The 69,885-nt window shown below is 39.1% G+C and overlaps 2 protein-coding genes across 2 annotated transcripts; both read left to right on the plus strand.

Annotated features, from left to right (window-relative positions):
- The first annotated feature begins 11,621 nt into the window (after positions 1–11,621).
- On the plus strand, positions 11,622–37,958 carry LOC135464409 (uncharacterized). Its single transcript, XM_064741836.1, has 9 exons — positions 11,622–11,755; positions 18,114–18,389; positions 19,697–19,822; positions 20,157–20,335; positions 23,498–24,406; positions 24,916–26,391; positions 35,517–35,665; positions 36,248–36,357; positions 37,714–37,958. The coding sequence occupies exons 2-9, from the start codon at positions 18,116–18,118 to the stop codon at positions 37,956–37,958; spliced, it is 3,468 nt and encodes a 1,155-aa protein (XP_064597906.1). The 5' UTR covers positions 11,622–11,755; positions 18,114–18,115.
- A 4,913-nt stretch (positions 37,959–42,871) lies between these two features.
- Positions 42,872–59,070, plus strand: LOC135464662 (acyl-CoA 6-desaturase-like). The gene is made up of 11 exons (XM_064742155.1): positions 42,872–43,195; positions 44,844–44,939; positions 46,199–46,396; positions 47,709–47,810; positions 49,775–49,900; positions 51,910–51,970; positions 53,244–53,320; positions 54,353–54,450; positions 55,090–55,266; positions 56,528–56,653; positions 57,930–59,070. The coding sequence occupies exons 1-11, from the start codon at positions 43,004–43,006 to the stop codon at positions 57,976–57,978; spliced, it is 1,302 nt and encodes a 433-aa protein (XP_064598225.1). The 5' UTR covers positions 42,872–43,003; the 3' UTR covers positions 57,979–59,070.
- Positions 59,071–69,885: the final 10,815 nt, after the last annotated feature.

Genomic DNA, 69,885 nt, shown 5'->3' on the forward strand with positions numbered 1-69,885 from the left:
AGTACTCTACCCCTTTCCGTCCTTGACGAGTTATGACTAACGCGAACAGCCAGACCCTTCATGTTTTGGTCCAGGTTCGTCTCTATTTTGGGCCGATGAACTGTCTTGAAACATGCTGAATGCATCCAGTGCAGATCCACAGGGAACAGACACTGCAGCATTTAGGCCGTACCACCGGTCCGACTGCAGGCTGGTGTATACAGTGTGTATATATCATAAGACTCGTGTTTGGGATTTCACTGACGGTTATAATTGGTGGTACCGGAGGAGATACACTAATTCGCTACTGTCCTTGATCTGCGAGGAGATAAATCCCGAACCTGTGTATCGCCCAGGACACATGTGGCATTTAGTCGCTTTCATTAAGCGCTGTTTGATAATTACCTCATCGCTGGCGAAAGACTACTGACAAAATAGCCTTCAGCTAAAACTGACCCAAGAAAAGGTCAGCGAGAGAGGTAGAGCTGTGTACCAAGTTTACCATACTCTTGTCGCTGCATATTTCCATATAGCCCGTCAAACCTAAATTAAGCGAGCGCTCGCCAAAGCCAAGCCCGTCCCGTAAGTTAGCCAGTGTGGAGATATGCATGCAATCTCTAAAATCTACCTTAGATAACAGTGCTACACAACATCGATATGACGAAAATACACTGGCAGATATTTTTGTGAGCCAATAGTACACAAATGTTTAATTTATGTTACAGATTTGTGTATCACGTACACCATGGCATGTGTACAGAATTTGTGTACCACACATGCACGTCACGTTGTGGATACACAAACACGTACACAGTTCATCTAAGAGAATACACTCACAGATGTACGTGATATATGTGCATAGAGAAATGCCACCACAGACACACGTATGTAGATAACACACGATTGCAACAACACCAAGTTACACAATTTAGTCATTCATTTAAGTATTACACACACATGACTAGCACAAACTGTTTTGTTTATATGATCGGTGTCTTCCGTCGTAGATCGTACTATCTCACTAAACAGCAACCGTCAGATCTATGAATGGAGCAAGTAGCTATGGAATCACAGACAGTAGTATACACATTTTTTTATTTATTTATTGAATTATTTATTTATTTGATTGTAGCTTAACACCATACTCAAGAACATTTCACTCATACGACGGCGGTCAGTTTTATGTGTGGAGGAAACAAGAGAGGCTCAGGTAAACCACCAGCCTTGGGCATGTTACTGAAGAACTTTTCCACAGCTATGCACACCATATTGGCGAAAGATTACTGCACAGACTTCTGGCACAAAACGGTCGTAGGCTGAGGTGACAACATATGTTCTAGGCATGTGTCGCCATGGTAGTTACAATCAATTTTATCGCCTACGATCGCGGCCCAGGTCTTCAACCAACGTCACGCTACGGTATAGAGATAAGCACACAGGCAGATATACAGGGTGTATGTTTACTTTATTTATTTATTTGATTGGTATTTTGCTTGCTGTCTTCAGCATGATACCTCTGTGGGGGCAACATTTTAGAGGCAAGTACTCGTCCTGCCACAAGGAAATACATTATATGTACACACACCTAATGATTCCTCGTCGTCATTTGACTGACAAATTGTCAAATACGCTCAAACACCAAGCATTCATTCATTCGGTGGCCAAATCGTTAGCCAAACTTCCGCTTCGAAGTCTTGAGACCCAAGGATCAAAAGCAAAGACATTATAAGTGATTCTTGTTGCTGCATGGCTTGGCGCTCAGCGCAGGGAAGTTAGAACAAGGAAACAGGACTGATTTGCCCGGTATGAGTATAATTTAATTGTGTGGGGGTGTCTTGGGCATGGGACTTTATTGACGGGAGCACTTTGGCGGCTTGAACTCGCTAAGCCAAAACAACACACAGTATATGTACACGCTGACTGAAAAATTGTTAAGTATGACGTAAAACCCTAAGTATACATACATTCTTATTAGCCATACGTTTTTAGGGGCTATATATTTATCTTACTTAAGAATGCAATAGGTAATCAACATAATCAACTCTATTATTGTTTATTTTTTTCCTACTCCGTTAAAGATTAGTATTATTATCTTTTTTGATCTCCCCTCCATGTGTGCAACGTGTTAGTCCTAACAACATTTTTGCAAGGTCTTACTTTCATTTGTTTCCCTATGGAACCATAAATTATGTCCATTATGTCTAAAATATGGCGAACTGTTCCACCCTTGATAAGATGCAAAGGATAAAACAAAAGGCTCATGCATTTTTCATTCCATGATTTATCCACATCAGAAAGTCTTTATACCTGCAGTTCCCTATACAGACCAAAGCGATGTCATACTTTTCGGTAAGAAGTGGTGTATAATGGGTAAGGGTATACTGTTTGTACTGCGGGCGGAAATGTATACAGTGCTGTAAAGGTGGTCTACATGAATATACACGGAAAATACCAAACCTATTTTGTTGATTTAAATTTGGCCTAACTAGTTCATTTTTTTATTTAATTGGTATTTTGCATTGTTCTTAATTTATCTACTTTTAGTTCTTTAGTCGTTTGTATTGACATGGTTGAGTGTTGTATTGGGAATTGGGCTGCCAATTATTAACCTGGGATTCATACTAGCTTTAGCGCATGCGCCGTTCTCGTCGTTTGCTTTATATCACTCCCACAAATTATGTTGAGCACAATGCTGTACAACTATTTCAGACAGGAATTCAATTTTCCCCCGATGTGGCGTTAATCCATAATCATTTATTCATACATTCCATTCGTCAGCATGCAATCGGATCTGCCGTACATGGGAAGGTCTTCCAGCAACCTGCGGATGGTCATTCCAGCTCCTGCTCGCCGTTGTATTAGTGAAATATTCTTCACTACAGAGTAAAACTTTAAAGTAGTAGATAAATTAGTAAAAAGAAATAAATCTGTAATAGCCTTGCAGTCAAGCTGAACGGACTTGGAGTATAAACATCCTCACTGTGAATATGGGTAAAATGTACCAGATCTAATAACTGGATACGATCAAGATAAATCACTGGTCAACAACCTGTGATCTGCCGCGGGACTGACCCTTCATACCACTGAGCCAGAGAGATGTATTAATATTCAAATGAAAAAAAAAATGATCTGGGAAGTTAAAGTGAACATAAAGTCAGCCAATAAATCTGAATTAATTTACAACGTAGTATTCCAGAAATGTTCTAAAAATATTTTTAAAATTTCACACCACTTATTAACGAAATAAATAGAAAATTATCGTCAGTACCTGGTCACTCATTTGGTGACGCCATTTTGCCGTGTTATAGCTATCTAGAGTGACGTCACAAAACGAGGGGCTCTCTCGTACCATCGTTATTAAACATTGTGATAATGAGAAAATACAAACAAAAAGGCTTAATAAGCAACCAAAGAGTATCACTGACAATGAGAAAATACAAACAAAAACGCCTGATAAACAACCAAAGAGTATCAGTTCTGTTCCTTTTCAGAGCCGATATATCTTTTAGCATCAGCACTCGGTTAGGACGATCTTCGTCAGTACAGCAGCCGTCTTTTAGTGGCTCCGCGCGTCCTCGTCTTCGACCTACATTGGTGTAAGGGTAAGGCCCAGCTGGCTGTACCGACATCAGGTTATTTACCGAACGTAGTAGGACTTTCTGATTTGCTATTTCATGGAAAATTTGGGAAGATATGTACGTAAGAAGTCTAGCTTTGCTAAGAAAACATAATGCAACGTTACAATATTTTTCTTCAAGCAATGACCCTTCCTAGGAGGTTTGCTTGCCAACTTACCTTGAGAAGTTATTACAGCCTCCTGTACAACACGAACGGGCGTTCTCAGCTACCTGCTCATAAATGTGTGGTCCAAAATGTATCAGTTTAAATATAAGTGCAATGTCCGACATTCGTATACCATTCGAAGTCCGTAAAGGGCGTCCCATGTCGATAATCGCAAGATCCATTTCCAAAACAACGTATAACATTAGCTCCCAAAGACAAAGGTAGGTAAGAAATTATACAGATAGGAAATCAAGCCGGTAACACACAAGAAAGAAGCGGTCATCAGTTTTCAATGATGTTTGGCAGACAGTTGATAATCCAAGCATGAATTCCATATCAAAGTTCAAATTCATAGTCCATGAATAAGTTCCAGGTCAAATAACAATTAAACAAGGTATGTCAGTCGCGCTTTGATTGCAACTGTTCATAAAGGCATCATGCTGATGTAATGAGCATGGCTACCTTTACGGCCCAAATCCCCAGGTTAAGCGGTATAACACAGTTTGAAAATGACGAGCATTACGGACCTTAACCTTAAACGATTACGTCTTTCCCGTTAATATGAAAGGATCTCATACTACACGAGGCGCCATCTATGATGTTACACATGACATGCTGGTCTGTATAAAGGCTGTCTACAAGATAGACGATTACACTCGGCAACCATCGTCAAATATGTTGTTATACACCATGTACGCGACAGATATGTACATGAGGATAACAGCGCTGTCTATATGTTTGATCACAATGCAGATCGCCAGAGATTCTGAACGCTCTGTCCATACCTACCAACGAGAGTGTTATACTCATTGTAAAATTTGAGATACTTAGAATGAAGGCGTTTGATGGAGTATCCTTGACAAACTAGTTTTTGAACTAACAGCTTGTGACGCAGATTAAAGTCATCAAAATTTACGCAAGATCTGACAAATGCTACATTGCCAGATATGTAGGATATGTAACATCCGATGAGTGGTACCCTTTATAAAATAGTAGAACCAAAGAAAGCCTTATTGCTTCTGACGTTAATGTAACGGTGACCTGTTTTAGTAAACACCGAGACAATTAACGGCGATATTCTTTCAATAAGATCTTTGCGAGAAATTGTAGTATAGAGGGTAGAGAAATCCCATGTGGATACGTCTTTGTACGATATATGCATATGAGCATCAAGTTCTTCTGTAAGACATTTGGAGCTGTTAAGAATCCACATGCAGCTGACACCTGAACACCCGAATACTTATTCCAAAATGACTTTACTTATTGCAACGCTCTCGTAAGTAGGGTTGACACGAGTTTGGTGGTACATCGTGTTGAACCCGCAATAAATCTAGCCTTGTATGGAGATTTATGCATTTTAGGAATTCATTAAAGTTGTGGTATTTCTGTATGACGCATAAGTATATTTATGCGCCTTTCTTTAAGAAAGGTTTTGTGTTTATATAATAGTTCCTCTAGAGTACATGTGGTGGAAGAATACGTGGATGTTGTTGTAGATGTACAGAGCTCTTGAACAAGAATTTGATAATAATAATTCTTGCAAATAAAGAGGACATTATTAGGAACCTTGTCTGCTACAGTGATGCCAAATTTACTATGAAGGTCAGCGATTGTTTCTTGAACAGTGGGATCCTTCAGAACCTGTTTAACTTTAGATAGAGCATCAATGTCTATACGGTGTATAGTTAAACTGACTTTCTTTTTGACAATCTCAAGCCAATCGTTAAGTGCCGAAGAATCCACTTTCTCCCGTTTTGAACATTTTTTAACATACTCCTCAAGTGCCGAGATGATATTTTTGTTAGATCTAATGTTAACATTTCTCTTTTCTCTATACTTAGGACGCATCACAAAGAGATTCCTTAGATCGTGATTCTTAATAATATTAAGGTCACCAGTTAGGACATGTTTACATTTGTCGTAGGTAAAAACTAAGGATTCACAATCACAGTTATAGCCGCGAGAAGTATACGTCGCCAAATCGAACTCCTTGATGGCCTGGGAATAATTGAAAATTTTGGAAGCGATAGGCTTTGTATACTTATAGGATATGCAAGGGGCTCTTGGATATTAAAATAATTAGACACAGCACTACGAACATGAGGTTCATTAAAGATGCGTGTTAGGTTAATTAAATCAAGGCCTCTGTTTAAATACTTTATCTTCAGAAAGAGTCGATCGTGTTGAGTTTCAACTGTAGTTACAGGGCGATACAATCGAAAATTCGATATTTCTTGACACAGACGTACAAGGTGAGGTGGAACATTGTGACGTATCGGATACGTGTTGAACTACCTGTTTTATCAAATTCAATGGCAGTGCATATAATATTGTGCGTAGAGCATGCATGCTATTGGTGTCATACAACAATCCCACTAAATAGCTAACTGTAACGTGTTTGTGAATCATGTTTCTATTGAACTTCCTCCTACCATGACTGCGAGGTCTGTGTTTATGGCATTTGAATAAATTTGTTGTGATTGTGTCATGTGGTTGGCTGGATGTTACATTGCCAATTCCCATAACGTTATCAGTCAACCCATATGGGAAGACTGAACCAAACTCTAGCATCCAGAAAAGCTCAGGGTCACGGATTTTACGTTCAAATTCTACATCTGTCTCATTTGGTGATGGATAAACCTATTCTATTGTCTGAATGCTGAAATGGTCCCAGTCGTGGTTGGAGGCAGAGAAATGCTTTCCTGTTAGCAACTGTTTATTGCGCACGGACTTAAGGTGCCCGTTCACCCGTAGATGTAGTTTCTGGGTGGTCTTCCCAACATACTGCTGACCACACTTCTTGCATGTTACCAAGTAAATACAGTTGGAGGCGATACACCTTAAATTAATGTAGGAATTAACAGAATAACATTTACCAGTCAGTGAAGAAATAAAAGTGGCGGATGTATCAAATGATGGACATTTAAGACAATTGGTATGCCCACATTTGGAAATATGTTTGCTTTGGGAATTCAACTAACCGCAAAATCCCATTTTATTGCATCCATATCTGTCTATCTACTATAAGAAACCAGACTGACAACCGAAAATTAATAGTTTTTTGACCTGACAACCAGTATGGCGTGACGCTTTCAGCGCTAGTGATTGGCCAAGTTCATAAGGGCTTCTACAACATGGCTACTCAGAGTGAATTTCCCGTCAGTGCTATATTCCCAATGCCGAGTTTCAGCTTCTCGGCTTTCAAAACTTTGTAGAATTTTTTTTACACATTTCCTGAAATAACTGTCTCCTATGTCCTTTTGTCTATGTATATCGGGTGGGCATAAAAAATGGGCCGTACTTTGACACTCAATATCTCCGAAACCCTCTTACGTAAGCTTCTAAAAAATTACACACTCAAAAGCCATTATGTCCTAAGTATACAGACCAGATTTCAATTTCATCCTTGATGATTTTGTTCATGGGACCAAAATCAAAATATTGTCAAAAACGCATGTTCCGGAAACTTCAAAATGATGTTCTGCCTTGTTTTACTTGAAAAGGTGATCAGTTCTTTGTCCGCCGCAGAGAAAACCATCTTGATTCAGCAAAACTTGTGGCAGAAGGGTTTCTCTGACACTGGAGCCAGGCAATTTTTCTAGACGACACTTGATTGACCCATGTCACATAGGTGCAGCGCGCGTTCTACTCATGACAATTGGCAGGTGATGAAATGTGGGTCACCGGAAAGTGGGTTTTTTGAAGCTATGTTTTCATTTTAACCCTGTGTACAGACTACTCAAGCTATGACCTTGAAAATTGGTCAGTATATTGACAAAATCATGCCATTTGAATGTCTCAAGTTTGAAGGGGTCTGAACAAAGGATAATAGAGCAATGCAGCATCAAAATACGGCCCATTTTTATGCCCACCCGATATATAGTGGCAGACTTGAAGTTCAGTTTAATACCAGTTCTAAGAACACACAAGATTAATTTTATAACTAGCTCCTTTATTAATTGATATTTCATTTTCTGCTTCGTAAATAAAAGGACAGGAGTAACTGGTGATACTGGTGGCGTCGGAGGGAACGGTGGTAGTAGGGGTGGATCACGATGATCGTTCTTGTCAACTTCCTCCAACCGCTATAATTCACTGATGTTGACTTCCTGTTCAACGTTCTCCTTTAACATGTTCCTACAAGTCTTATGTTTTGCGTACATATACATACCGGTATAAATTCCTGCTATTTATCTAAATTCAGCTGGCGTTTTTCCGATACTCCTTTCTCTCAATAAACACGTATTGCAAGCACACTGACATTGTTTGCGGATGACCTTTACTTCGTCGGTGTTTTTTTATAGGCCCGTCGTTGATCATTTGTTGTGTTATGTCTCACTTTTTCTGTGGATATACAGTGTTTTTTTTATATATGTGTCAGTTATCGTGTGTCAGGCGTTCTCTTTAGATAAACTTCCTGTGTACCGTGCATACATAAGTAATATGGTACGTCAAGCCATCCTTACAATTTGACTGCACTTAACTGAAGATATTTTTGGAGACAGTCTTTAATAGTCTTTCTACTGACGCTTACTTCCCGTTACATTTGTACTGTTATTGTTATCTTCCGCCTTTAGCACAGTGACACCAATGCTGTGTAGACTCTAGGGCACTTTCAATTTATTTATTCATTCAACTGGTGTTTTATGCCGTACTCAAGAATGTTTAACTTATATGACGGCGTCCAGCGTTATGGTGGGAAGAAACGGGGCGACCCGGGGGAAAGACACGATTATCCGCAGGTTGCTGAAGGCCTCCCCACGTACGGCGGGAGAGGACTCTAGGACAAGGTTGTCCAAAGCTGTATTAGCTAATATCGGTATTAAGTCTTACTATATATTTACGATTTTAGCAAAAGCCAGCAACAATACAGTTACATAGAGACCAAATGGACCAGCAGCAGATTTAGTTCATATCTCATACTTCTACACAATTATTTTTGGGCCGAGAAAAAACTGAAGACTTAGCTTAAAGTTAAATATGGCGTTAAATTAAGTTTTGAGCAGCCAGATCCAGTACTCTGTCTTGTGGAACGTCATTCACTGGGTGAAGCTGGTTGTTTGCAATGAAGATTAAATAGGCCGAAATATTAATATTATATTGTTGAAAATGAGGTAATACGCAGGGCAGTGTCCATCAGTAAAGTGCATTTGGATTGTAATTTGTATTCACGAGTGAGCTCGGTTACAGTGTGTAGCAGGAGGACGCTTAAGAGCGCGTAAAGTAGTTGTTTGCCGCCCAATTCAGTGGAAGTAATAGCTTTAATGTTCTTTTTGTTTTTATTACATATGAGCAATAAAGTTATCAGACTCTCCACAAGACGGTAGGCAGGGGCCTCCGTGGCTCAGTTGGTTAGCGCGCCAGCGCCAACCAACCAGAAGTCTCTCACCAATGCGGTCGCTGTGAGTTCAAGTCCAGCTCATGCTGGCTTCCTCCCCGGTCGTACGTGGGAAGGTCTTCCAGCAACCTGCGGATGGTCGTGGGTTTCCCACGGGCTCTGACCGGTTTCCTCCCACCATAATGCTGGCCACCGTCGTATAAGTGAAATATTCTTTAGTACGGCATAAAACACCAATCAAATAAATAAATAAATAAATAAACAAGACGGTAGGCAAGATCTGATTTTGCGAGACTAGCAGCCTGGAATCTATAGCTGCTAACAGACGTACTCCTGACCTATCCAAAGGCGTTTCGACGCATCGATCAAATCATCGAATAAAGAATATGTCTTACAAAATTAATCTATTCACATGGTGTTTAACGATTTGCGTAAGAATTCTTCGCTGAAGCCACGACGATCAGTTTTACATCTGGCCAAAATCCCGAGCGCTCGAGTAAACTGGCTATTGCTCCTTGTCGGCCTCCTTATAAACCTCCTGTCCTCTAATTTTTCAAAAATATAAAACAAACGTACAAAATCTCTGCACGAAGATAACAAAACCTTTTAAAGGACCTGGTACGGTAAGGCGTAAAATCGGCCCCAGAGAGGTACGATAAGAAAGTGCAAAAATCAAAATGCCAGCACAATTCTGTAAATTTTAAAATCAGAAGTACAAAACTTGGTCGAAGTACTCATAAAAGTTATATGGCCATGAAAGAGATGTTTAGTAATAACCCGCCCAAAATGCACTCTGAATCAAAAACCCCAATTTTTCGTTCAAACGAGGCACTGTGTTTTTAATTGCAATTATGGAGACTATCATTAACCAGAAACTTCCTTTAACGAAACATTCACGTGTGTTTTTCTATGTGTTGTCAATGTTTTGTTTTGGTTAACGTTTGTCTTCTAAAGTCATTGGTCTTTTCAATATATTAAACTTCAGTCATCCTGTTTTTTGCTTTAGCAAAATAAAGTGATTTGAACTCTTTGTGAAGTTTCTTTCGGTCGTTAATTGACGTATTTCAGCCACACCCATTCGGGCACCCTTCATGCTACAGTGAACTAACGAAGTCACTCTGGGGAACATGTTGCACATCGAGAAAGAATTGGAATCTTTGTGATTTTTATGTGTTTTTTTTTCTGTGGAAACATGCTTTTGTGTGAGTAAAGATATAAAAAGCCAGTGATTTGGGGCCAACTGTAAAAATGTAAGATAAAACGCTCTAGCCGATAGTCAAATATTTCTTGTGAAGCGGGCTAGACTAAATTGCTAGTCGGCTGACTGAGTTACCGGTATAAGCTTAGCCTTCAGACTTTTTGTGAAACGAACCCCTAAAGTCAATTGTCACCCGCCTTAAGGTATGGTAGCAGGGATTTTTATGAATGGAGGAATGCCCGGAGTAAACCAACGACCTTGGGCAAGATACTGACGAGCTTCTCCAGGCGTGACGTACAGAAACGTGTAAAATCAGTTGCGTTCAACGAGTTATATACTGCGCAAACGGCCACACGAATGTCCCCGACCGCTTGTGATCGACACGTGCAGTGAGAACGCAGGAATCTACAAATTCTCTGTTCAAGGCCGGTTTTGAACCCAGACCTTGAAAGGCAAGCACCGCTACTTGACCACAAGTCGACAGTCCTATAATCACAATCCTTAGACTATTTACTGTCTTCCCTACATCTTTGAAAACTGATGACTGCTTCCGTCTTACCTGTTATCAGCTTTATTTACCATTTATATTTACTACATTGTCTTGCATATTCCTATGGGAAGTGGTATTTGGGATTTGGAGATGTTATTTTAATCTTGTTATCTTAGTCTTTATTTGTTCAATTAATGTTTTAAGCCTTGTCCAAGAATATGTGAGTTCAAGTCCAGCTCATGCTGACTTCCTTCCCGACCGTACGTGGGAAGGCCCGACAGGAACCTGTGGATGGCCGTGAGGTTCCCCCGCGTTCTGCCCGGTTTCCTCCCATCATAATGCTGACCGCTGTCGTATAAGCGAAGATTATATCACTTATACGACAGCCGTCATGATGGAGGGAAACAGGGGGAATCCACTACCATCCACAAGTTGTTGCCAGATCTCCTCACGTATAGCCGGAGAGGAAGACAGCATGAGCTGGACTTGAACTTGTATCAACCGCATTGGTGACAAGCCGCTAGATCATCCGGGCCGGTTGGCACGGATTGACGTTAAACACGCTTTGCTACTGAGTAGGCCTTCCTTTGCCAAATGTTTGCTGAGGTATAACGTCTACGAAATGTTTTTGAAAGATATCCGATGATCGGTTATCACAGTAAATGTATTGCAGGCACGTACCCATGCCTCGTTGCACATCAACAGTACACAGGGAAGTTAATGGGTACGACAGAAGTAAAACGACACCATATTTGTCCTGTTGTGAAAAGGTAAGTCAGGTAGTATGGGTAACCACCATCAGATACATTTAAGACTTGTGCAGTTAAGCTGTGGACACTAGCTATAAAGTACACACAGAAGGAAAGTTACGTGTAGCTCGGAAAGTACACTGTGTGAAACGTAGGTCTCTGCTCAAGACTGTAAAGCACAGAGCCGAAGAAAGACCAGTTATTACCCTAGCAGACAGGTATGCTTCTTAATCTGTTCATAATTAGCAAGCAGACAGGTATGTTTCTTTATCTGTTCATAAATAGTAAACTGAGGGGTAATTTTTTATGTCTTCATAACTGGTGTTACGACCCAAACTGTCTGTATTATAAAGAGACGGCTTGTTCGAAATACACGACAGTTTAGCCGCACAAAAAAGTAACCAAAACCAGCAGATTTTATTTTACAACAATTTATTAGCTTAAGAAGAACAGATAATAAGACTTATACCAATACTAAAGTACTTAAGTTTAACAAGAAAGGATAGCAGTATCTATACAAATACTAAAGTACTTACGGTGTCAAGTCCAAACGGACGCATATATTCCACTATATATATACCACACAGGCATAAATGCTCAGAGGCAAATTCAAAAGAGGGAAAATCCACAGTATAACTGAGTGTATGACGAAATATACACAAAATTCCACAGACAGGGTCCGTGTACTAATAGGCACTGTGTATACAAGAGCACAAATTAAACATACAAGTTCAGACTGAACAAGTGCTCGGTGGAGATATAACAAAGTCAGAGGCTATAGACACCAAAATTCAGCACAAAAGGCCTACTAAAGTAATACACAGCGAAAGCATCCAAAACTCTCAATAAATCTCCGTTCTCCGTTCTCTGTTCTCTCCGTTTGACCTGCTTTCATAGGTCTTATAAAGCCTGGTGGAATTGTCTAGAATAAGAAAATTCCTGAACACTTGATGTAAACAAACAGGCACCGAACTGCGCATTCTGGAATATTCTAAGGTAGAGGCAGACAGCAGGCGCTGAACTCAGCGTATGTAAACAGTGGCAAGCTAAATTTAGAAACGGCAGTCGTGCACATAACACTGGCAAGAGGGCATGTATGTTTCTAAATCTATCCATAATTAAGAGATAGTTGTTTTCCTTAATCTGTTCATTGTTAGCCAGAAGATAAGTACGTCTTTCATAGAAAGAGTTGATAAGTTTGAGATATTGGGTAAATTTGTTCCATTCTCTATAGCCTTCCGAATGAATGGGATATATGGAGTTCTCGAAAAAGGTCTATGGACATTTAGTCATTGATTTCGTGTAGGGTACATCAGACTACATTTTGAAAATGGTTTGAAATGCTGTTGGAAGGTTAAAGGAACTATATTTAAACTCATGGACAATTTGGAGGCAAGAGAAGGCGTTGAGTTGAAATATATCAAGGATTTGTAATTGATGGAATAAGGGTGGGGTGAATGCAAGTCAGTGTGATGAAGTTATAATGCGGATTGTCCGCTTCTGCAAAATATACAACGGATTTAGATCGGTTCTGTAGGTGATATTTAACCTGGAACTCATTCATGGGCTACAAATTTTGAACCTTGATATGGAGTTCATGCCTAGAATATCCACTGTCTGTCGGGCATCATTGAAAACTGTTGACCGCTTCTCTCTTGTGCGTTACCGGCTTTATTTCCTATTTGTATAATTTCTTGCATACCGTTGTCTTTGGTAGCTAGTGTTAAACGTTGTTTTGGAAATGGGTCTTGTGATTATCGACTTGAAACGCCCTTTACGGACTACTACTGGTATACGAATGTTGGACATGACGCTTAATATTTACCCCAAAGTGTATTTGCCTAGGAAAGGAAGGGTAGAATGAGGGGGGAATACAGCATCAGAAGTGTTTTTTTTTTGTTCATTACTGTCTTTTTCATGTTTCATAATTCCTTATATTGCGTGAAATTTTTATTGCAGATATATGTAATGTGTAATGTCCATGAGAGGTTTACTCAGAAAACAACGCCAAGAAACCTGAAATCTTCAACAAATTCTATTCTATAGGTGCCTATTTTTATTTTCTGGATATCTGAAGGGAGTAATTTCTTGTATGGTTTAATGGCATGCGTTTAGTTTTGTTAATATTTAGTAAAAGCTTATTGGCATGGAACCAGCGTTGAACTGACTCCAACTCACCTGTCAAAGTATCAATAATTTCCTGAATATTATAACCAGAAAGATGAAGGCTGGGGTCATCGGCAAAAAGAATGAAATTGAGAGGAGACGAGGAGTTGATGTCATTTATATAGACTAAAAACAGTTCTAATATGAAGCCACAGTCAATTTATGACATAGGGGAGATGGCCCTTTTATAAGAAATACATTGTGACTTGTTGGACAGATAGCTCTTGAACCAGTCATTTGTTATATCCTGACAACCTTAGTGTCATAGTTTTTGTAGCAGTGTATTATGGTATACTGTGTCGAACACTTTGGGCAGATCAGTCAAAGTAACTAAGCTGAATTTGGGCTGTTCTTTGGCCAAAACTAATTTTTCGTATAGGACAGTGACGACGTGTACAGTGGAATTGTTCGATCGAAAACCGTATGAAGTATTTGTTTTATGGCATTTTTGTCTGGAAAATCAACTATTTGAAGGGCGACTAATTTCTCTACAATCTTTCGTTGATAGCATGTAGTACCGAAATCGGCCTGTAGTTAGCATCAGTGGTTTTATCCCCAGATTTAAAGATTGGTGTTACTTTGCCTGTTTTAACAGTGTTGAGATAATGTCAGTTCTAAAGGAACTAATATGAGAAAGAGGCACAGAGATATAGGCTGATTTCAACACAGACACGCATACGCCATCAATATCTGGGGCGGAGGATCGTACTTCGTGGGTTATACTTGTGACATCACTCGGTATGATTGGTGATAGGTTAAAATTTGCGTTCGGTGCTTTTTGCAGACAATCAGGAGGAGGTGTCATGATTTCAGGGATAGTTTGTTAGAGATCTGATGAAACAGAGCTAAAATATTTGTAGAAGTTATTTACTACGGATTGATCATCAGTAAAATTTGTTGGTATGTCACCTTTATTTCGTTTTAAGAGTTCCTTCAAAACTTTTCATGTACCTTTTACGTCGTCATTTGCCATATTAAATTTTACGCTCATGGTATTCTTTTCTTGATCTCGATATTAGTTTGTTAAGTTTGTTTCTGAAAGTTCCTTAGTGATTTCCTTTATAGACCCAGGATGGTGTATACCCGGCATATATCAAAGTAACCCTCTATACCGGGAAAAAACCAGCTCTCGGTAAACCCGAGTAGAGAGAAATTCCAACTCATGTTATTTATATCTGTAGTTATATCATCGCAATTCTTTTTTAGACTTCAGGCATTTAAATAAAAAGTAACAAATTGTTCGTTTTGGGACTGGTCAAGAGAGACTATCTATTGATTAAAGGTAGATTTTACAAGATAATTGGACTGCGGACTAGTTGTGCTGGACCAGGGATCAGTATCATATTCAATGTCGTCCGTTGGAGTTTTGTTTTGATTAGTTTCGTTAAGTTTAACAGGATTAAAGCAAGCACTGTCTATCATTTGTAATGTGACGCTACTAGTAGTGATAGAGGGATTCTCGTTCCTCGTATTATGATGACATTTATAATCAGGGCTGTGGAAAGAAGGGGAGGTAATTGCATTCGAGAATGGATCTTGGATCAGGAGTTGATCAGCCATAAGGATGTAATTATTGACAATACATATGGTAATAAAGGACAGCATGTATGACGTCAGGACGATGGTAAGCAGATAATTTTGCACAAGATAACCTCAAATAAAGTGGAATCATGACTTCCAAGGAACAAATATATCTTAAATTAGAAGTATATACAAATAGTATATACAGACATTTCATGCCACACAAAAAATAAATAAATAAGTAAATAAATAAATAAATACAAAATAATAAAATAAATTCCTTGCCGTCTAATAATTTGGCAGAGGGCGAAAAATCGGGTCACCCCATAAGATACCTGGGAAGCAGGTAGAAGTAACAGAATGTTACAAGTAAATGCTGAATTTAACATTTGGTGCTAATACATATTGATTAGTCATCTGACTAAACGACAGAACAACAAACAAACCATAGTGGAATACATTAGAAGCGAAGTCATAAAATTTCCTCGTTGTTGACTATTGGTCAGAGTATAAAAGAATTATTTATACTTAACATTTAATGACACAGGCTGATTGAGGCTCTAAGAGGGGAGTCTATTGCACTTGTGGCGTACTGTTGTCTGTGATTCGGCAGGACTGCGCTGGGAAGAAGAACTTGGGCTGCCGATGAGGGTCAGTTCGTCAGTACAGTTACAATACTGTTACAATACAGTTAGGATTAATTTGCCGCACGTGTTCAGCATAATTTTTAGAAAAAAATGTTTACCGTTGTTAGACCTGATGTAGTAAGCATATCAACCACTCCTTCCGTGCATTCGCCGATCGTTTCAGCTCTGTTGTCACCTTAAACACCATCAACGCGAATACTGGACAATCGAGCATGTTGTTTTAGGTCCTTTGTTTTGTTTTCTACTGTTTATTTCACGATTTAAACGTAAGATTTCGTGTTGGTCTTTTCCGTGTTGTGGGCTCGTCTCACGCCTGTCATATCTACGAGTTTAGTTATCTTTTTAAAGAGAGAACATCTTCGATTCTTGTAGGTCTATTAGATCAGCGAATTTTGTTACAGTTTTTTCTCCAATGTGTTTGAACTGGACAAGCAACTGCTCACCTGTAACGAATTTGTCCAGCTTACCAATAATTGGGCATTTGGGCTTGATGGCATCAACTCTCCTCATCATGTAGAGGGCTGTAGCTGCCTAAAACCTCTGCTAAAAAAGATCGCACATATAATACAGATGGTTAATTAGCATAATGTGAAAGAACGAAGCTGTCACGTGATTATCTATAATCGATATAACATTGTCTCTATACTGATGAGCTTTGAGCATGGGGGCTGTTTATGGTTGACTTGTGGACGATCGATGACCCCGGGTATTTCTGAAGTACTTTTGTTTCGTTCGAAATGCGAGGCTCAGTGGCCAACAGCTTGCCTTTTTATTTATTTATTTATTTATTTGATTGGTGTTTTACGCCGTACTCAACAATATTTCACTTGTACCACGGAGGCCAACATTACAGTACATATACACACACACACACCTTAAGACTCCTCCTCGCCATATGACTGAAATATTGTTTACGACGTAAACAACTTAAATGACGTAAATCCCCAAGAATACATACATACATAAATGCGCGTTGAGTGCATGCGCACAAAAATACTTTCCATGTGATAATTCCTACATGGGCTTACATAAGCCTTTGCTCATGCGCTGCTAAAAAATGACACTCTTATATGTTCTGAAACTTTTTGGTTTCCGTTTATGGTTAACAGTTTAACTTTTATCGTTCAGGTGACTTAAAACATAAGTTTTTGCATAAATGATTTTTTTTTATTTAGCGTGAAATATTTGACTTTGAGCGTCGGGTTTTACTTATCCCTTTGATTCTGCAGTTAGGAATTGCTCAGCCTGTTTGTCGTGAACTGGACTAATTCGGAAAACCTCGTACTGTTATCTGGCGTAACAGAACAGTCCAAAAGTCTGAATAACACATACACATTAACCTCAGATTACTAAACTCATTGAAAGTATTTATTTATTTGATTAGTTTTTTTCACCGTACTAACAGAGGATTATTTCACTTATTTCACGACGGCCGTCAGCATTATGGTGGAGAGAAACCCAGCAGAGCCATCCACAGGCTACTGACAGACCTTCCCACTGAACTGATTGAGCCTCAGTTCCTTAAATCGTGCCAAGGCTTATTCAAAATCTTTCTGTAAACAGCATAGGTATGTAGATATTTACTGAGGAAAACCAATCAGAGATCACTGAACGGCTCTTTACCTTCGCTTTATATCAGGCTACCGCTCGCAAATTTTGTACAGAAACCAATGCCAGGGTCACCAGGGCCACGCTGAGGTCACGCCTATGTGCGTCGAGTAGGCTGCAGAGGTCAAGTTTGTCTAATGTTGGCAATGATGTAAAGCGAGATTAGAGTGCGGCACAAGCGCGCTAAGGAGTATGAAGTCACTGACGTCATGTGGTTTGTTGTTGTCGTTTTCATGAACTTTTTGACACCACCAAACTTTACATCACTGCAGCGACCAGCAAATTTTCCGCGGAAACAACACAGGGGTTCTCTTCTTGTGGTCACAGCCAGGGCTAGGTTGGATGTGGATTAAGATAAATGGACTTAATCCAAGGTCGGACTTTTTAAAAATCTTTGCAATACCCAGCCGCACTTTAGATCATAATTCAGATGATTAATGTTTTTCTGTATAACCATCATTATAGTCCCTATGAAATTTAACTGGTTAGTCTTACATGTAGCGTCCGGTGGCCGCGACGTCACTCTGCCATGTCACGCAAAATCCCGTATATATTTCCTTACGAGAACGGTGTAAAGGAGCCAGTCAAAACATGTTTAGTATCATTTCGTTTTAACTTTTTTCTGTCTTGGCAGGTATGGCCATGTTCCTAGAAGTACTGGCTCAAATCCTGTTTGGGATAATTCTCATCTGTCTCCAAACTTGGGCGAGTGATCCTTCCTGTGGGCCGGACCCTCAGCGCTACGCCCTCAACGCTGAGGACATAAACATTGCCGTGTTCCTCGACATACATCAACCCACCAGTACCGGCTGTGGGCAGATAAACACGGCAGCTGTCCAAGAACTCGAGGCTGTCTCCTTTGTGTTTGAACGTCTGAACGAGGCGAATTATATACCCGGTGTAAAGCTTGGTAAGTGCGACGCTGGAGTATGTTCAGGTGCGTGTCTGCGTATGTGAATGTGGATGTGCGTATGAAGGTGGTAAGGTGGATGGCGAAGGTTGACTGAATAATTAACAGCTTCAGTCTCATTTTGGGCAGGATTTAGTCGTGTTCAAAGACGTGCACATTTCTTCCTTATTGGGGCAATTTTTTGTCAAGTATTATTAAAAGTGCTACCTAACTGCAGTTGTCGCTGAAGGTGCAAATATCCTACTGTATCATATGACTCGTCAAAAATGCTGGGTGTGTTTTGTTCACATTATTTTACCGTTCACCTGCGTGGTCGTCTTCCGGATGGGCAAATGACACCCGTCGTCTACGCTAAATAACTTTTGTGTAACTTTGTGCAGATGTCCATTTTATAGTATATCTAAACAACATTATTTGCCGGGCATTTCTGCCATGTCTCATGGTACAAAAGGACTTTTTTTTGCCTTGAGTGATAGAAGAGTTCTCACTAGAAACTCCCCTAATGGAATGTTTACAGTTACACTGATTGACAATCTGACCTGTTTTAAGGCTACATAGGAAATACAACATTGTTAATAATTCTTGACGTTTAGTATGTTGCAATTAACATCACTGCATTTTTTAACCTAATTTTATCTAAGCCAAGGTGCTAGGAGCGTGTGCATCTCTTCTATTTTAGCATTTAGGACCGATGTGATTCATGTAGAAGACCCTTCTTTTTAAAACAATAGCATTTATATGAACAGTTAGAATAAATGCATAACTGAGGTGAACTGACAAAAGGTCAAAGGTTACGTGTGACCATTCCCCAACCATCACACCGTCGTCGTTGCTCCAATTTGACTCTTTATGCTGTAAGTCTTTTACATTATAGTAGTTTTACACCTTATTAACATAATTTTCTTTTAGAATTTGTAAACATTTATAACAACACACGTTCAGTCATTTAATACGTATAATGTACAATCCTGCTAGAGGGTGTTGATTGTAAGCTAGGGGTGATGTCACAGTCTTAGAGACTTACAGGAGTATACTTTTGTCCGTGCGAACCTGACTCGGGTTCAAGTTAGGTTCACTATTGTTCTTATGCAGTTTCTAAGCATTACGTCACCAGTAAGCCCACGCAAAGCCATCACTAAAGCCTCCACAAACAATATACGAATTACTTTAGCCGTCAAAGATACTACATTAAGTTATACGTATCAGTCTAATTTTAAAACGAACCCAGAAATGTATAAAGTTAAATTGTAATCTTTATGAATATCCCTGGAATAGCGGTATTTGACATCCTGTTATCGTATTTACAGGTTTCGTTGCGTACGACACGTGCTCTAAACCTCACATGGCGGCTGAAAGTCTACGTCACTTATTGTCAAGGGTAGACGACCGCTACGTAAACTCCTCATGTAGTAACACATCCGAGCTGATTTTTGGTGAGTTGCCTGCATTTTTCTAGTGTCCACTTGAGCAAACTATCCAGAAATGACCAATGTTAAGCCTTGTCCAAGGTATTTGCTCATCTTCCCGAAGACTTGCACAAGTAATGCTACTTGCCCGTTGTTATGCCATAGCACCCAGATTTTATCATCGTTTGTTTGTATAGTCTGATTGATTGGTAACAGAAAAAAACGTAACTGGAGATAAACGGTATAATGTGACCTTCGTGATTTTGCGTGCTAGATTTGTTTTACTGAAAAAAAAATGAACAATGAGCTTGGTGAAAATATGAACAACGCCTGTCAATCATTATCATCAACCTCCTTTTAGGTATTGCGGGCCCATCGACTAGCGACGACGCCATCGCAATGTCCAGGATTCTCGCAGCAGAAAACACGCATAACCGCCTGGTGCAGATCTCACACTCTGCCTCGGCGACAGTGATGACCTCTAGCGACAGCTTCAGCAATACCTACAGTCTCGTGCCGCCCGACGACCTTCAGGCCAAGGTCAGTGTTAATATGGCTTCATATCTTGACTGCTTCATTTGAGTTAAACATCGAACTTAAGAAAATTTAATTTACAAGATGGCTGTTAGCGCCAGGCATGGTAGAAAGAACCGGGCGTGAAGAGATTAAGCATTTCAAGGGCTGGTGACCCTTCGCAGAAGACCCTTCTTTCACCTCTCAGAACTGTGTAGTTTTTTCTGTACAAGAAATTTTTCTGTGCAAGAAAACAAAATTGTCATTCCAAGTTTCGTCGCTGGTTTCTTCGTTTTGCTATTCTTGTGCTGGTGCCATCCTACCAAATAATCGCATCTTTTTTGTTCAGCGCCTCCTAGCGGACAGTAGGTAACATTGCGATTATTATAGCAATGATGTTAAAGATTACAGTTTCATTGTTCTATTGTCCAAAAAATGAGAACTGGTCGAAGTCTGATGTCTGGAAGACGTTTGAAGAACTTTGCAGTATAGAGGAAATTTATAGTTTCCAAGTGTACAATCCAAAAAAAATAAATCTGTTGTCTGAGTTATGCTATAGTGTATCCTGCTATAGCAACCAATTATGCTGTTAAATATAGCACACATCTTCTATTAATTCAACATAAAGAATGTATTTTTAATGTACTGAAATGGTATTATATTGAATTTGACACAATATTATGTTATAATGACAGAATACGTTCTACCATCACTCAGACAACAGGTTTTCTGTTAAATTAACAGATTAGTTTTTTGAGTGTATACGTACCTAATACACCTACAAATGTATGAGAAAATCAAACGTCATGTCCAGCATTTGTGTACCACTTGTAAACCGTAAAGGGGCGTTGTTTCCAATTGAATATGTAAGAAATGATATATAAAAGATGGTAACATGTGAAAGAGTAGCACTCAAGATTTTTGAATGATGCAGGAAAGACACTGGATATTTTACTGTCTGATAACCAGTTTAAATTTCAAACTTGTATTAGTAATAGTTTTTTTTTAATCTATAAGTTTACACTTACTGAGAAAATATAAAAACATTAATACTAAATCTAGAGTGTAGTCGGTGAATAATTTGCAGGATAGACATGTAATATCTGCAGTTGTCCAATTTCACCCTGTAGGCGACTCACCATTTGATTACGACAATCAGTGTCGTTATCCGTGAGTCAGTGTTGTAATGTTTTACATGTTGTGATTTACAGTGTAATAATGTTTTACTTGTTGTGATTTACAGTGTAATAATGTTTTACTTGCTGTGATTTACAGTGTTGTAATGTTTTACATGTTGTGATTTACAGTGTTGTAATGTTTTACATGTTGTGATTCACAGTGTTGTAATGTTTTACATGTTGTGATGTACAGTGTTGTAATGTTTTACATGTTGTGATTTACAGTGTTGTAATGTTTTACATGTTGTGATTCACAGGGTTGTAATGTTTTACATGTTGTGATTTACAGTGTAATAATGTTTTACATGTTGTGATTTACAGTGTTGTAATGTTTTACATGTTGTGATTCACAGGGTTGTAATGTTTTACATGTTGTGATTTACAGTGTAATAATGTTTTACTTGCTGTGATTTACAGTGTTGTAATGTTTTACATGTTGTGATTTACAGCGTTGTAATGTTTTACTGTAAATGTTGTGATTTACAGTGTTGTAATGTTTTACATGTTGTGATTTACAGTGTTATAATGTTCAGTTGGTATGCATGCTTAGGTTTTAACGTTGTACTCAACAATTTTCCAGTCACATATGATGAGTCATTAGGTGTGTGTATGTATTCCGTGTCTTCTTGTGACAGGGCGAGTCCATACCGCCAAAGTTCTGGTGCCACTGAAGTATCATGCCGAAGAGACCAGACATGACACCCCACCCAGTCACATTATACTGACACCGGGCGAACCAGTCAAGTTTCCTTGCTCTAACCTCTCAGTGCTGAGCGCCAAGCGAGGCAGTAATAAGTACCACTTTAGCCTTTGACATCAACCTACCCTAGGTTGATCCCAGATCACCAATTAAAACTCCACGAGGCGAACGCTTTCACCATTAGGCCACCGAAGCGGTCTGTTTAGTTGATGTAAATGTAGTTGTCATGTACATAAGGGTAACATCTTGCTCTGAGATCGGTTAGCCATATTCCCAGCTTGCCTTCCACATTAACCGCTCTGAATCCTTACCTTAACTAACCTGGAACTCGGCCCTGTTGCCTGCCCTGTCCTCAAAGTCCCAACGATGTGGGCCACAAAAGAGGTTTCACATGATCTTAGAGTAATTTTGAATTCATTTCACCTCATTATGCTGGAATAATAAGGACTATAACATTGCAAATAACACAAATGTAACCGACGTACACATTCGGACAGCTTCAAAACTTTGCCAACAGCCTTTCTCGAATCACGTGACACCGTTGCTTGCTGGACTCGACTGCGCTTCCCAAAATTAAGATCATTTCCTTTTTTCAAAATAGTTGATTATAGTTCCTTTCTGTTCATTAATAAACAGATTAAAGTTAAGACTGATAAACAATTAGTCAATCGCTCTTTAGAGGGTGTACATCTCATTAGTTTCAATCAAATCATTCCACGGATTTATCTTTTTTTCGGATGATGTTTAGCATTGCCGATTCAAATTGAAAATGACGATTAGCGAGGTTTGGCTTGCCGCCGATGGAAGGGGTAAATTTGTTTTAATTGTGACGTTGTGGTCTTTATTATTCACGAATAACTAGATGATATGAAGTAAGAATTACTGAAGGATTACAGGAAACATGTTTTTGGTTAGGTCTAGGTTTATGAAATTCCAATCGAAACAAGAACAGGGTAAATTTGTTCCTGTTCATGTTTAGGCAGAAATGGAATTCCATAACTTGTAATATTCTGAACGGATCTCAATGGCGTTGAGGTTAGCGGGATAAAAGTAGAACAATTACCGAGGAATCACGAATGCATTCCAGGTAATGTTGACGATCTCTCCCCTCGTGTGGAGAGGTCTGAAGTGTTTCTTTCCACTAAAATGTCGGCCGCCGTCGAATAAGTAAATATGTTTGAGTGTGGCGTAAAACTACCAAATTAATAAATAATATAATAAAATGTCTCTTTTATGACGTGCATTTTTGGGGTGAGGGGATTGGGGTGGAGAAAATTAGTTTATCAGTTGTAAATCTTTTGTCATCTGCAGGCTGTCATAGAATTATTAAAGCAGCTGGAATGGAATTACGTGGCACTGATGCATACGGATGATACGTACGGTGTGAACGGTGCGGCTGACATCAAGAAGTTGGCGAATGCCAGCGGCATCTGTTTGGCCTTCGTCGAGAAACTGTCAGCGATCAGGGACACAGCACAGGTGCAGATGTCGTTATACAGAATCCTGATGTACGGTGGAAAGTCCCGAGTCAAAACTTCCGGTGTGGTGTTCTTCGGTTCGGCTGACATTGCGTTTGAAGTTCTGAAACAAGCGAAGACGTTCGATGATCACAAATTGCAGTTTATTTTCACAGATTCGGTACAGTTCAAACCTGATTTGTTCATGCACCACTACTTATACGCCTCGGGAGCATTGGTCGTCGAGCCAGTGTTTCGTAAGATTCGAAGCCTGGAAGATCATTTGGAAAATATTTATAGTGATCTGACCAAGCTATCAAAGAGGTCGGAGACTAATCCATGGCTAGAGGAAGCATTCCGGAAAGCAACCACATGCAACGTTTCCACGACACTGACGAGCTGTGAAAGGTTATCTAACGCAACGCATTTGTATACGACTTCGTTGTTTACGTATTACATGACAAAATTAGCTTTCTTGTACGGCAAGCTTATAAAAGATGTCTACGAGGAGAGGTGCGCACGCCTGCCATGTTCACAGCTGGATAATTTCTCCAGAGAAACCATCGCAAACAAGCTGTCCGGACTGTCACTGTCATTTTCGGGAGAGTTCGGACAAGCAATTGTGCGGGAAATAGTCGATGATGCTTTGGTGTTTCACGTCAACGGTTCCCGAGTGCCATTGACTGAATCCAGCGTGGTGTACGAAGTGAAAAACTTGCAACTGAAGAACTGTCCCGCAAATGACAAGTATTGCTTTAAAAAGGTAAGTTTCAAAAGTAAACTTTTCACAATTTTATAAAACTATTGAGATTTGCAAAAAATAAATTCCAAGTACATCTCACTGAATACAAAATACTACAGCATAGAGAGTTAAACCAGAACAGCGACGACAGTGTGATATTCTGCAAAAGGTCACACGTATCCGGTGAAATCCAAATTCTTGTCACTTTATCTCAGTTAGGGTTTTATTCCAGCTGTGACAATTAGAATTATTATAACTGTTCATGTATATGCTTACATAGCAGAAAAAAATGGCCCCATAGCATCATGGCTTACGCAAAATTAGGTAATACAAATGCAGTGATGTTAATTGCAGTTTGTTAGGCGTTACTGGTCTAGAGTGCCTCGTATGTGTTCATATTTCCAACATCAATTATTCTTTACTTGCAGCGCCACGCTTGCGCTTGTGTCATTTTTCTGTATTGCTATGTATATTATACAACCTCCGCGTTTTGCGCATTACCCACCATTCCAATCGTTACACATTCTCAGGTCGGCAGTTTCGACGGTCTGGCGCTCAGCCTGAACGTGGCTGACGTTAAGAACTACAACTCTGGTGGGGAAGAGATAGACAGGATACCAGCCCAGTGCCCCGTGGGTTCCGTCTGTGAGGCTTGTCTGGTACTTGACGCTGCTAAACGCACAGTGTACGTACCTGGAGATCTTGTCATCGTTGCGTTGGCACCTGTGTTTGACAGTGGAAATGAGCCTTTCACATGTTCCGGAATAAGACTGGACAAAGGACTGCAACTCGCCCAATCCATTTTGTTTGCCGTAAAAAAGGTGAACGAGAAGGAAGGTATTTTTGGAGAAGTGTTTCCTGGAAAGAGCATAGGAACGCTTATCTTGAACACGTGCTACAGCGAATCAGTGTCTCTACGATCGGCTATGTCTGTTTTCTTTGAAGATGAACCATATTCGGTGTCCAGCGTGGACAAGATCGCGTCCAAAGTGTTGGGATTCGTTGGTGCCGTCAGAAGTGACGTCTCTGAAAAAGTGGCCAGTCTGTTGACACAAACGAAACATGTGCAGATATCCTACGCTTCCACGTCGGTCACGCTGAGTGATAACGTAACCTACCCGTATTTCATGCGGAACTGCGCTTCGGACAAACTACAAGGCGAGATAATGGTCATGGTACTGAAGGCCATGGACTGGATGTACGTCAGTATGGTTTACGTAGATGACAGTTACGGTCAAAATGGACTCGACATCATTCAGACTATGGCGCCAAGGCAAGGCATCTGCATTGCGCAGGTCATCAAGGTGGATTATACCACAAATTATTTTTCAGTACTCGAAAGCTTGCGACGGACGCCATCAAGTAAGGTCGTGATTCTGTTTTTGAGATCGACGTCCGCAAAGGCGATGCTGGAAGCGATTTCGGTTAAGGATGACTATAAGCCGGGAGAGTTTACTTTCATCTTAACGGAGTCGGTCGGAAACCGAGAGTCTGTTATTTCCAACGCTCCTGCCGCGCTGGGCTCTATTTCGCTGCTTCAAGAGCTTCCGCCTAATAACGAGTTCAAGGATTTTCTTTCCCAGAGGAAAGTCACGCCTGATCTTCCCGAAAGAGTCTGGTTGGAAGAGTACTGGGAACCCTACTTCCGTTGTTACAGGCCCACCAGTTATGATAAATCCACGGCAAAACCATGTGATTCTGATGCGTCTCTAACGGACGCTGGATACCAGCAAGATCCCTGGGCTCCATTTGCCATCAACGCTGTGTTTAGCATGGTACTCGGAGCCCACGAAGCGGTCCGCGAACTCTGCGACTCCAGTGGAGAGCTATGCTCCCAGTACCGCAATAATCCATCTAAAGTTCGAGATAAAATTTTAAAAACCCGACTGGATTTATTCGCAACAGGAGCACAAATTTCGGCATTTGATGATAACGGTGATGGCACGGTGGGTTTTGCCGTTTTCAACGTCCAGACTGATCCATCGGGAAATCGAATCTACGCCCCGGTAAGCTATACTCGGCCGTTAATCTAATAAAGTAAACTACAGATTTTTGCCAAAAAATGTCAAACAGATAAACAAATAAACTTTGCCATTATTTTAGAATTGCCCAAAGCTTTTCTGGGACAAAATATCAGCCTCGTCTGTGCACGTGTTACCGCTCAAAATCGATGATAAAGTTTGTCGCTTTATAAATTTTCAATTTTTAGAATAAATTTAACGCTAAAACAAATCGGCACGAAGTACGATATTTTCTTGAAGGCAGTAATTTCAGCTAATTCGGGGCTAACATGGAATATTTGATTTGAATAGCGATTATGGATTTTGTGCAATACATTGCCTCAGCAATGCTTTAAATGTTTATTTAGTATTTTTCTGACACAATCAAAGAGTAATGTTTTTATGACAAAGTGCAAAAACCGTCTGTCCCGTGTCATACATTGTTTAATATTTCTACAGACATATATATGAACAAAATATTTTTGATGTGTATTTGCTGTAGTGATAAATAGGGAAGAATAATGCTGTAAATCCTTTACACAGACAAATGGAGTAGATCCACAAACATTCGCTGTACAGATACAGCTTGTGGGCTGTAATTTTACATGATGTTGGTGTGTTTTTTTTTAATACGTTTACAGCACTTTATGAATTGTGCTCAGTCATGCCTGTGTGTAAATACGCATCGATGTATTTCTGCATGTATGTGTGCTTTGGGTTTAACGTGTTGCTTAGCAATTTTTCAGTCATTTGACGACGACGAGTCATTGGGTGTGTGTGTACATACATTGTGTCTTCTTGTGACAGGGCGAGTCCATGCCGCCAAAGTGTTACCTTCACTGATGAAGTATCATGCCGAAGACAATAGACATGACACTCCGCTCAATCACATTATGCTAACACCGGTCCAACCAATTCCTTTCCCTTCCTCTAATCTCTCAGTGCTGAACGCCAAGTGAGGTAGCAACAACTACCATTTTAAAACGTTTTTCGTATGACCCGACCAGGGTTTGATGACTGGGTCTCCCGACTTCGAGACAGACACTCTGACCATAAGGCCAAATGCGGTCTGACTACGCACTGGTGTACTTTTTCTGGGCAATGGCTACTCGGGCGTAAACCGAAACTTAACAGTTTGACTTGAAACGCTTTAATGGACATAAATTGGACATTAGAAGCAAAAACTTACACAAACCAATAGTTCAACACTTTAACGAAGAACAACACACACTTAATGATTTTAAAGTCTGTGACGTCCAAACTCAGCTTGAAATCGAAATATTTGAAATATAAGTTGAGAAATGCTTCAGTAGAGACTATGGGTTCTGTATCCACTATAGAGAATAACAACGGAGCTCCGCTCAACGTGTTTGTAATCACCAACCCAACCAGTGGCAGCGAAGCCATTTCACATTCCTTTTGTCCTTTTATGACTGCTTAGTCTACCTGCACTTCACACATCTGACGATGTGTCACCAATTTCCGCTGAAAACGTCAAAGATTACACAGCTTTGAGCCGAAATACTTCGGGTTCCGTAAATTTACAGTCTGAACAGTTCATGTGCAGCAAAATGCGCTGCAGCCAGCTGCCTACCAACATACGCCATTTATCAGTGCAGTGCATACTACATGTGTGATGGGCAGTATCATCAGCGTGGCTTCCGTACAGGCCATACTCCTTACAGCGCATGCGCTGCTCTCTACGATCGATTTAACCACTGCCACATTTATACAGAAATCTTACAACACGCCGGTCACTGGGGTCACGCTGGTGAGGTAGGCAGTGGTGTCAGAAACCACAAAACCGCTGTCTCAACCCTTGTTTCTAATATTATTTTATACACATGCATTCTCTATATGTAAAGTGCGTACAACATGGTTCTAACCAAAAACTGAAACAAGTTTATCGCTGAATGATGATTAAATAGTTCCGCGCGAAGACACCAGTGGTGCAGCTAAAAATTAATTAGAAAACTAAAAGTCTAAACAAGCCTACGTGAGTCGATAATTCTCCAAAGGCCAAGCTTGGCTAAAGGTTGAAGTCATGTAAAGTTAGCCTAGAGAGCGGATCATGCGCTGTAAGGGGTATGCATCGAGGCAACACAGTACATTAGACTTATAGGATCAACTAAGCCTGCTTGTGTAAATGAATTTGCCAGCATCCAGAACTGCTCAAAATTTCGGTGCACTGTTATGAATGTTAACTGGACGATGGTCGGAAACTATAGTGATCAATTCATTTAGTTCAGTTAAATTACGTTATACGGGTAACAGCTGGGTTTACCGAAAATTGATATGAACCGGGACTGTACTGAACGTTCAAATGTACAGCCTTAGGCTCAGATAAATTCTCCTCCTTCTATCTTCCAACATACTTGTATCCACTGAGCTGTTCTGTCTCTCAATTTTCTTTAGTGTTTTACAGATTTTCCCAGATTTCCAGTTGCTGTAAAATATTGTTGCTCTTCAGTTATAGTTTCCAAAACATCACTACGCAGTCTCTACGGGTAACGTAACTGGAATGGTAAATGTTGGCCTGCTTTCATATCTGTAAGCTTAATGATTTCAATGCTACCCTTTGTTTTTTTATTTTTTTATTTTTATTTTTGGGGGGTTAAATCAGCAGTTTAACTTTTGATATGGGTGGGGTGGGGGGAATGTTTAAGATAAAGCTTGCTGCAGTTAGGATATTATTAAATAAATGTGAATTGTGAACTCTCTACTATTGCAGCTAAAAATTAATTAGAAAACTAAATCAAGTATTCAAACGGGTATTCTGTAATTCTAGAATTGTTGCATATAATTACTATAAAATCCCTTCTTCGTGAAAATAAAGCAAAATAACAGATTAAACAAATTGAACTGAGGCTTTTACCCAAATTAAAAACTTTTTAATTTTTGCCTAGGTTGCTTGCACCATCTTTCATTGCATCAGGGAAAAACATCCGTTTATTCATATATAGTTAGCTGTAAGCACCATTATTTGGTGGTAGGGGGGTCTACAATGCATGTATTTTTTTAAAATAATTTCCTTATAAAATGTATGAGTATATAACTGAATCAATAATTTTTTAGCCATGTTATTTTGCAGCCATGTGTAATTCATGTGTAATTCAGAGTTTTTCTCTAATTGGTTTTATGCTGCACAATATATACTCATTTATTTGACAATTGGTTAAGAGATATTAGTTACACAGCTTTGCGTGACAGTGCTTACAGAGCAGTGTGTCCCTGGTTACGGAGCATTCTGTTACTGGTTATTTGGGCAACTGGTTACGGAGCACTATGGTACTGATTGTGAAGCAATGCAGTACCGGTTATAGTGCGGTATGATTAGGGGCTAGTGCATTACTGCTTAAGGACGAGAATGTTACTGGTGCTTACGATAATGGTAAACAAATCCAGTTGACACATTAGTAGGATTCATTCACAAATTACGCTAATTGTTCAATTCTTGGTAGTTAAATTAGCTAAAAAGTTACTATGTTGAATTTAGCACGTTTCTTTGCTGTAGTAATAAGTAGTTTTGTTTGAATTAACAAATTACTTTGTATAATTGCTATACCAAGCAGTTTACTAATCTGACAAACTAGTTCGTTAAGCTTACATAGTAATTTGTAAATTAACACCTTACTTTGTTAATTCATTTATTGACTTTGTTACCAATTCCCAGAATACGGTCATTAACAGAGTAGTTTTTTTAGTTTTAACAAAAAGTTTGTTAAAAAATCGTCAACAAAGTAAACTCTGTCAAAATTTAACAACGCAATATTTCCAGTGTAGGACTAAAGTAAACATGTTTATGTAGCGTACAGCTTTCGAGCAGCATACTCGAAAAAATGGAGTACCAGGTTAGGTAATGGAAAAGCACAGATCTGTATTTCTGAAAGCTCAAGCTTGGAAGAATGGAACAGATCTTATGCTGATCTAATGGTGCCCAAATTTCTCCCAAGAGCTACAGCAAAACCATTAAACTTCATTCAGTAAAACCGGCCCCAATAGCACAGTTGGTAGAGCGTCCGCTTCGGGGGCGGTAGATCCAGGATCAATCCTGGGTCGTGTTACATCTAAGACCTTAAAAGAGGAAGCTGTAACTTCATCATGAAAGCGATAGTGCAACGATTGGTTGACCCGTATCAGTATAATGGCTCGGGGCGGGACCGCTTAATGGCCTTCGGTCTGTCGTCTCAGTAAAGCAGCACTAGATAAAAGAGCGGTGGAAATCCGTGCGGCAAGAGGGAGGCACATTGCATGCACTCTAAGGAGTCCTTCGTCGTCATATGTCTGAAAAATTCTTAAGTACGACGTTAAACCCCATGCCAGTGTAAACAGTACTTCGCACAAGAATCCCCGTTGTGATATTTTGCCTCACCTCGCCGCGGCGCAAGAGGGAACATATACTCTTAGCCCTTTTCCGCAAAGTTGCTGACAGGCAGACAGACGAATAAACGGTAGTAAAAAGATAACCTCTTTGTCGGAAACATATTCCCATGGGCAAATTTAAAATTTAAAAAAAAATCTGTCAGCAAATAGAATCTGAATAAATTTGAGAGTCTTTCCCGACAATAAAAGACTGTGCATGACTGTTTATAAAGAAGTTAGAATTGAGATGATCTCAACTCGACACTTCCCTGTTGACGTTTCTGTTTTTGTTTTTTTTTATGCAGTAGCCTACATACCTGTATAATTCTACAAATACCTAAAATATTAAGCGGGATATCCAAATCACAGTCCAACAGGTCAACCAATAAAACAACATGCAAAGTTAATAATGAAATAGAGACAAGGAACTGTAAAAGGCTTGACAACATTCGACACTCCTTGACAAAGATTCCGGCACGAGGGTTGAAAGCTTGCGAAACTTTTTACGATTTCTCTCGATTTATTTAGTATTATTACAGAACAGACCTACGACTATAAATGTAAGGTATTATAATATCTTTGTTTGAACAATAGGGTGTCTATAGCACGTGATGCACTAGCACATCCTGGAGTCTCTTTTCAGTTACATTTCAAACTCAAATTCTTATTTACTGTTCGTGTCTTAACACAGGTAGCACCTGAGGTTTCTCAAGTTATGTTTGTTGCAGGATTGTTTATATAGTCCCATGTCCAAAAATACAAAAAACTATACAGCATAAAGATTAAAACCAGATCTGCGACAACAATGTAATATTCTGCAAAAGAATCAAAAGTAAGCGGCCTACCTTAAATGTATCTAAGAAAATGTGTTTTTTTCCCAACTGTTCATGTATATATAAATACTTAAAAAGTTGCACCCAATCAAAAAGTCCCAATCAAAGCGTCATATAATAAATGAAGTATATTCAAGTCAAATTTCAGACCGCAAATGGTTAAAACAATGTATTCAAAGACCAGCTGCATGAATAAAATTAGCATCACAATCTCTTATAAATCTACATAATTTTGAAGAAAAATACAGTTACCTGAGAGTGAACAGTTTCTAATGATGCCGTCAGGTAGTCCTATTATACGCGTGAGCCATGAAGGAGTGTTCCAGTTGAGTTGATTTTCGCAAAATCCATTTCAAACACAGCTTAAAACACCGGTTCCCAAAGGAATGTGTAAAACATAATTATATAAACTGCAAATAAAGCTGGTAAGATGGAAGAGAGAAGAACTCCACAGTTTAAGGAAGCTGGACTGTTGACATTCTAGGCATATCACCCTATTACAATCTTAAACCTGTTATCCGTGCATAATATCCAGCTCAAATACAAAATAGTATAGAGGCTTATAGGTCGCCCTTTGATTGCAACTGTTCGTAAAGCTTGTATATACCTTGGAGAGCAAAACCAGAGCAGCCACGACAGTGTGATAGTTGTCAAATGGTCACATACAAACGGTGAAACCCGACCTCTTGTCTACTTACCACAGTCAGGCTGTTAATACTTAATGAGAAGAAAACATAACAATGATGCAAATGTCAGATGAAAGGGCGTCAAATTTAATTGCAAATGTGGTCTCATGGGAAAAAGGATGGCTGAAAGTATTTTTGTATGGTGGGTATTTGGGACCATGTTTCGGTATTTATCGTCTTTGCTTAATAATGTCCTAATTAACGGCGTGATGCATGCCTAATAAATTTATTTCAGTGCAAGTTTATCGTTTATATCAAGACCGAGGCATGTAATCTGAATTGTGATGATATTTATGAATATATTAAAAATATCATGAAAATCCATGTTGAACGCATTTCTTAGCTAAAAGGACCCAATTCTAGCGCGAATATATTTATTAAACATGTGTTACATCCTCTCTGATACCATTATTACACAAAGACTATATGTACCAAATGGTGGTCCCAATTATCCACCATACAAAAATCATTTTTAACTGTTTTCTTCTCGTGAAAGAAAAATTGAAAAAAAAAATATTGAAGACCACATTTACGACTAACTTTTCGCACTCTTTCATCTCAACTGCATGTTTTATTATGATTTCTCCACATTTAAAATAACAACTTACAACGCACTAGCTTAAATAGAATTAGGTAAAAAAAATCAGTGACGTTAATGGCAATTTATTAGACATCACTGAGTAACAGTCACATCTAATAAATTGTCATTAACATCACTGACTTTTTTTACATAATTGGCATAAGAAACAAAGATGCTTATACACCCCGTATCCACGGTTTCAGATAGAGCTACATGTGACAATTGTGAAACATAAATCTTGGATGCCAAGACTTGTCCCAAAATTGACACCATAATTGAGATGTTGTGTAAAATCAGCCTGCATACACTTGTTTAACCCCTCAACTACTGAATAGCTCTCTTGCAAAAACAAGAATCGGATTTCTATCACGTTTAGAGCTTAGACGTAGGTTTTGCCGCTGGAAACGTTAGGGGAATCCACGGAATTTACCGACACGGACAATACTAGCACAATGAAAAGTAGTTCTGCGATTACGTTTTTATGAGGGCGGATATCTGCTCCTTTACACTATACCGTCCTTTTCAGCTGTCGTTATTTGAGCCGTTGGCTGATTTTTGACAATTTGTGTTATGCTTGCGGGGTCAACCCACGTCTACATTGCCCTGTATACAGTTACATGTATGTGTCGAAAACGCGTATCTCATTGTCATGATCTTTTGCGTAGGTTCCTTTTGTATTAGATGAGAATTTGATATGCAGGATCAGAGACTTCCTTTGTTAGTTTCCTTAGTTTCTTAGTTTGGTAACACACAAAAAGTTAAAGAGGAACTAAAATATTTGAGAGAAAAAATACGGAGTCAGTACGGAAGCCCTTACGGATTTTCCCGTTAATTACGAGATATTTTCTCTTAATTATAAGATCTTAATTGATTACCTTCATTATCTGAATGGAATCTTAAGTGCAATGTTATTGAAGATACAGGTCAGACAGCAATTCCGTCTGCTATTCACGCAAGCGCCCTCTGTTGTTGGAATCGAGATCTGTGGGCATCACGTGATTTTGTTAAAAGTAAAGAAAATACTGAAATGAAGTATGCATCAGGTGAAACACCACTAAGCACTGTCCAGGAAAATAGGTCGATAAACGTTTTTAGAAGTCTTTTCCAAGCGAGTAAAATGGTTTCAAAACATCACATTGTACGGTAGTCTGAAGTGAAGAAGACATGCATATTTTTTGCTTGAAACACTTCGTTTCAAGATACTTTTGGAGAATGCATTCATAGATCTTCATGTTCATACCTATACGTTTTGAATGATATACTCTGGTAGTCTGTATGTCTTAAAGGAGAACTCAGACGACTTTATTTTCCACTAAATGTTCCCTTAACACAATATTGATGTTATGTTAGGCTGTATTTATTTATTTATTTATTTATTTATTTGATTGGTGTTTTACACCGTACTCAAGAATATTTCACTTAAACGATGGCGGTCAGCATTGTGGTGGGAGGAAACTGGACGGAGCCCGGTGGAAACCCACGACCATCCGCTGGCAGACCTTCCCACGTACGGTGTTAGTCTGTAAGCTGCATTTAATAAACTATTATGTTAAACTATCACATTTAAAAACAACAATTAAAATTGGACCTTTTGACTAGCTTGTTGAACCCTGGCCGGGTGACGCCGTGCCGTGAATTATGTATTGCAAAGCCTGCAAAGCATAGCCAAATCCATGCATTAGGCCTACCGACTGTGTGCTGTTCCTATTGTGTGACTTAATCTATAATTACCCGCCGTAACGAGGGCTAAATCAAAATCTGACTTAAGATTTGAGTTGCCTGATTTATAACTCATTTCCGTTTCAAAGTTATTTAGTTTAACGTTATATATCTTTGTGGATACCGATGTGTTTCTTATGCAGACAAGGTCTGTTGAATGCAGTAGTTATATGTTCAAGTAGAGGTACATTGAGGTGTGGATTAGCTGAAGGGCCATACAGCACATTACTTCCTTGTAATCCTTTGAAAAACAAAAATATAGTGAGTATAGTGAGGTATCTCGCGTAGCTTTTACCACGATTGCGTCATAGTTTTGTCATAGTTCGGACGTCATAGTTTTGTGTGTTTTGGTCATATAAAAGGTACACACTATTAGTAATTTGGAAGCTTGCCAAACCCATACGTTTGTAAGGATTACTTCTTCCGGAAGACAAATGAGGTCGTGCGTTCAAATCTAGCTCCGCTAGGTTGACTGCGATTTTAAGTCATGTTTTTGGAGGCCTCCATGGCTCAGTTGGTTAGCGCGCTAGGGCAGCGCAATGACCCAGGAGCCTCTCACCAATGCGGTCACTGTGAGTTCAAGTCCAGCCCATGCTAGATTCCTTCACGGCCGTATGTTGGAAGGCCTGGCTGCAACCTGCGGATGGTCGTGGGTTTCCCCCGGGCTGTGCCCGGTTTCCTCCCACCATAATGCGGGCCGCCGTCGTATAAGTGAACATTCACCAATCAAATAAATAAATTAAGTCACGTTTTTCGGGTATCGGCGTGTTGCTGTGGTTTCGTTCACATTCTTTCAGGTTTCTTTCACTCATGAGTTCAAATATAGTGCCACGCATAAAACGTCATTCATTCTGTCATGTTCATATTTCCACAAATATAGAAATTGGCGATTGTAAAGACAATGTCTGAGGCCTCTGAGATGCTAAATTATTGTTTTTTGTTCGTATATAGGTTGGATTTTGGAGTAAAGACAAAGGACTCTCCCTGGAAAAAGACAAGTTGAAGTTTCCCAATGGTATGGAATTTCCGTCCTCGGTGTGTCCGAATGAACGCGAATGTAACCTCTGCAACAGTGGTCCGCCATCAGCGCAGAATTACAGGTATACGCAAAGTTCATATATCTTATTTACTAACAAAACTTCACAGACAGAAGGGGCAAACCTCCATCAAGGCTATAAATGTACAAAGGCCTCCGCAACAAAGGGGCAATACTCTGCTTTTCTGTCCTGTCTAGCAGTGGTCTACCATCGATTTAAAATAAATTCCTGTATCCGAAATCAGATTCAGGCCGTCGCAAAAATTTGAATGAATTGGTGTTAAGCCCAAGGCCAAGCAGAGCGCAGAATTTCATCCAAATCCTCTAATATGTCCGCAAAGACAGACAAACAGACAGAAAAAAGGACAGGCAGTCGGACACACAAATATAAATCACTGGCTAATACAGAATTTCCTGGTCTTCAGTTAAGCCGGGGTGGTTCTTCTAGATAAATTCTTTATGCAATTAAACGAACACTTCCAGACCTTTGCAGAATTCCATCTTTTAAAAGCATTTAACTCGGTTGAAAATTCTGAAAAAATATATCGGAATAATGGGTTTGGTGGGTACTGCTTAGTGGTGTTTCATACTTCACATTAACAATTTCATCGTTATAATGTCAGAAATGTTTCATTTCGTTACACAGTGCTGCACCGCTGATACCGACCGTGGGTGGCGTCCTTGGTGTTGTGGTCGTTATTTGCATCGTCATCATCATCGTCCTCGTCTACCGGCAGTTCACCACACCACCCAGAGGTGGGTCATTTAAACCATCAGTTACGAAAATGGATAGCAATTGTTGATTCCAAAAGTCCATGTCTGATTTTATAAATCAAAATTTTAAGTTTTCTTCAAAAAGCATAGTTTTCGGTTACAAAAGTTAGTGAGAAGTCATAAACATTTATGAGGTGGTTAAAACTTAAATAGGTAAATCGTGTTTCAAATTTCGGGCTCTCAAAAGACATTAGGAACGTACGTGTCTGTGGTCGTTACGTGTAATATAAAAGACATTACGTCTCTGTGGTATATATTAACTGGTGTAAGCTGCACGCGGTCAAAATTACTATGAGCCTGTAATTTCAGTACTTGAAGGGTTAATACCGGTACCATCGTGTAGAAACATTTCCCTTTCATGTTTGTGCTAGCCTATATTAAATGTGATTCTGAAAAGCGACAGCATTACGATGACAAGGGACATAACTCTGTAGCCATATCTTCAAAGTGAATGGGGACTTGTAGCGTCTGACTGGAACGGAATGACTCCATCGACACAATATTCACTACTGTTGAACGGAAGGCATTCCCATGAGTCATCTGCATGGATAAGGGAGGTGCTTTACTGTGAGCATTCCTCTGTCCAAAAACCGTACAGCCGTTACAGGTCGACAGTTCTTGAATATATGTCGTAAATCACTTACATCGTTCTATATTAAAAATGCTGAAACTGGGAAAGAAATATAAAAATGTCCAATTCGTGTATTGCTTTTTTGTACAAGTAATGAACGCGGAAATAAACAAAAGGTTAATGTCAACATCAGCACAAAGACCACAGAAAACTTTTCCCGGATGTGCCTTTACCTCTTAGTTTAGAATTTTTTACTAGCTGAATTTAAATGTAGCTAAACTTTTGAAATGTATCAGGTGGGAATTAAGGGGGAAAGATAATCTTAGATTAGCACTTCATTCAGAATTATAAGCTAACGTTTTACAAAATGTTACACCTAATACACACAAAAAATCTGTTGATTTTAACAGAACGTTTGTTGTCTGGGTGATGCTAGAATGCATTCTGTTATCATAACATAATACTTTGTCACATTCAGCGTAATGTCTTTTAGTCTAATACAATCTTTTTGCTGATTTAATGAATACTTCTCCTATATTTAACAGAATAATCACCCGCGATACAACAGAATACATTCTAGTATCGCTCAGACAACAAAATTTCTGTTAAATTTAACGGATTATTTTTAAGAGTAAGAAAACGTTGTAAAACATTTTTGGAGCGGTTTTTGTTTCACTTGTCGAATTAGACGAATTCGTACAACAAGTCGTGGCTTAGTCCATATACTGCACAACTTCCTTATTACATGCTAGTCGTGTTCTTTCCAGGTAAAGGTAAAGACGACCTCTACCCAGACATGTGTAGATCTGACCCTGAGGACTACATTCATGCTCTGGAGCTCTACTCCACCATCAATGACAGACCGACAGAACCATACCCTCCACAACACCCTAGCGGGCAAAGTATCAACCCAGTGCCCACTGGCGTAAGTGAGCAAAGTATCACCCAGGACGAGATGGATAACCCACCTTCGTGCCCACTGCCTCCCGCTCCGCACGAGCAAAGGACCTAAGCGAACCTTTGGAATATGAGGTGTTCACTACCTTGAAAAAGGTGGTGATGTTGGAGAGGCTATCTTTGTTGGACGCACAAGAATGTTGTACGCATGACGATGTTGAACGCATAACAGTGTTGGACGCATAACAATATTGGACGCATAATCACATTGTACGTATAATCGTGTTGTATTCGCAACAATGTTGTACGCATAACATGCAGTGTTGTGCGCATAATCAAGTTGAACACATGACTGTGTTGAAGCAAAATCGATGCTGTATGCATAATAATATATTTTTTAATATATATTCTTCACATTCAGATTTTTTATTCATATAACTTTTACTGTGAATGTAAAACTTCATATCATTTATATCAATAATCGGTTTATGTTTATCGATAAAAATTCCCTCTTTTGTAGAGAAAACTTCAGTACACACTGTTAAAATGCATTTAGCACATTTTTCAAGGGTTATCTGTAAAAAACTGAACACGAACTCTGGACTAGTAAAAAATTTGCAACGCTTTTAGTTTTCGTGCCACTCGAGGCCTTCTTTCCCGAGTGAGGACTGAAAGCCGGTCAAAGTAAACAAAAATTCGTGGAGATGCTCAGACATTCGATTTATTAAGCACTTCCTTATTCAAATGTAAATGTAAAATGACATGTCATTCCTGGTGTCTTCGGCATGGCGTTCCAGTGAGGCAGCACTATGTACAAATATCGAGATCTATAATATTTAAATTGACGTTACATCGTATATAGACATTTTATAACATTTAACGTATTGTATCATTTTAACACTAAAAAAAACTTTGCACTTTAAGAGTGTACACCAATAAACTATGGCATTTTCGAAACTCTGCTGTTGAAAACTTTGCTAGAAAGAAAGGGAAAGGCACAATGTACCGGTGTGGGTGGTTATGGGTAACTTTATCACGTGTAAGCTATGTAGTTTTTACTAATACGTCCATGTCTGCCTTTGCAGTGAGGTTTTGTGCACAAATTTCATGGTGTTACTCATTCATTGTAGGACAACAATAGTCAGATCACGCTGGACGATGCTTTATGTTTAAAACATTTTAAAGGTGCATATCTGTAGTTTTACCACTGCTATGTTACGAATTTAGAAAAAGTATAAAGGTGCTACAGGTACGCTTTTGTTGTCACTGTATACCTGTATATAAACACACATTAAAACTGTGCTATTTTTATTTGGCCGCTAGCTGAGTTTGGCAAATTTAAGAAATGGAAGTGTACGATAGTAAAGCCTTGAAGTCGCATTATTTTATGTCAAAGATTGAAGCTGATGTTTGTATAGAAGCCTTCAAGTCGTTCAACCAACCTTCTGGTTTTCCTACATACCTAGCGTTACAGCTGATAAGCAATAAAACGTTTGTATGCAATGCTAGTTTTGTCTTTGTTGTTTACAAAAATGCAAGTTTTCACACTTCCAGGTTTCACAAAGGTGGATAGGCTGAGACAGTGTAATACAGTGATTTTGTTTGCGGTTTTCTACGCAATGTAGTCGCCTTGATTTCCAGCATACGGTAAATTAAAATAAGTTTGAGAATAACAGGGTCTCTGGCCCCCTGTGGACATTTGTTTACAAATTTTGTGGCTGAATATCTATCTATCCAGACCAAAAACTTTGCGAAAGCCGGGAAAGAATTACCTTAGTTCAGACAGCTCCTTTCACTGTTTTTCTTTGTTTCATTTGTCTTTGTGACTGTAAACTGTTTTAGCTGATGTAAACTTTATTCAACTTGTTATAAATTGCTTCTTATCTGAAATCTGCCCTGTATTTCTTGACGATGACATAAATGTAGATCGAGATATATAGATTTACCAAATGAAAAGCAAACTAAGTTTCTTGAAATGTCACTCAAACAAGTGTTATACTCAGAAAAAACCGCGGCACAACCGAGCTCAAACTAATATGGGTACTCTCAAAAGCATAATGTGCTAAATTTAATAGAAAATCAGTTGTCTGAATGATGATAGAATATATTTTGTTACTGTAGCAGATTATTCCACTAATCTGAATGTGACAAAATATAACGTTAATATAACAGAATACATTCTAAAATAACTCTAGAAAACAGACTTTCATATTATGACTTCTGCCAAGGCAGCTGAAACTGGTTTCGAACCCGTGACATTAGTCAGGGCTATACTACTTTCGTCATATAATTATTTACTTTCTTAAAACTGAAATGTTATAACTTTAACAATATTAGGCCCCTAAATCCAACATTTGGCAGTGGCAGGAGAGGGGAAGCATTTATAATATTAGGTTAACACTTTCTAAATTGTTTTTATATCATTTGTTAAATTAACGCCTTTATGTCTTATGTTCAGCATTCTAAATGGTTAAAATCTTGTAACCTAGGATTATGTTATAATCTGCGAATATTGGTATCCCGGTGGCACTGGCAAATTTCTACAAGCACGACATACTTATTATGGCGCATGTGCAGATCCCTATCCTCACTTCATGTCAAGCGTTTGCGTTTTCTGACATCACTTCCTGCCTCATCACCCTAATGACCCTAATGACCTTAGCGTTGTTAAAACTGAATGTAGTCAGACATCGCTAGATGCTCATCGTCGCAAGGTTTTCTCAAACTTTTGTTTTAAACACTAGAGACCTTTAGCTAGAGGTTACAAGGTCAGCTTGTGACTTCAAACTAAAGTAGGTAAGCTAAGTGCAGAATGAAGTTATAAATTACAACTTGTAACTTCTACGCGTAAGCCGGCTTTGTCCAGTTGGACCCCGCCGTCTTGTAAGTGAAACATTTCTGAGTACGGCGTAAAACACCAATCAAATAAATAAATAAATCTAACAGGACCAGTTCCTTAGTATCGCTAGGCTTTGTAACCTCACTGGTCATAAAAAGCTGGGAATATTCACCGCAGAACATAAGGCATGTCAGCAGCCTCTGGACTCACGCTACTTGCGGATCGGGAGTGAGATAACTTTTATCGAGGAACGCAGTTACGAGAGTTGAGGAGAGAAGCAGCCTTAATGTCTGTTCACAGGCGCATTAAAACCCCAACATAAATCGACGCCAACCGTGTGATCTCTGTACTTAACTAGGCAGGTGTGAGACTCGCCCAACCAAAAAGGTCCAATCCAAACCAAGTCTATTCCTGAAAAAAAAAACATCACATTTTCCGAGCATTTCGTGAGTTATCGAGCTGGGCGCCACAGTACAGCAGACCCTGAAATTGTCCTTTTTTATCAATTTGTGTTCATGTCATATTCAATTTTTGGTCAGGCCTACATAGGAATGGGGTAGTTTATTTGTAGAAACATGTAGCTGATGCAGATTTATGTCGATTTATGTTAACAGCAGTAAATGTTCCTTGCCGTCAATGCTACACACTGGGTCTGTTTCTCTCCGCAACTCTCGCAACTGCGTTGCTCGATGTATAAGAAATACCCAACTCCGCAACTAGACTAACGCTTCGTGCGAAAGAGAAAGGGTCTTACGGTCGATATAATGCATATAACATTTTAGTTCACCTATTACTTTTGACCGCGTGCAGCTTACACCAGTTAATTAAATAAAAAACAAATAAACAGAATTTGCCTCTTCGTTTATCTTTCTTCCAAAATTACAGAACATTCTTTATATATAAGATAAGGTGTTGAAAGCTTTGTGCATTGGTTTGTATAGGTCAGTGTGTGAATGCCTGTACACAGTTAATCAACCAAGCCCTTGACACACTCACTGACTTATGTGTTTAGAATGTTGACACACTCCAAAACAGGCTGTATATGTAGAAACATTGAACACGAGACGGTGCACATGGCATACGATGATTGGGCTGTGACGATTCCAGCGCTGTGAAACATGTACACACGTACGTCTGTGCCTGGAGAAAAGAGTCGAGTTTAAACAGCGCTTATTGGCCCGAAGACAAAAAAAAAAAAATCCCTATCTCTGTCCTGATTGGGTGAGAAGAATTTCGGCTATAGACAGGAGACGAGTTATTTATCAGTCGAGAGTGCTTCACTGACGCCAGATAATCTGCTTGAGAGTTATCGAGTGGAAAGTACCAGTACAGGACAAAGTGCATAAAAAACAAACATGTGTCTAGAACATCTGATCTGAATCGAAGGTCAAATCTTGTATCAGATCACCGTATATTTTGTTAGTATGAAGATTAGTTAAATATTTATACAATGTGTAGGCTTTAATATAATTTTTTTTACCAAATTGTTGAAATTAAGAATGAATTAGAAATTAGTAAGTTATAATCTGGAAACATAATTTCCATAAATCATGTGAGTTAGAGCTACGCCTTAAAGAGCTACGGTACATTTACACCGGATATTTTTGGCCCCAAAAAGCCATATTTACTATTTCCTCTTTCAGAAAATATCCGAATCGTACCTGTACAAATTATAGAGAAAATGATCCTGAAGTTTTTAAGACGTTATAAAGCGACGTCAGTATGAACACGATCACATATTTTGAACGGTAACACGTACACAGACGAGGCTGATATTTTGTGAAGGGTAAAAAAAATGAAAAAAAAAAAAAAACAAAAACATAAAAAAAACATAAAAAACGCAGACAACGGGTGTATGTTAACATAAAAATTACATAATCTTTTGAAAACTGAAATCTTTTGCCTAATACAGAAATGTGTTTAATCATTGCATTACCAAACAAACAGATATAATCTAACATATTTTCCTGAGGAAATGAAGCCCCATATAGTTAACGGTGAAGTTCACAATGACATAAGGTATGTGTCGGTGCACCACGTGCAGATGTTGAAACTAAACCAACCTTTTCTTTTTTTAGCTGGCAGGTCGCCATTTACTAGGTCACTGAGCCACTTAAGGACAAAGCTCGGTCAAGGCCTTTTGAGGTCAGGGGTCGCTCGGCATCATCCGATGATGGCGCGAGACAGAATCAAGAAAAACAAACCGGCGATAGTCAGCGATTGCTGAAAAGGGTAACTGGATTTACTTTTCGAAGGCCGAAGGAGATCAGGTCATTTTTGTCTAAATTTGTCTAAGACACCGACATTGTTTTGCTGAGAACATGTGTCAGCGGGACGACGAAAGCAGCCCTGTGAGCCTGCCAATGTACACGTGGGAAGAAGTCAGAAAACACACAGCGAGAAATGACAGCTGGCTTGTAATAGACAGCAAGGTATACAATGTCACAAACTGGGCCCGGAAACACCCCGGTGGGGGCAGACTTTTAGGGCACTATGCTGGGGAAGACGCGACGGTAAGTAGTTATCATTTTTTGTTTGAATAAAAGGACGTTTTTGAGTTAATAATGGAATACTTATGACATGGACGTAGGCAGCGCGAACTACTTAGCCCTGTTTATAGGCCTACCTGTAGACACAGCTGGGATTAGCAAGCTGATATGCACAGCCGAACATGTTAATCTTATTGGTATGTGTTAATCAGATTTAAATTTAATGTAATGCTCTTAAATGAGGAGAGACGAAATGTATTGACCTGGGAAAGAATGGATGAGTGCAATTGAATTAGGAATAATTTATACAAGGTATTGGGTGTAGTGTAAATCCGGTAGTTTTCTATTTTTTTCCCTTTAATTGTATGTAAATTATAGAGCAGTTCACATTTTCACATTCACAGGTTAAAGGCTTGTTTATTCTGTTTTTTTTTCTTTACTAAATTGCCAGGGATAAGCTATGGTACATCATAATTAAATGCAGTGAAATTTCATTTACATGATGGCCACGTGGTTTAAGAGCCTACATCTTGATTTGTAATCATAACATTAGTGGTTCAAATCTGAGTCAGGTCACACCTATGATTTTTGTGCTTCATTACTTGGAGCCCACAACACATGTAAATTGATGGGTCAAGTACTAATTGGCCAGATGTTAGTAAGCCCATAACATCACACTACAACAGTAATTTCCGGGTGTCTTGTCTGGTGTCTTCAGCATGGCATTCCATTTAAGCAGCACTATAAATCTGTTAGCAAGGGATCCGTTGCTCTACAGTAAAACATTGTGATGTCATGATAAGACTGAAATAAGGCCATCATTGCAAGCATTTTTGTTGGGGATAACCCAACTGACAAACTGACCTATCAAAAATGGGCCCTTTTTTTAAAAAGATTATCTGCCTATCATTTTCATTAGGTAACCTGAGTCTCATTTTGTGTTTTACGGGCAAGCTGACGCTTTGTAATCGAAAAGTGAATAAAATAAAATTGAAAATCTACCTTTTGTTTCGTCAGACATTTTTATAATTTTGAGGATTTGTCTCATTTATTTTTATGTTAATTTATACCCTCCTCAAGCACTGAAATAAATCATTGTGCCTTAAAACATAAAGATAAACTGGTGTGGCTTTAGCCAGAATAAAAGAAGAAAAATTCATACATGTTACTGACAGACTCTATTTTTTTCTGATACGGATGGCAAGGTTGGGTTATGACAAACAAGTAATATTTAGGCATGGCCTTATGTTACAATTTAAGTGGAATGTCATGTGCTTCAGTGGTGGCAGTACTTTGGTGTACTTGCCCTGCCACAAGAAGACACCTCATATCTGTATACATTTAATTACTCCTAGTCATCGTATGGCTGAAAAACTGTTAATTAGGGCTTAAAACCCCAAGTTAATTAGGACTTAAAACCCCAAGTTAATTAGGACATAAAACCCCGAGGACACAAAACCCCAATGTCCTAATTAACATGGCATACATGCATTTTTGTGCACATTCATTGTTATGGCATTTTCTATTCAATGGCAGTATGTTATTTTGAATATTGGACGTCGATTCTAACTTAAATAGCTGCAATAAAACCAGGGAAGAAATGATCTGAAAAAGACTGGATATTTTTTGTTCATTTTCGATCTGTATTACACTGATGTATTTACATATTCAGGATGCTTGGGTTGGTTTTCACAATGACAAACAGTTGGTGTCCAAGTTTCTGAAACCTCTGCTGATTGGACAACTGGCCCCAAATGAAATCACGGAAGTAAGAATTTTCTTTGTTTCTTTTTTTTGTTTTTTTTTTCAAGGAGTTTACACAGTGGATGGTTTTACTGAATTAACTCAAATGTGTTTCAGCTGCTGGTTTGTTCTAGCCATTTATATATGTGTATCTATCTCTCGTCAATGTTTTTCTGTCTGGTTTGTGATAAAAGAAAAACATTTTTTTCACATCCAGACAGATTGAAACAAAAAATGAAAATGCATAATGTTATCCTTTTAGCCTGCATCACATATAACAGTCAACAGTAACATAGCGTGCCAGCGAGGCACAATCACTTAGGAGGTTCTCACCAATACACTCTGAGTAACCGCCTGAATTCTACCACTGTGTCCAGGAAGACTCATGGAGTTATCTCCCCCTGATTCACTGCCCAATGTCTTACAGTCACTAATATGCTGCCATAACGTAATGACCCAGGAGCCTCTTACCAACGCAGTCGCTGTGAGTTCAATTCCAGTTCATGCTGACTTCCTTTCTGGTCGTAAGTGGGAAAGTCTGCCAACAAATTGCGGGTGGTTGTGGGTTTCCCCTGGGCTCTGCCCCGTATCATCCCACTGTAATTCTGGCAACCTCAGTATAAGTGGAATATTTTTGTGTATGGCATAAAACACCAATCAAACAAAACCAACAGTATTAACATTACTTGAAAGATGATTAGTGACTGTATTTATTTATTTGTTTATTTATTTATTTATTTATTTATTTATTTGATTGGTGCTTTATGCCATACTCAAGAATATTTCACCTATATGACAGCAGCCAGCATTATAGTGGGTGGAAACCGGGCAGAGCCTGGGGGAACCCATGACCATCCGCAGGTTGCTGCCAGACCTTCCCACATACGGCCGGAGAGGAAGCCAGCATGAGCTGGTCTTGAACTCACAGCGACCGCATTGGTAAGAGGCTCCTGGGTCATTACGCTGTGGCAGCATATTAGTGACTGTAAGACATTGGGCAGTGAACCAGGGGGAGATAACTCCATGAGTCTTCCTGGACACAGTGGTAGAATTGAGAGGGTTACTCAGAGTGTATTGTATGAGAACTAATGCCAATAAGTTTGATTCCTCTCATGATATAAGTAACACCAAATGAATCAATAATTACCTTGGGCTATAATGAGTAATGACCTCTTTAAACAGGGTCTTCATTTAATGTCCCTCATTGCTTACATGACTTATGTTGAAATTTAAAACCATGACTTTTTTTGTGAGCAAATTTTTCACTTTCATTCCGTTTTACAGACACCACTTATGAAAGACTTCAGGGACTTGCGGAAGAAACTGGAAGACATGAACCTGTTTAAAGCAGACAGAATTTTCTTCCTGCTGACAGTGGGGCAGATACTCCTATTTGAGCTCATCGCTTGGGTGATTTTCTACTGCATGGGTACAGGCTGGGTACCCTTCCTCCTGGCTTCCCTCTTCCTTGTAACAGCTCAGGTGAGACTGATAATTAATTCACTGGGAATGCAGAGAGGGAATAGTTACGTTGCATACCTCAATTATGAGGCTTGAATTGGTTTATAAAAGGTATCTGAGATTTTCGATGTTCAGTAGGGTATTTATTATGAAGAGAATGTCCCTCTCTCCCTGGTAACGGCTCAGGTGAGGTTGATAATGACCCTACAGGTGTGCAGAGACAATAATTATGTTGCCTGTCTCAATTATGTTCGTTGCCAGCCTCCGTATTATGTTGCCTTAAAGGGCTTATGAAGCATATTTGTCAGATGATTCTTCAAGTATGAATCACTTGAATGCACAGAAGCACAAGCTCCTTAAGCTCTTTCACTCATTATTTGTTTTGGCAGTGTTCATAATTTCACTGGTCTAGCTTATTACAGAATAAAGGAAAAAGACACAAAAGCGTCTAACCTTTCTTCTTGGGATGCAAAAATTTCTTTAATGCAATGGCAGTGTTTGTATTAAGACCTTCAGCTTTCAGACCAGAAATTGAGAAACTGAGTAAATTAAGAAGCTTGAAATGGTGATGTCAGCAGTGACATTTCTCACAATCGCTCATTGGACAGGGTCCTGGGTGTTAAGCTGGTAACTGGTTTTAGAGTTAATTCTTTTTCGGGTATCCTTAAGTCAGTGAGTGAGAACTGCGATTAAGTTTGAGAAACTGTTGATATGTTACATGTACATGTATGTTGCCTTCTTTACTATACTATGTTGCCTTCTTTACTTCATGTTGCCTTCTTTACTTCATGTTGCCTTCTTTACTATACTATGTTGCCTTCTTTACTATGTTGCCTTCTTTACTTCATGTTGCCTTCTTTACGTCATGTTGCTTTAATTATATTGCTACATTTTAGTTTTGCTTTACAGGTTGAATAAATCCTTTTTCAAAATCGGTAGAGGGTATAAAATAAAAACAAAACTGAAAAATCGTCTATTTTCTTGAAAATGTGGACAGTTCAGTCAGCTTTTTTTTTTAGTAATGTTGACGACATACTGGTACTTGCTTTGTTGGGAAACCCTGAAAAATAAGAAAACTGTAAAAACATTAAACTTTTTTTCAATGTTTATTTGATTTTTGAATTGTTGCTTGGCCATAAATCACAAAATCCAATTCATGTACCTGTTAACTTGACGTCTCCATATCATAACAGAAAGGGAAAGTTGAATAATTATCATAACATGTTCTGCACATCTTACTCAACCATGTCAACTGCTAAATTCTTGAGAATGATATGTCAGACTCAACATGTATGACTTATCAGAAACTCCTTACCTCTACATTTCCACATAGGCTCAGGCTGGCTGGTCCCAACATGATTTTGGTCACTTGTCCGTCTTCCGCAAGTCAAAATGGAACCACATTGTGCACATTTTCATCATCAACTTTTTGAAGGCGAGTATACGTAGGTCTGAGCTGGTAGCTGAATTATATTGTGCCCTGAAGAAATAATGATGCATTTGGACTGATTATCTGAAGTCACCATCTTAGATTTGTGAATGTCCTAAAACCTGTACGTATTCCATCCAGAAATAAGCTTGAGCTCAGTAATCATTAATGTACATTCGTGTAAAGAACAGTGAGCTATTAAATAACAATGCATATTAAATAACAGTAAATTACGCTGTGGAATCAGTGTAAAAGTAAATGATAGGGGTGTTATTTCAATACAAGTACTGCATGTACTGAGCTGAGGTTTTGCATACAAGTTGTTTCATGTATTGAGCTCAGGTTTTGCGTACTAGTTGTTTCATGTAATGAGCTCAGGTCTTGCATACAAGTAGTTTCAAGTATTGAGCGCAGGTTTTGCATAACAATTGTTTAATATATTGAGCTCAGGGTTTGCATACAAGTTGTTTCATGTATTGAGCTCAGGTTTTGCATACAAGTAGTTTCATGTATTGAGTGCAGGTTTTGCATACAAGTAGTTTTATGTATTGAGTGCAGGTTTTGCATACAAGTTGTTTCATGTAGTGAGCTCAGGTTTTGCATACAAGTTGTTTCATGTACTGAGCTCAGGTTTTGCATACAAGTTGTTTCATGTACTGAGCTCAGGTTTTGCATACAAGTTGTTTCATGTACTGAGCTCAGGTTTTGCATATAGGTTGTTTCATGTGCAGAGCTCAGCTTTTGCATAGAAGTTGTTTCATGTAGGGAGCTCAGGTTTTGCATACAAGCTGCTTCATGTACTGAGCTCAGGTTTTGCATACAAGTTGTTTCATGTAGTGAGCTCAGGTTTTGCATACAAGTTGTTTCATGTACTGAGCTCAGGTCTTGCATACAAGTTGTTTCATGTATTGAGCGCAGGTTTTGCATAACAATTGTTTAATATATTGAGCTCAGGGTTTGCATACAAGTTGTTTCATGTATTGAGCTCAGGTTTTGCATACAAGTAGTTTCATGTATTGAGTGCAGGTTTTGCATACAAGTAGTTTCATGTATTAAGTGCAGGTTTTGCATACAAGTTGTTTCATGTAGTGAGCTCAGGTTTTGCATACAAGTTGTTTCATGTACTGAGCTCAGGTTTTGCATACAAGTTGTTTCATGTAGTGAGCTCAGGTTTTGCATACAAGTTGTTTCATGTACTGAGCTCATGTTTTGCATATAGGTTGTTTCATGTGCAGAGCTCAGGTTTTGCATAGAAGTTGTTTCATGTAGTGAGCTCAGGTTTTGCATACAGGCTGCTTCATGTACTGAGCTCAGGTTTTGCATACAAGTTGTTTCATGTACTGAGCTCAGGTTTTGCATACAAGTTGATTCATGTAGTGAGCTCAGGTTTTGCATACAAGTTGTTTCATGTACTGAGCTCAGGTTTTGCATACAAGTTGTTTCATGTACTGAGCTCAGGTTTTGCATACAAGTTGATTCATGTAGTGAGCTCAGGTTTTGCATACAAGTTGTTTCATGTACTGAGCTCAGGTTTTGCATACAAGTTGTTTCATGTACTGAGCTCAGGTTTTGCATATAGGTTGTTTCATGTGCAGAGCTCAGGTTTTGCATATAGGTTGTTTCATGTGCAGAGCTCAGGTTTGGCATTTATATGTGGCTTAATAGCTACCAAATCTATGTTGAAATTGATAATCGTCATCAGTCATTGAACGTAACACTCGCACAATTACGGTATCTTGGTGAGATGGTTAATGTGCTGCGACTCTCGGGCCCATGGCTGAAGAGGTCACAAGTTCGAATCCAGCTCTTGCCAATTTTAGTGTGGATTTAAGTTTTGAGGTTTGTCACTTATAAACCTGATCGCTCACGCTGTTTAACACCAATCCAAGAAATAACCACTTATTACATCGGGTACATTTTATTAGGAATTGATCAGTCCATTGATCAGTCGGTTTTGAATTGATCTGCAGGGGGCCTCTGCTGACTGGTGGAATTATCGGCACTACCAGCATCATGCCAAGCCTAACATCATCCGTAAAGACCCAGATATCAGGATGGAGATGCTGTTTCTGCTGGGAAAACAGCAACCTGTAGAGGTGAGTGGATGAGTGTTAAGGATGCAGATGCTGTTTCTGTTGGGAAAATAGAAACCTGTGGAGGTGAGTGGATGAGTGTGAAGGATGTAGATGCTGTTTCTGTTGGGAAAATGGAAACCTGTGGAGGTGAGTGGATGAGTGTGAAGGATGCAGATGCTGTTTCTGTTGGGAAAATGGAAACCTGTGGAGGTGAGTGGATGAGTGTGAAGGATGTAGATGCTGTTTCTGTTGGGAAAATGGAAACCTGTGGAGGTGAGTGGATGAGTGTGAAGGATGCAGATGCTGTTTCTGTTGGGAAAATGGAAACCTGTGGAGGTGAGTGGATGAGTGTGAAGGATGGAGATGCTGTTTCTGTTGGGAAAATGGAAACCTGTGGAGGTGAGTGGATGAGTGTGAAGGATGTAGATGCTGTTTCTGTTGGGAAAATGGAAACCTGTGCAGGTGAGTGAATGAGTGTGAAGGATGCAGATGCTGTTTTTGCATGGAAAACAGCAACCTGCAAAGGCGAGTGGATGAGTGTGAAGGATGCAGATGCTGTTTCTCCTGGAAATATGCCAACCTGTGTAGGTGGGTGGATGAGTGTGAAGGATGCAGATGCTGTTTCTGTTGGGAAAACAGCAACCTGTGGAGGTGAGTGGATGAGTGTTAAGGATGCAGATGCTGTTTCTGTTGGGAAAACAGCAACCTGTAGAGGTGAGTGGGTGAGTGTGAAGGATGCAGATGCTGTTTCTGTTGGGAAAACAACAATATGTAAAGGCGAGTGGATGAGTGTGAAGGATGCAGATGCTGTTTCTGCTGGGAGAACAGCAACCTGTGGAGGTGAGTGGATGAGTGTGAAGGATGCAGATGCTGTTTCTTTTGGGAAAACAGCAACCTGTAGAGGTGAGTGGATGAGTGTGAAGGATGCAGATGCTGTTTCTGTTGGGAAAACAACAATGTGTAAAGGCGAGTGGATGAGTGTGAAGGATGCAGATGCTGTTTTTCCTGGGAATATGCCAACCTGTGTAGGTGGGGGGATGAGTGTGAAGGATGCAGATGCTGTTTTTCCTGGGAATATGCCAACCTGTGTAGGTGGGGGGATGAGTGTGAAGGATGCAGATGCTGTTTCTGCTGGGAGAACAGCAACCTGTGGAGATGAGTGTGAAGGATGCAGATGCTGTTTCTGCTGATAGAACAGCAACCTGTGCAGGTGAGTGGATGAGTGTGAAGGATGCAGATGCTGTTTCTGTTGGGAAAACAGCAACCTGTAGAGGTGAATGGATGAGTGTGAAGGATGCAGATGCTGTTTCTGTTGGGAAAACAGCAATGTGTAAAGGTGAGTGGATGAGTGTGAAGGATGCAGATACTGTTTCTGTTGGGAAAACAGCAACCTGTAGAGGTGAGTGGATGAGTGTGAAGGATGCAGATGCTTTTTCTTTTGGGAGAACAGCAACCTGTAGAGGTGAGTGGATAAGTGTGAAGGATGCAGATGCTGTTTCTGCTGGGAAAACAGCTACCTGTAGAGGTGAATGGATGAGTGTTAAGGATGCAGATGCTATTTTTGTTGGGAAAACAGCAACCTGTAAAGGTGAATGGATGAGTGTGAAGGCTGCAGATGCTGTTTCTGTTGAGAAAACAGGAACCTGTGGAGGTGAGTGGATGAGTGTGAAGGATGCAGATGCTGTTTCTGTTGGGAAAAATACTTTTTCTGTTTTCTTCAGTGAGTGTTACATGATATTGGTAGCATTTTGTTTATTTACTTATTTGACTGGTGATTTATGACACCTGGGACAGTGACCAGCATTATGATGGTAGGAGACTGGGCAGATGCTCGGGGGGGAAATGCATGACCATCAAGAGAAAGACAATAATTTGTTTACCTGTGTTCTGTCAATTATGACTTCAAGACTTTATAAAGTGGTTGATATCTTTGATATAAATGCTCCATAATTTTAGAAACTGCAAAAATTAAAGTCATTGACAATTCCACACATGTATATCTTAAAATATTGTTCTTTCTATTTCTTCAGTTTGGGAAGAAAAAGAAAGGATTCATGCCCTATAATTACCAGCACAATTATTTCTACCTAGGTGAGTACAGGTATGCATGAAGGGCTGATTGGCACCTGATTGAGTTCTCAGTTATCACACCTGGTCGGGGGCCTCCGTGGCGCAGTTGGTTAGCGCGCTAGCGCAGCGTTATGACCCAGGAGTCTCTCACTAATGCGGTCGCTGTGAGTTCAAGTCCAGCTCGTGCTGGCTTCCTCTCCAGCCGTATGTGGGAAGGTCTGCCAGCAACCTGCGGATGGTCGTGGGTTTCCCCTGGGCTATGCCCGGTTTCCACCCACCATAATGCTGGCCGCCATCGTATAAGTGAAATATTCTTGAGTACGGCGTAAAATGCCAATCAAAGAAATAAATCACACCTGGTCCATATACCTTAAATAAGTATTAATATGCACAAATGACGTTTGATGCACAAATTTCTACATGTAAGTACTGAATGTGGCAAAGATGTTTTTTTACAACCTCTTAATTGACATTTGATCTGCAACTCAAATTTCTACCTGTAAATATTACAACGTGGATAGGCATAGTCACATTTGATTTCCATCTCTAAATTTCTGTAATAAATTGCTAAAATGTGAAGATGTTATAAATATCTAGTATCCAGTCTTAATAAGCATTTTAGCAATTAATGTACTGACCCAAATCTGATTAATAAATCGCGGACGATAGATTTTGCCACGTGACTTTCAAACCCGTATAAACTGTAGATGTATGTACCATTATTTGATTATTGAAATGAACATTTGAAAAGGAAGTTGATGTTAAATTTGCAATGCTTTGGATTTTATGTAGTTTTTCGGCCTTGCATTAGAAGTATTTAAATATAGTACAGTGTATTTATATACATGTAGTATAGTGCTACCATGAATTACATTAATGAGTCAGTCCAGTGTCGGGTCACATTTAAGACTCAAAGCTTGGCTTTCAGCATTAAGGGTATTGTGCAACGACTGGTTGACCTGTATCAGTATAATGGCTTTGCCAGGGGGCCTTACGTGCCCTCGGTAGGTCATTTCAGTCAATGCAGCACTAGATAAGATCGGTAGAAATCCGCCCTGTTACAAGAAGGCACATTACATGCACTCTAAGGATTCCTCTTATGATTAAAAAATTGTTAAGTATGATTCTCTTTCACTCACTCACTCTCTCACTCACTCACTAATGAAGGTAATAACATGACCATGATGTCTGTGAACCCTCTAATTAAGAATACTACTATCAATTTATGAACTTGCTACATGTTGATAATATTTTCATCATCTTTATTAATCAACTTTTCTCTGTTTTTTCTCAGTTCTTCCTCCTCTGCTGCTACCATTATACTTCAACTATGAAATTCCGTACTTTTTGATAAGCCGCAGGAAATGGGGGGTAAGTTGCCCTTAGCATCTTATAATGAGACTATGGACCAATTGACCAAAGCAGGTGGATTTCAGATGGAATGATGGTTGTCATTTTAATTTGTGTCTATAGTTTACTTCTTTTTAGCGAGTTGCCTATATTCATCTGTCTGTAAAATCAGTCATAGTCGCAACCAAAATCGCCTTTCCTTTTGTGACTTGTAACAACAAAAGCTTCGCACGTCGATATTTTGGAAATCCCTATTCTTGCAAAGATAAATGAAGTTAGAATACTTTTCTGAAGTTTATAATGTTAAACTCCATGAGCCTTGTTTTCGGCACCTAAAAGTCGGCTGATGTCATCATTGTTCAGAAGTCAGTGGCATGCTGAATGTTGGGCGGAGCTTAATATGTTTGTATGAAGGATGACGCCAGTTACCAAAACCGCTATAGACTTTAATTTAAACCCTGTTTCTGACAGTGCCATATTTGATGGTCTTGGTGTGGAAACCAGGTTTATGGAGTTTAACACTATGAATTAGAAAAAGTATTACAACTGCATTTTCCTTGTATAGACATACAAAATATTAATGTGTACAGCTTGTGTTGTTACATGTCACTAGGAAAAGGCTATTTTGGTAACGGCTATGACTGATTTTACAGACAGCTGAATATAGGAGACTGGCGAAAAAGAAAAAGGTTACAGTTATCAAAATAACCAGGATTTAATCCAACCTGTTATCTGATTGATTAATTTGTTGATGTTTTTGCACCTATATGACGATGGTCAATAAATCACTGATCTTTGCCAGGTAGCGAACAAACCTCTGCACTTAAAGCCTTAACAGACACAACCAAAGCTGGATTTGAACCTGCGACCTGATTGGTCATGGGCTGATAGTTGTAGTAAAATACCACCCAGTCTTGTGTCCTCCTTCTACAAACATGTACATCTTGTATATTCTTGAGTAAATTGAGTCTTAACACACCAACTAATAGAATAGAATAGAAATAGAATTTACAAGAAAGGTCATTATTTTTTGTTCTGTTTTTTTTTTTACAGGAATTGGCATGGATGTTATCGTTTTTCCTACATTATTGTTTGTTATTTGGCTGTTTTCTGGGAGTTTGGGGAACTCTAGGCTTGTATCTGTTTGTCAGGTAAGGAGCTCAAATTGGCAGTTTGGTCAATGTAAATGAATTTCCATTGAATGATTATAGACTATAATGATAAATAAATTTCTTCTAAATGACAAATAAATTACCTTAAAGTGAGATAGAAATTGCTGATAAATGACAAATAGAGTAACAGTGTCTCACAAAATCACTTATCTTCAAGGTTTGTTGGGAATAACAAAAAAGGGGATCTGATAGAAAGGGGTATAACTCCTGAATATTTGTGAATTTAGTGCTTTTGGTTGAGTAGCCTCCCCTAGACCAAGCTGTGTACGCCCTGCTTTTGCGCAGTAGGCCATTGTACATTTTCTCAAATTTATTATTTGTTTATTATTTGATTGGTGTTCTACGCCGTACTCAAGAATATTTCACTTATATGACGGCAACCAGCTTTATGATAGGAGGAAACTGGGCATAGCCCATTTATGGATGGAGAGAAAGCCAGCATGAGATGGACTTGAACTCATAGCGACAGCTTAGGTGGAAGGCTTCTGGGTCATTGCGCCACGCTGGCCTGCTAACCCTCTCTTCCACGAAGGCCGCCTACACAAAATTAATGTTTGCATATAATCAAGTACTACAGTAGTGTCCTGTCATAATCTCGTTACGTGCGATATTGCTCAGATTCCTGGAAAGCCATTGGTTCGTCTGGACAACTCAGATGAACCACATTCCCATGGCTGTGGAGCGTGAACAGAGACTCGACTGGGTGACCATGCAACTCAAGGCCACATGTAACGTCAAACAGTCCTGGTTCAATGACTGGTTCAGCGGACATCTTAATTTCCAGATTGAACACCAGTGAGTATTGAAATCAAAGTTTGGTTGTTTTTGTTTTAAATAGTGGTTTTTATTTATTTTCGAAGTTAGATGCAGCTTTGTGGTTAAATGGTATTGGTTAAAGGGGTACTTGCACTTTTTAATCGCTCTGACACATGAGGTATGAGTTAAATACCAGCTTTTTTGAGACTATGATCTCACTGCCTGTGGGACCTTGGTGACAGTAAACAGTCAACAACCCTTTTGTCAACACTTGTGTAATCTAAGGTTTGTTGAAGATCACTTATTTACCACAATAATGGTGTGAATATGTGTACTTCAGATGTGGGAAAGTTTGTCAGTATCTTGCAGAAGGACTGGGGTTTTCCAAGGCACTGTGGTTTCCTCCACCTAAAACACTGGCCGTCTTCATATAATTGAAACATTTTCATCAACTCGTTAAACAATAATGAAATAAATACATATATATTTACTTCCTTATTTAAGTATTTTTCATCTGGTAGTATATACGACTCTTTTGATTTTTGTACATTATTTGAAGATCATTTCTCTGTAAACTGGGGGGCCTCCTCGGCTCAGTTGGTTAGCGCGCTAGCGCAGCGTAATGACCCAGGAGTCTCTCACCAATGCGATAGCTGTAAGTTCAAGTCCAGCTCATGATGGCTTCTTCTCCTGTTGTACGTGGGAAGGTCTGCCAGCAACCTGCGGATGGTCATGGGTTTTCCCCAGGCTATGCCCGGTTTCCACCCACCATAATGCTGGCCGCCGTCGTATAAGTGAAATATTCTTGAGTATGGCCTAAAACACCAATCAAATAAATAAATAAATCATTCTGTAAACTGAAACACACATCAACATCTGTGACTGGAAAGCAGTAGTAGGCTACTATGTTAGACATGCTGACCTTACCTGCTGTACCTGCAATCAACTTATATAGTGTAGACCTACGCTTACTTTGTTTGCCTCTCTACTCAGTGCTGTGTTGATTGTAGCTAACATGGCAACATTTGCGTCTTCAACATATGTCATCATGGTAGTTACAATCAACTGCCACACAACGATTGCTTTGTGTAGCAGGGGCCAGGGGCCACTCAAAGTGATCGTAGGCTTAATTGATTGTAACTACCGTGGTGATATATGTGATATATGTGAGAAACATACATGTATGTTGCCATGGAAGCTGTATAGTTCAAACCATCTCAGCCTTCAGTCACATTTTGCAGGAGGTTTAAAAGAGAGAGTTAATTTTTATTATTAACTTGTTGTCATTCTGTTTTTGCAGTTTATTTCCCACAATGCCGCGGCACAACTACCACAAGGTGGCGCCACTTGTACAGTCTCTGTGCCGAAAACATGGTCTGAATTACCAGTCAAAGGGGCTATTTGAGGCTTTCAAGGACATTGTTGTGTAAGTTTGACTTCTAAAAATGTTCACCTGTTACACTATTTCTTCAAAAATTTGGAACAGATATTGGTAGTGTTGAAAGTAGAATATTACATTTCTTTACCAGCCTTTTGGAACAGTAAATGTATGAGTATGTTGTTCATTAGATGGTCTAACCATGTGAGAAAAAAGAAACTCCTGCTATCCCTGCTAGAATTACATATATATTGGCTGAAATGAGCAGACTAGGCGTTGCAAATTTTAGAAGAAATAGGGTAAACATTGCATGCCTTAGTGCTGTAAGTTTGACATTAACATTGTATGCCTTAATGCTGTAAGTTTGATTTATTTATTTATTTATTTGATTGGTGTTTTACGTCATACTCAAGAATATTTCACTTATATTACGGCGGCCAGCATTATGGTGGGAGGAAACCGGGCAGAGCCCGGGGGAAACCCACAACCATTACAACTTAATGCTGTAAGTTTGACATTAACATTGTACACCTTATACTGTAAGTTTGACATTAACATTGTAAACCTTATGCTGTAGTTCAGCTTAAACATTGAAGGCCTTAATGCTGTAAGTTTGACATTAACATTGTACACCTTATACTGTAAGTTTGACATTAACATTGTAAACCTTATGCTGTAGTTCAGCTTAAACATTGAACGCCTTAATGCTGTAAGTTTGACATTAACATTGTACACCTAAATGCTGTAAGTTTGACATCAGCATCGTACACCTTATGCTGTAAGTTTGACATTAACACTGTACAGCTTCATGCTTTCATTCAGGAAGTTGTTGCCTTTTAGCTGACTTGCATATCTAGTGTTATTCTCAAAGGATTGGCATCCATTAACGGTGACCAGCAATATTTTGTGGACGTTCACAATTTGCGTATTGTGTTCATATTGTTCTGTTGTTTAACAGACTATAATTTCGGGTTATTATCACCTGTAGTTCTTCCAAAGTTGTTCCTGTAATGTCCCGAAACCTTCCCATTATCTTTCACCTCAATGTCGGGTTGCTGCTGCACCATGCGAGTGAATTAAGGGTCCGGCTGCATGCAGTTTTGAACAATGAGAATGAAAGCCTTTCATTTTGCATACCATCTTCCCTGTTGATTGGCCAGCTCTCATTTTTAATTGAAATAGACAACCGCTTTTGAATAAATGTGCATTGTATTGAAAATCCTCACAAAAATTAACAAATGACACTGATATCGCATTAACTAACTGCCTGTACCTGTAAAGAGATAAGTGGGAGAGTTAATATGTATTTACTTTCGATTTGCAGATCTCTGAAGGAATCGGGAGAGTTGTGGTATGAGGCATATCACATGTGAGCTGACCATAGAGAAACAAAAAATTTAATTATTATAAATTGTTCAAGATTTTTATTGGAATTTGTGTTTGCATTGAAATAGAAAGCTTTTGACTGATTTTTACGCCATGGTCACGAACATCCGTGAGTTGACACGAATCTGGATGAGATCACAAAGCTATTGTTTACAGTCACACTGGATCTGCCAATTTTTATTGATTCAGTTTTAATTCTGAAGCTGTCCCTAACATGTTGGATGTACAAGTGTATACTACTTACATTTCTTCAGTGAGCATGAATGTTGTGTGATCTAGGATGCAGTGATGAAAGATTTAAGAAGACATTAATAATGTAGACCTATTCTACAAGCTAGGCTAAAACCACCACAGACAGCCTAGGAGTTAGCCACTAGTCTGCCAGGAGTTTGCCCATGGTGTGGAATGAGCAGTAAAGACCAAATATCCCGTTTGGTTTGTCTTCATCATACATACAGGCAATAGCAATAAGGATGTCCTGAAATAGGACACTGCCTTGGTTGAGTAGGACACTGCCTTGGTTGAGTAGGACATTGCTTGGTTGAGTAGGACATTGCCTTGGTTGAGTATGACACTGTTTTGGTGAGACGGCATTGTTAACTTTAAATGACTATCTTGTTTCCTCATATAGGAAATTTCCATGGGAGAGTTGTGTCCCATAGTCAGTAGTTTTTCTGGAAGCCAAGACTGTTTATCCAACATGTCCAATGAAGTAGATGCTCTGCTTTTTTCATTTTAGCCAATTTCTCTTTATCTGCGGGCTACCATTAAAAGGAAATCTACCTGTGTTCAACAAAAATGTATGGAAAATCTTGCTAAGATGGCCACATGAAAAGTCTAGCCCCGCTTGTACCTCGATCTGCCCAGTAGATGGGTGTAGGGGTCAGCAAGGTGTTAACCTGGACTCAAATACATAAACACATGTAAATTACATTAGATATGCACTCTCAGCATTCCAGGGGAGGCAGTAGTAGAACACTTAAAGCCTGCTACAAGTGTGATAAGGGTGAGCTTGGTTGGGCATGGAGAGGTTGCATGTGACATCATCACCTTGGCAGAGCAATAGCCAGGTTAGCCATGTTGGAGGCCTGTTAACCTGAGCTGCTATAGCCACAGTACTCCAATATGGCTACCCGCAGTACATGTAATTCATCCAACCTTCTATATATCACAGAAAAGCTTTAGCCTCAGGTTAGTTTCCTATTAATTTTCACATTCATGTATTTTGTGATGCATATGTGATGCATATGTACATCTTGATGCACAGCATCAGATCCAACTTGGGTTCACTGCAATATTTTTGTTAATTATTGTACTTGTTTCATAACCACTTTTCTCCGGTGAATTGTTACTGTTTATTTGATTGTAACTAAATATTGAAGCGATATTTTACCTGTAGACTAAAAGGAGATTGTGGGCAAGTTTCCTTGTAATTTGAGTATAAAACACAAATTCACCCTGACTTCAGGTTTTAAAAGTGGGTGCTGAATTGCTTTCATTTGACTGCCATCATAATTACATTTTGCCAAGAATCAAGCTTTACAAATGTTGTTTTTAACTCATTATCCAATGAAGTAAAATTTGACTTTGTACATATATTGTGATCTTTATAGTGCTAATTTATGTGAAAACAAAGGAATTTTTTTATTGTGTTTGCTTTTTTTTATCTTAACATTTCATGAACTAAAGTGTTTTTATGTATACAAAATACAAATAGCATAGTTTATTTTCAGTGTGTACATGTATACATATTACAGTCTTTTGGTTAAATTGAACTATTGTGTTGCTATTACTTAGACAATTGGATAGCAATAGTTAGCATGGCAGTAGTTACTACCACCAGCATACCAGTAGTTTACCACCAGTATACCAGTAGTTTACCACCAGCATGCCAGTAGTTTACCACTAGCCTGGCAGTAGTTTACCACCAGTATACCAGTAGTTTACCACCAGCATGCCAGTAGTTTACCACCACAAGCATACCAGTTGTTTACCACTAGCCTGGGAGTAGTTCACCACCAGTATACCAGTAGTTTACCACTAGCCTGGCAGTAGTTTACCACCAGTATACCAGTAGTTTACCACCAGCATGCCAGTAGTTTACCACCACAAGCATACCATTTGTTTACCACTAGCCTGGCAGTAGTTCACCACCAGTATACCAGTAGTTTACCACTAGCCTGGCAGTAGTTTACCACCAGCATACCAGTAGTTTACCACCCACATGCCAGTAGTTTACCAGTACTTTACCACCGACATGCCAGTAGTTTACCACTGATCTAACCTAACACCTTCATGAGAAGACTGAAGGAATAGTACTGGAAGGCTAGAGGCCCGTTAAATGCGTGCTAGTAAACCTAGAAGTGAATCAGTTGCACTCCATTTTGGACATTGATTGTCACTAACATCTTGTTTAGGGCATTACTGTAAACGTAGGAATTTATGTGTGGTGTCAGAATTGACCGCATCATGCAAATATGTTTATTGACGATCCTCCCAAGGAGATTTTTTTGTACTTTTTTTTTTACATTCCCTGTGGGGATAATTGACTGCATATTCGCCAACAAAGAACAACTGCCCCCTCCTCTCCTGAATTTGATGTTTATTTTGGGTATTTATCGGAAATGAATTGTCCCTCCTTTCTAAAGGTCAAGCCTATTGGAATTTTTTTATAGATACATTAATTCCAGCGTCTTTGATTTTATTTGTGTTAATTCGGGAAAATTTACCTTCTTACTATCGAATCCAAACATATTTAATAAGTAGAAATGGGAACCATCAGTTGTGGACTGATTTTGGATTGTCTTCACAAATTTCAGGACATAGAAAACCATCCAAGTTTGTGTGAATGCCCTAAAAGCACATTAATTAATGTGTTAATTATATATCAGATTTTTAGGGTCGTGCTGATCAAGGTCCTCGCTTTTCAGTTGCTAGGTAACACCAAGCATGCGCACTATCTTTTATGTTTTGTCTTTGTAGAACAGGAAATTGTCCTGCTCCAATTATTCTCCGGTGACCTTGGTGGTGAGGCCCTGTGCGGTCTTGCATGAAGTTCTGAGTTGACCCCTAGCGTTCTATCACAAGTATGACGTGTGTCACACGTGGGAAAATTATTTTCTAAACGTCTTTGATATACTCTTCGGTTTTCTCTGCCCACAAAAATGACTGATCTTGTATCATAAGAACGATCATGAGTATGGCGTTTAACAACTGTGAAATAAATAAACATTTTGGATGGATATCAAATTTATCAGTTCAAATGCATGCGGGTAAAATAAGCATGTACTGAAGAGCTGATACGATATTAATGATTTGTTCGCTCTCACAGTTAGGCCTATTTATTTGGCTAAACTGCACTGCAAACCAGGTGACTATCGCAGTGTTATTTTCATGAGTTATAATTAATAACTCATTTCAATCAAGTTTTGTGTAACGTGTTACATATTTGTTTGCCCTGTAAACGGACCTGTTGAAATGACTAAAGTGTGCCCCGGTGACAAAATATTAAGTGTTAAAACAAAAAAAAAAGAAAAAAAAATTAAATATTGAAAGGGTACATATTTTTTTCACATATTGTAAGGGAGCAATTTGAAGGAATAATTTCCAACTTGAAATCAAATCTGTAAGGTATTTAATCACTCCCAACCATGACATCTTTCATGTACCAAAGTTTGTTTATACTATCAATGCTATGTGTACATATATTGGGCTTAATGTTGTAAGCGTTAAAGCGAATTAAAAAAGGCCCAGTTTTGTTGCAGATGCTGAGCTATTTATTTTTTTATTTGACATTTATATTTTCTTGGGGAAAACGGAAGAGGTATTCCTCAATATGACTTCAGTGTCATAAAAATACAACCTTTTTCTTTTCCAGTGCACTTTAGTGTTGTTATAAGAAAAGTATTAATTTTTTAAGTCTCCTAATTTTAAGACATGGACATCGGTGTTATTTTAGTGCTTTACATTACTTGTGGAAGTTATAAATTATAACTTGCATTGACCCACAAGATGTTATATTGATGAATATTTTGGGAGATTTAATTGAATCCCTAGATGGACCAGATCTAGTCACCACATTTCTCGTCACCATATTTCTCATATCCTCGGCGTAGGCAGGTTATAAACGTGTATGTCATAACAAGGGAGGCTGACCTGTTAGTGAGTTCGTCAAGGTTAAGCAGTTATAAGAGGCAGTCCCTTTATGACCCTTTATGACTTTTACATTGCTTTTTCACCCTGTGTTTTTCTTGCCATTTGATTTTTGTCAACCATGTTATATATTATTTTATAAGTAGCGTGTATTTAGGGGGGGTTCAGCGGCATCCAAAGTCAGAATAGGTATTTTTCTTGAGCACAGCGTATATCTCCTGTCAGTAAATCAGTCAATCACGATAGCGGTAAGTCAGTCTGCAGTTAGTAGAAATAATAACATTTATTTAATAAAAAATTTAGCTGTATAATATACCCCCCTTAATGGCGAAGTCACTGAAGTTACCACATGATTAGTTCTGTCAATATGTTCATACCGATTCTGATAAGGGAAGACTTAATGAAAGGGAAGCCGCTTTACAGCATGGAAATTTGTCGTCCAAAATCCATATTTATTTTTTACCACGTCAGGGCTACGTCGTTTTGAATTATTGTTTTTATTTCTGAATTATTAGCTGCGACAAAAAGCTCTGGTAGCAGTACTGTCTGTCTGGTTGGCCGCCAATAAAATTTTTAAAATGGCCCGTTCACTTAACAAGGGGCCTAAGTGTAAGACGACATCGATTTTTTTTTTTTGCAGCTATTGTGCATGTTTTATTGTGCTTTTTGGTACGCCACAGTTGCTGGTACTGAAAATCGTATGAGAAGTATAGAATCCCATTGGACGAGCAGTCTAGATGGTGACAAGTAGTAGATGTAATTACGTGTAATGCCTGGTTCCCTCCTACCATAATGGTGGCCGCCGACGTATAAGTTTTACATTCTTGAGTAAAACTCCAATCAGATTTATGAATGAAAACCCGGTTGACCCTCAGCCATGATAATATCAAAATTTTTGTTATCTATAATGCTAGATATGCAAAAAGCGTGAAACATTTTCTTGCCTTGTGAAATACAGCGAGTTAAATTTTCAAATCAAAATTTTATCCCAGAGAGCACTCCTTTGTATTGTGTTTGCAAGCAAAAATAACAATAAAGACAAAAAAAACGGTCATCACTCAAGCTTCTCGGCTGACTTTGTGAATGTATAGTTTTTTGTACGGTGCTGAAATGTAGAATTCAAGGTACAGTGTACGAATAAATAAAATTGCTGTTTATAGGTAATTGTGACTTACGGCGTTATTTATTGAAGTCAGAATACAAATAAGTAGCCTTCTGTGTTTTATTGGAAGTCCCACTGAAAACGCTATCGAATAATACCCTTATTTAAGGTAAATGACTTAAAATTTCGTAAAATCGCTATCAGGTCATTGACACAAACATATGACTCTTCTATTTACAAAATATAGAATCGGGCCCAGGTATGATGTGAATAAAAGCCCTTCCCTCTGAACCACTATAGTTCCCCCCCTCCCCCACCCCACCCACTTTTACTGTTTGTGCAAAGGATTTGGTAACACTAAGCGGTCTAACCTCGCCTGACCACGTGCGCAATCTATCCTTTAATGGAGATAGCTTGTCTGCCAGCATGGTGACGTGTATGTGGCAGTCTGCAGTAAATTGCCAAGGTTTAAAACCTGACCGCTTTCGTATAAGACAAATGTTCTTGGCGTTGAAAACAATCAAATAAATTATTAAACGAATAAATTTACTAAAAAGAAGAAAACAAAAACAGGGAACGGTAATCGTGAGTGTGGTATTTGGTGATATTTAAACTGACGAAAACTTTCATACGCATGCGCATGCTATGTGTGAATCTTGTGTTGTTTCTTTAATTTCTTCAGCTGACAAATTCTTGACTTTTTAAATTCATAACATGTTATCATTAGAACACGATTTCTCAATAATAATTTAATATAGAACTTCCAAATTTGGTACACATATCCTTCTTGTTGTGGGCCGAACCCTATAATATATAGCCGTTTTCTGTAATTTTCACCAAAAAATGGGGGCATGTGGTTTTACAAATATTCAGCGGAGCTTCTTCGTTTTCTGTTAGATGAAGTTCACATCGCCTTGATTTGCTTGTCAGATGGATGTAATTCGACAGCTGAACATATTTAGTGTGCATTTGAGTCTACACATCCGGCCGTGTATGCGCCACCTGTGGGTAAGCTCAAGAGTTACTGGCCAAAGGCACGTGGTTTGATCCTAGTACTCCGACCGGTCTCGATGGCACAGTTGTTAGAGCATCCTCTTCAGGAGCGGTAGATCCAGGATTAATCCTGGGTCGAGTCACACATAAGACCTTAAAACAGGAAGTTGTAGCTTGGCGTTCAGCATGAAGGGTATAGTGCAACGACTGGTTGTATAATGGCTCGGGCGGAGCAGCTTACTTGCCTTCAGTAAGGCGTCTCAGTGAAGCAGCACTAGATAAAAGAGCGGTGGAATTCCCTCCTACAACAAGGAGGCACATTACATGCACTCTAAGGATTCCCTCGTCGTCATAAGACTGAAAAATTGTTCAGTACGACGTTAAACCCCACCCCACCCTGTTTTGATCCCGGGTAGTCCTTGGTATGACCCCGCCCTGGTTTGATCCCGGGTACGTCCTTGGTATGACCCCGCCCTGGTTTGATCTTGGGTACGTCCTTGGTATGACCCCACCCTGGTTTGATCCCGGGTACGTCCTTGGTATGACCCCACCCTAGTTTGATCCCGGGTACGTCCTTGGTATGACCCCCGCCCTGGTTTGATCCCGAGTACGTATTTGGGTTCATCCGTGTATATGTGGAATGAGGATACGGTTTCTCAGGATAAACTACTTAGGACAAAGCTTCCAAATTTGGTACACACATTCCCATCATTCAAAAAATGGGCCCGAATGTTGGAAAGTGTATTAGCTAATACAGGTATTAAGTCCTATTATTTATAATTTTAATGAAACATAGCAACCATTTCAGTTGTCCAAAGCCAAAGTGTAACAGCAGAAGATTTAGTTTTATTGGTTATATTGTTACGCAATTATTAGAAAAGTACAAAATTGAAGACTTGGCTTAAAGTTAAATCTGGTATTGAATCTCAAGAAAGGTTTAAACAATTGGACCCAGATTAGGCCTATCAGTTTTTTTAATTTTTTTGATTTCTTCATTTTGCAAATTTTTGACAATTTTAATTCAGAACATGTTTTATCATGAGGACAGGATTTCACTAATAGCATTTGATATAAAACTTCCAGATTTGATGTACACATCCTCCTCGCTGTGGAAATAACCTGTAAGAAGCTGTTTTCTGTGCTTTTCACATAAACGGGGCTCAGTTTGTTACCGCGCAGGGTAATGGCCCAGAAGCCTCTCACCAATGTGGTCGCTGTGAGTTCAAGTCCGGCTCATGCTGGCTTCCTCTCCGGCCGTACGTGAGAATGTCTGTCAGCAATATGGGGATGGTCGTGCGTTTCCCCCGAGGTGTGCCCGTTTTTCTCCCACCATAATGCTGGCCGCCGTGGTATAAGAGAAATATTCTTGAGTAAAACAGAAATCAAATAAATAAATGAAATAAATAAACGGAGCATATGTACTTCACAAAGACCCAGCACATTTTCTTTGTCTTCTTCGCCTTACTTTACTTGAGAAATGGATAGAAGTCCACAGCTGATGTGCATTGGGGCCTCCACATGCAGCTTGCACTTCCACATGCAGTTTGCACGGGTCACATTACAAACCAATGTGCGCCAAGCACCTAACAAATTATCATTCAATATGCCAGACAAACTATCCAACATTATCAAACAGTATGCCTCAAGCACCTGATAATCTATCTGACATTATTAACCGATGCGCTTCAAGTTCTTGGTAAACTATCCAGCATTAGTAACCCATGTGTGTCATGTTCGTATGCGACATTACCATAAAGTGTGCGTCAGGTTCCTGACAAACTATGCGACATTATCATTAAGAGTGCGTCAAGTGTCGGACAAACTATGCGACATTTTCATTAAGTGTGCGTCAAGTTCCTGACAAACTATGCAACATTATCATTAAATGTGCATCAAGTTCCAGACGAACTATGCGACATTACCATTAAGTGTGCGTGAAGTTCGAGACAAACTATGCGACACTAGCATTAAGTGTGCGTCAAATGCCCCACAAACCATGCAACATTATCATTGAGCGTGCGTCAAGTTCCTGACAAACTATGCGACATTACCATTAAGTGTGCGTCAAGTTCGTGAGAAACTATGCGACATTACCATTAACTGTGCGTCAAGTTGCTAACAAACTATGCGACATTACCATCTAATGTGCGTCAAGTTCGTGAGAAACTATGCGACATTATCATTAAATGTGCATCAAGTTCCTAACAAACTATGCAACATTACCATTAGGTGTGCGTCAAGTGCCGGACGAACTATGCGACATGATCGTGAAGTGTGTGTTAAGTGCCGGAAAAAATATCGGACGTTATTAATGTGCGCCAAATAAATGGTAAACTATCCTATATTATCGACCAAAGTACCTGGCAAACGAAGCTATGCACATGTGCAGTGAAGGCAAAACATGTTGCCAGAAATAAGATTATAGAAAGCGTTCAATTATACTCGTGTAACTGTTGAACCAATTGTATATTTATATATACCGGGCATAAGAGCTTGGTGCATGGTCAGCTTTATCGGCAGAGGAAACCAGAGTGCCCCGATCAAACCACCGCCCTTCGATAGCTATCTACATGGTAAAACCCTATGATTCGAAGTCCCATTCAACAATATATGTATTCTATTTCTACATAAAATAACGAAGACAGTTGTATATTTTTGTTTGATCTTTATTTTCAGTCCCGCATATGGAGATACACAGTGACTGTTGACAATATGATACTTAGCAATCTATAGCTTCAGTCCGCCTATTGAGTCCTTGGGAATAGGCGTACAAAGGGGCTTGTAAAAGTGGTAATAAATGAACCAACGAGCAAAAAAAATATCCACGAGCACTACCATCCAATCCAGATGAAAATAAATAAGTAAATAAATTAACGAACACAAATGTTTTTCCACAGGTGTAAAACTTAAAAAGACAGAATATACAGGACTGTATTCAGTCAAAACGGCTTGATTTGGTAATTAATATAACTGCTTTTGACGGAGCTTTTCAGGAAATACTCATCGAAATATAACACAGAGTAGAAAACGTTCGATAATGTTTCGGAATTCTATCTGTATAACAACCGTTTTCATTGGATGTAAATCGCAACCAAAAACCTACGTAACAACTCTTCCCATTGAATGAGTCAGAACCAAAGCCATGTAACAACGGATTCCATTGGATAAGTCACCTTGGAAGGAAATGCTCTTTCCTTTTTTTTTTACAATACGATCTAACAAGCAAATAGATCAACAAATAGTTTAGTCTTTACTCTCTCTCTTTTCGTAGCCAGTACAAATATATATATTTAGGGCATACACGTTTAGGAAGTACATGGTAAAAATGTAATAAACACCAAGAGGTCAAGTACAAACTTTTAGTATTGTTTATGAGGATTTCTTGTTTTCACAATAAGGTAAGAAATGTCTTCAGTTATCACTGATGTGTATATTTCCCGCTCCACGCGGTAACATGACACCGGTAGTTTGATACCACTTATGGAGTTTCTCGTAAATATACAAGGCTTAAAGGGTATAGCGTAACCTCACTGAACTTACATCACACTCCGTGGACACGAAACAGTGTCCGTTCTGGACCAACTATATCTCTCTACGTCACGCCAAAGCAATATTTCCAAGACAAACTTTGGTAACTTCAGCGTTTATGTCTCGAAAAGGTAACCAGGGGGTCAGAATGGATATGAGAAAAAAATATCTGTAGACAGAACTTTCTATACAGCGGACATGGCCGGGAATTCTGGGATACATACTCTATAGACAAAAATTTCACTTCATTCGATTCATTGAGGCATAAATCACGCGACACTGTAAGTGACGTCACAACACCACCTTACATCGTCACTAGACAAAAATATCGATGCAGACATCAAACTCGAAGAAAAAAAATTGAAATAATTGATCGTGTTCTACAATACCACAAAAATGTTACACCATCTAATGTTACCAGCAATAATAATTATAATAATAATTGTTACTATAGCGTTATTAAATAATGCAAGAATACCATCTGTTCTTGGTCCAATATGACTAGATATTGTGAACGACTCAGAACATTGCTCAAATATAGTCTGTGGCTATTTACAAACAAGAGTCTTTCCGGAAATGACGTCACGAATGCAGAGCGCGCGCCCCGGAAGATACGCCCATGTGCAGGACCTGCGCAGTATATACGTACAGAAATATACAAAAATACACCGACTGACTGTATGTTTACCAGCTATCACATCTTAATACGGATTAACAAAATGCAAATACTATAGGCTTGGGGGGTGGGGCGAGATGACAAAAAAAAACAGAAGATTGCACCGCCATTTATATACAGTTATGGATTGATGGTTCGGAGAATGTAATGTAATGAGACTTACGACCAAGAAATGAAATGGGGTTCATTTGGCAACCATTCGTGAAATGGGGTCCATTTGGCAACCACTCATGAAATGGGATCGAACAGACTACAGCATGCCATATCAGGTCCGGTAACTACATCACCAGCTCAACCCTTTCATTTTACAACATAGGGTCATATTGGCATCTGATTCGCCTGTATCGCGGCTTTTTAGATCAACAGCAAAAATAGTCAGTCTCATAGAAAAGCACTGGTACGCCAAACCTTAAGTCAGACAACAGCAAAAATGGGGTAAAGGTGTCAAGCACGTGGTAGGACTATCGGCTATCTGAAAGAGTTTGCTGAAAAAAAATCTAACAGCTTGAATAAACAAAACTAGCTGCAAAACCCACAATATCCACTAACGGCGACCAAAAAAAAAAAAAAAAAAAAAACAAAGAAAGAAAAGAAAATATAAGAGTGCATCACATTAAAATTCAAACGTCACGTATATCCTACAACATCAAATTACGCCATTTAAACTTCAGTGTGGAACTTTAAATGTAAAGCCCATGACGTGACACGACGTCAAACAGGCATAACATGACGTCACATGAACAGCAAAGGCTTAAACAAGTATACAGCGGGACGTCATTTATCAAGGCCTCGGAAATTTTCCAAGAACAAAGCCTGCACATGACAAGAAATTCACGGAAATGTATGTTTGAAATAATAACATAAGCATGAAAGCGACATCAAACGAATGCAGTTTGTGCGTATCAGTTCATTATTACATCTTAGACTGTTGTGAGTATTGATCACGGCATACTTAGCAAACCACCTTAATATAGCTCCAGTTATTTAGATGCCTTCAATGATCATACGAACCAATAGAGGCCATTAAAAAAAATACCGATTTTTAACACTAAAATCCCTTTGAAAAAAACATTGACCAGTTCTGAAATGATCCTTCTGAACTGTCTTTAAAAAAAGTATTTTGCTTTTAAATTTTATGAAATGCTTTCCACATAACTGGTCTTTTTTTCAAAAGTGAATCATATTTTATAACCTGAAAATTTTGATTTCAAAGCTAGTTAATTTGTTTATCAAAACTGACATTTTCTTTCGTACGAAATTCAAATCTTAATTAGTAGGCATACTGATCAAGCCTAGATTTGCCGCATTCTGCAAAAAGGACTGAAACCTTTAATCAAGGTCTATTAGCCCAGAAACATGGCGAATTCAAGCTTCAGGCAAAGAGGGTCGTCATGGCACCCAGATGGGATGTCATCGGAGAGCTAGCACCATTTTACACAGATT

Source organism: Liolophura sinensis, chromosome 4 (genome assembly GCF_032854445.1).
Source record: "Liolophura sinensis isolate JHLJ2023 chromosome 4, CUHK_Ljap_v2, whole genome shotgun sequence".
Taxonomy (NCBI): domain Eukaryota; kingdom Metazoa; phylum Mollusca; class Polyplacophora; order Chitonida; family Chitonidae; genus Liolophura; species Liolophura sinensis.

Coding starts and splice junctions, on each gene's coding strand:
- LOC135464409 (XM_064741836.1), top strand. CDS start 18,116: ATGGCCATGTTCCTAGAAGTACTGGCTCAAATCCTGTTTGGGATAATT. Junction 24,407..24,915: donor ACAAGTATTGCTTTAAAAAG/GTAAGTTTCAAA, acceptor ACACATTCTCAG/GTCGGCAGTTTCGACGGTCT. Junction 36,358..37,713: donor GTTCACCACACCACCCAGAG/GTGGGTCATTTA, acceptor TGTTCTTTCCAG/GTAAAGGTAAAGACGACCTC.
- LOC135464662 (XM_064742155.1), top strand. CDS start 43,004: ATGTGTCAGCGGGACGACGAAAGCAGCCCTGTGAGCCTGCCAATGTAC. Junction 44,940..46,198: donor CCCCAAATGAAATCACGGAA/GTAAGAATTTTC, acceptor TCCGTTTTACAG/ACACCACTTATGAAAGACTT. Junction 51,971..53,243: donor GCACAATTATTTCTACCTAG/GTGAGTACAGGT, acceptor GTTTTTTCTCAG/TTCTTCCTCCTCTGCTGCTA.